This window comes from Eptatretus burgeri, chromosome 1 (genome assembly GCF_056783735.1).
Source record: "Eptatretus burgeri isolate ZD-2024b chromosome 1, Ebu_testis_v1, whole genome shotgun sequence".
NCBI lineage: Eukaryota > Metazoa > Chordata > Myxini > Myxiniformes > Myxinidae > Eptatretus > Eptatretus burgeri.
In genome coordinates this window covers 50,410,424-50,471,371 of record NC_140961.1, presented here as the reverse complement: position 1 = coordinate 50,471,371, position 60,948 = coordinate 50,410,424, and the positions used below count along the sequence as shown (strand labels likewise).

The 60,948-nt window shown below is 43.6% G+C and overlaps 1 protein-coding gene and 1 long non-coding RNA gene across 2 annotated transcripts in view; one reads left to right on the top strand and one right to left on the bottom strand.

Annotated features, from left to right (window-relative positions):
* The first annotated feature begins 209 nt into the window (after positions 1-209).
* Positions 210-28,777, top strand: LOC147034464 (uncharacterized). Its single transcript, XR_015058844.1, has 3 exons — positions 210-280; positions 3,327-3,411; positions 27,969-28,777. It is a non-coding gene; the product is annotated as an uncharacterized LOC147034464 (long non-coding RNA).
* Positions 28,778-59,908: 31,131 nt separating this feature from the next.
* Positions 59,909-60,948, bottom strand: part of LOC147034463 (28S rRNA (cytosine(4447)-C(5))-methyltransferase-like) — a 79,424-nt gene continuing 78,384 nt past the window's right edge. Inside the window, exon 18 of the mRNA XM_085883674.1 lies at positions 59,909-60,948. This exon is cut by the window's right edge and continues 2,444 nt beyond it. The gene's annotated coding sequence lies outside the window, so the exon portion shown is untranslated.

Sequence of the window (60,948 nt, the reverse complement as noted above, 5' to 3'; positions counted from 1 at the left end):
ATTTATAGTGGTTTTTTTTTTTCCATTGAAGAGCACCTGTGACATGATGTCATTCGAGCTCATGCATATTGTTCATTGAATAGAGAGTGTGGGTACTGGTGGCAATTTGGGGATTTTTTTCTGTCCACGTAATGTTTCCTGGATCGAGGGAGGAAGAAGGCGGAGTGTGGTGTGTCCTTTAATAGAGACACCCAACGGTTTTATTGCATTGCTCATTGAGACAAACAAGCCTGGGAAGCCCGGTGATCCAAACCCATCCTCTTCAAACCTCCTGCCTCCGGTAGGTCTTTGATCAAAGGGTCGACACTTGTACCTCGACCGGCTCAACGCAGCCCAGCCTTGACTTATCTAGCAATAATTCGATTTGCTTGTGTAAACTTACAGCACGAGCTCAATAATCGTGCCTCTCACTAGATATTGGTTCAACTCTAAATATAGTGTGTTTACTTCGTTGGTCATTCCTGACAAATTGGGAGTGAAAGAGTGCATCAAACTTGCACATCGATGTGGAATGCTATTTTGTAACAACTTTGCATATCTGGCTGAATGTTTTGATTTTCGAAATTAAAAAAGGCTTTGGACACGTATGTCCTTCCAGCAAAGATGGTTTCCTTCTTTCACTCTTTGCTTCCTTCTCTGCCCCTGAACCTCAAATATAGTAAACACCTTCTTCATCATCACTGTGAGGTGTTTCATTGATGACCTCAGCTCCATAGAATGCTTTAATGAAATGCCTTCGGTCGTTACTCAAATCCATAGCTGTGACTTTGACACAACATGGAGAACTGCTTCCTGCAGACAAAACACCCTTCTCATTTGGCTCGAAAGGATGACTTTCACTTTTCTTCTGTTGTTTCCTTTTCTTTCTTTTTTTGTTCTTTCTGAAGATTGAACTTTCAAACTTGTCTCCCTCCATTAAAACCTGATGGAACCTTATTAAGTCTGTCTCCAAAGTATGCCCCCCCTTCATCCCTTCCCTTACTTCAAATGGCACCACAGGTGACTATGTGTGAGAATGCCGAATGCCTCAATTCTGTGTTTGCTTCCAAATGTTGTGTCCCTAACCCCTTGCTCTCTGCAACCACCCTACACAATCACACACAACTGTTCCTGGAATGAGTATTTTTCACCTGAGAAGGTAGAGCTGTTTCTGGCAACCTTCATCTCCTATTCTGCAACTGGACCAGACTGCATCAGTTCACATGTCCTAAACTTGCTCTGCTGCTCTTTTCACCCTATCATTTGCCCTATATCATATTCCATCTGCTTAGAAATGAGGAAACATCATTGCGTTACATAAAAAGGTTGGAAAAACCGATCACCTTAACTCCAGACCTATCGGCTTACTTCCAGTTATCAGCAAGGCCATGGACTCCATCGTCACAGTTGATATGAAATCCTTCCTTTTCTCCAATGGGCCCATCTCAGATCATTTGAGATTCAGACATGGTCACCTTGACCTTGGTGATGCTGCTTCTACTCTCGCATCAAGGGATGGAGGCCCTCAATGTCAGACGTGAATGCGACAAACCGTGAAAAATTTCAGATGTGAAAGGAATTTCTACAAACCCTCCTACATACTTTCTGAACAATCCTCTTGAAGAAGTTCGTTCATTCAAACTCTTGGGTCTCACTATCACCCGTGATCTTTCTTGACCAAACCACACTTCTAAGTTGGCCTCCAAAGCCAGTCACCAAATGGGTATCCTCCATCATGCAAAGTCATTTCTTGGCACACCTGAACTGTATCCACCTACAAGGCATTTATCCACAGCTTGATGGAATATTGCTCTGCCGTCAGGGCTGTTGCCTCTGCCTCACTTCTTGCACAGCATGTTGCCATGGAAACCAAGGCTTTTGAAGATCATTGGAATCTCCTGTGATGAAGCTGAGTCTATGGGCCTATCATTTTCACAATGTAGACAGATCTATGATCTATCCATCTTCTACCACCTTCTTTCTAGTCTTGCACCCTTTGCTTTTTCCATGCTTTGTCACCCCCCCCCCCCAGGTTTCTGCAGGACGCATTCTGTTAGGGTTAGTCCACCATCAACCCCCTTCTGGTGAAACTCCCAAAATCCAGAATCACTGCTCACCTCCACTCATTTGTTCCTCTGTTTTTTTTTCCCGGCTGTGGAACCAACTTTCACATTCCTTTAAATCTCATTCTTCCCTCCAGTCTTCAAGACAGGTGTGCACCACCATCTCAGATAGTCTTTCGAAAACCATTATTGTTTTTTTTTATACCCCAGTTAACACTCCCCAAGCCCTCCTCTTCCCAAATTTTCATTTTTTTCCCTTCCTGAGAGTTTACTTTTGTGTCCATCTTGTCGACCGCGTGTATCCTCCCCTGGCCCCCGTTCTTCCCCACATCCCATATTTGTCCAAGTCTCCCCAATATTTTGTTCCTCAACCCTGCTGTTAGTGTCCCCCCCCTCTCTCTTTCTACTTTTCCTTTTGTTTTGTTACATCTTGATCCATTATATGTTCTTGCTCCTCCATGAGTCTCGACTTTGAAAACACAATAAATAAATAAAAACATCCTTGTTAGGACCTTAATGGGGCATATCAATTTTAAGAAAAATAGACTGACGAGCTAACAATGACATATCATTGAAAAATAAAACAATACCACACTGGTGCTGGTCAGTCATTCAATAAAACAATCAGGTAATTTGATTTACAAGCAATCTACATATTACACAAGCAAATTGGAGGAATTTTTGACACTCCCTGCACATGATTTGACACATGATTTACGTGAATGTAGCCAAGTTCCCACCAATCCCGACCCCCTATCCCTTCTCAACCTCCTTTTCCTTCTCATTCCCAACCTCTCCAACTACCCCACCATCGCATTTCCCCTTGTCCTCCTGTCCTTAATTTTATTGAACTACCCCAACTACTTTATTCCTTTGCATATGTAATATGTAGATAAATGTTTTTAGGAAAAGTAGCACATCTCAATAATTTTGGTGCTCACGTTTGAGGTTTCTAATATGGCTGCATAGCTGTCTCATATTGCAAATATTAGGCTCAATGGGAAAACTTAAATGGAACAAAACCAGAGATAGATGTACTGGTGTGGCATATTGGCTAGAGGCATTTAGTAAAGTTGTTTGTCACATCTGCAATAAGGTCGACATCCAACAATGTTTTCTGCAAAATAGCAGATAATTTGGCTTGCAGCATTCCCACAATGTGAAAGAAGAAGAAGAACGATGTATTTCGATCATAACTACCTTCAAAGAGCTGAAGAAATATCAAAGCCAAGTCTCCAAATGAAACCTGATGACCCCAGGATCTGTATGTGCCTTTGTGTGCAGAAAGAAATCCGAAATGGTCCATAAGAAGATACGAATGGTTACCAAAATGCTCCACATCAAAATTCGTGTATTGCTGCAGAGATGTGTAAGTATCATGTTTTTTTGAAAACATGAATGGTTCAACTCTAAATATAGAAGGGATATATTTAGATTTTTAAATATTTTTTTCCTTCACTGGAAGGGATAGGGTTATATATTGTTGTGGTTGAGGAAATTCGCAAACCACCATTCAGGTCCCGTAGGTGAGGTATCTCTGTAAATGCATGTGTAGTTAGCCCAAACCCGTTGTTTAGAGGGAATAAATGTGATTCATTCGGGATGCGACCCTTCAAGATAGCCGTTTTTCTGTTCTATCTTTATTTTTGAACCAACCACGTCTCAACCGCCATCACACAACAACCACCGACCGCAACTTCACAACAACAACAACGCCAACAGCCACGGCCTTTACCTTCACAACTCGCTCTCGCAACCATCGCATCACCGCCATTCCAAGCGTCGCCATGGCCATCATCGCTACAATAAACCCTCCACCACCTTCACCTCTCCTCCTTCTGCAGCCATTCCCGCGCCGCTTGTGAACGCCGAGCGTCAGGCTGTCCTGGCCTCGTACAGGACGCCCGCCGAGCAGCGGGTGCAAAAAGCGGCCTTTCCGAGGGGAAGTCGGATCAGGAATGATTCACGCCCACTTCTGTTCCGTCCTATCAGCGAGCGCGGGGCGATTTGGCCCCGCCTCCAGGCGCGTCGGAGGAGAATCGATATATGCAAATTCGAGGATCAGGAATGATTCACGCCCACTTTTCCTCCGTCCAATGGGCGAGCGTGGCTCCGCCCCCGAGCCCATCCTGATCCGAAAATCTGCATATGGCTTCTCCTCCTGCACTATAAAGCGCCGAGCGCGGGGCGAATCGAGAGAAGAGTTTCTGTTTCGGGCTCGAGGGAGAGAAGAGTTTCTGTTTCGGGCTCGAGGGAGAGAAGAGTTTCTGTTTAGGGCTCGAGTTGGAGTGGAGATTTTTCTGTTTCGGGCTAGGGCGAGTCGTGGCGGCGGCGGCGAAGTGTGGCAGCAGCAGTCAAGACGGGTCTGGAGGAGAGGCGGTCTGTCGGGGAGCTGCAGAGAGGAGAAGCCGGGAACGCGGTCGAGGGCGCAGTGGAGTCGCTCGTCGCGGGACCCAAGCAAGCCAGCTATTCTCTTTCCCCAGAGCATCAACAACCCCCCCTGTTTCCCCCCGCGCTGAGATAGTGCGAAAAGGGGGCCCCGTTCCCACCCCATTCCAGGCAGTGCCAGCGAGGCCCGCGGAGGAGTGCGGAGTCGGGGCACCACCGCCATTTTGCGGCTCATCACAAGACGGGTAGGCTCGACGCGGTCTCGGCCCACAGGCCCGTCTGCCCCCTTGTCGTAGAGGGGGGCCCCTTTTCTTTTGATTTTAAGTATATGTGTTGTCGGCGCCGTCTGTAAAGTAAAACTGTGTAAGTGTTGCCGTGTGCTCGCGTAGTCGGTAGTAGATCTGCATTGTGTTTCTTTTACATTTGCTTTTGGTGCATAATTGTAGTAATTGTATATGTGTGCTTTCCGTTTGCCGCGGAATAAATGTGAATTATGTTGAACTGTTTTTCCCGTTTCGCTTCGTCTTTTCTTTAATTGAATCTCCATGTTACTTCACGTAAAAGGTTGGTCATGGGCTAAATACGCCCAATAATTAATCGGAACCGTCGAGGTTGACGATAACACCGCTCGGTTATCCCGATAGTACGGAACGGGTCGCTTAAAGTGGCCCGTGTCCGAAGTCGACCTGCGGCGAGGTGCGATCGCCCCGTCTACCCTCCGTGTGGGTACTTAGGTAGGTCGAATTTGGTGAACAACCCTATCCCAGGCGGGGGGCCGATTGGCACAATCGTGGTGAGGCCGAAAGGCCCACCCGTGACTAGTTCCCGGCGTTAGTCCGAGAGGGTCACGACAGAATTGTCCGTCTGGTGGGCGACGTGCCGCGATTCGAGTTACGTGGCCGCTCACACGCCGGCGGGCGTGAATCCGCAACAATATATATAACGGGACTGACCACAGAAACTTTATTCCAAAAAATACATTTAAATCACTGCTTGTCCCCTTCAAAATAGTTTCCTTCCAGTCTCATACACTTGTCCATCCTCTTCTTCCACGCTTCGATACACCCCCGGAAGGCTTCTTCTGGAATCCTCTGGAGCTCCGTCGTCACAGCCCTTTTGATGGCCTCCACATCAGGAAATCGGGTCCCCTTGAACTTTGGGAATAGGAAAAAATCACAAGGAGCCAAGTCTGGCGAATATGGGGGTTTCTCCAGAATTGGCACGTTCCTCTCCGCCAGAAACTGCTGGATGCTCAGGGCACTGTGAGCAGGGGCGTTGTCATGGTGGAGCACCCAGGCGTGGTTCTCCCACAGATCCCTCCTCTTGTCCCGGACTGATCTCATGAGGCACTGGAGGATCTCCTTGAACACGTATTGATTCACTGTTTGACCCTGTGGTAGAAACTCGAAGTGGACGATGCCCTTGATGTCAAAAACGCGATGAGCATCACCTTGACTTTCAAATTCGACATCCTTGCTTTCTTTGGTCTTGGTGATGCCAGACTTTTTCACTGACGACTCTGCCGTTTGGTCTCGGGATCGTATTCGAATATCCACGATTCATCGCCAGTAATGACTCTCCCAAGCAGGTCTGGATCGTCCTCGAGGCGCTCGATAATGTCTTGACCGACATTGACTCTTTGCTATTTCTGGACCTCGAACAACAGCTTGGGGACCAGCTTTGCGTACACCTTGTGCATTTCGAGATTTTCAGTGATGCTCCAGACAGTGTCCTTGTTGATGGAAAGTTCCTCAGCAATCATCCGCACCGCGAGTCGACGATCTGCGCGTACCATCTGCTTTACACGCTCGATGTTGTCTGCCGTTCTGCTCGTTGAAGGTCTTCCAGACCGTGGATCATCTTCAATCTCCTCCCGTCCCTATTTGAACCTCTTGTGCCATTCAAATGCACGTGTACGTGACATCGTTTCTTCCCCGTAGACTTGCTGCAGCATTGTGAAGGATTCGGAAGGTGTTTTGCCAAGCTTGGCAAGAAACTTCAGATTGGCTCTCTGATCATGACTCGTAGCGCAACGGCTCAGACTCGACAACGTGTAAAACACGGCCGGTAAAAAAATCACACAATGAGCGCAGTCAACCGTCACTAATCATATATATATATATATATATATATATATATATATATATATATATATATATATATATATATATATATATATATATATATATGTGTGTGTGTGTGTGTTGCGAAAGACTGTGACGCAACCCGTTCATTCAAGTTGTGTAAGTGTAGCACACAGCAGGCTCATATCAGTCTCGTTACTTTTTCGACGGACCTCGTGTGTAATATATATATATATATATATATATATATATATATATATATATATATATATATATATATATATATATATATATATATATATATATATATATATATATAATGTGCAGTTTAGGAATCGTAGAAAATTAGAGACAGCTCCCGAAACATCAATTTCTCTTTGCCTCATGGAAAGCAAACCCAACTGAGGGCAATCTCAGTTCTTTCCACAAAGCTCGGAACAAGTGTGTATCTCCCCTCAGGAGAGCCAGAAAACAACATCTTTCTCATCTCAAGTCTGAACTCTCAAACCTCTCTCCCTCCTCAAAATCCTGGTGGCGTTTAATCAAATCTGTTTCTGGTGTATGTTCCCCCTCCATCCCCTCCCTTACCTCAAATGGCCGCACTGCTGATTCCACACGTGATAAAGCTGAATGTCTAAACTCGGTGTTTGCAGCTAAATCTTGTGTCCTAAACCCATCACTATCTCTACCCACTTTACCCAGTCGCACCCAACTGTCCCTGGACTCTGTATCCTTTTCTCCTGACAAGGTGGAGAGCTTGCTTTCAAACCTCGAGTCAGATTCTGCAACCGGTCCAGACGGCATCAGCCCACGTGTCCTCAAAGCCTGCTCTTCTGCTCTTGCTCACCCTCTCTCTGTTCTATTCACCCTCTCATTTGCCCAAGGTCATCTGCCATCTGCTTGGAAATCTGCTAACATCACTGCCCTGCATAAAAAGGTGCAAAAACAGATCCCTGTAACTACAGACCAATCAGCCTTCTCCCAATCATCAGCAAGGTGATGGAATCCATCATCGCTTCAGACATGAAATCCTTCCTCTTCTCCAATGGCTTGATTTCCAATCATCAATTTGGTTTCAGACCAGGTCACTCTACCCTGGATATGCTGCTACTGCTCTCCCATCAATGGATGGAGGTCCTCAATGCCAGACAGGAAATCCGAGCCGTATCCCTGGACATATCACGTGCTTTTGACACAGTCTGGCACCCTGCACTACTCACCAAACTCTCTTCCCATGGTATTCAAGGCCATCTCCACTCATGGCTCGCAGACTTCCGCTCCTGTCGCAGTCAACATGTGGCCCTAAATGGAGTTCTTTCATCCCCTCTTCCTGTGCAGGCTGGAGTTCCTCAAGGTCGCGTTCTGGGCCCTGTTCTTTTTCTGGTTTTCATCAATGATCTCTCGGACCCTCTGGAAAATCCTCTATTTCTCTTTGCCGACGACTCCACCCTCTGCCGTACCATCTGTCATCCCTCAGACCGGCAAGCAGCAGCTTCTTCACTCACTGCAGATCTGGATAAAATCACAAACTGGTCCAACACGTGGAACATGTCTTTCAATCCAGACAAATCTCACACTCTCACTATGTCTCTTCGAAAGGACCGTTTACAAACCCCCCCCCCCCCATCCACTTTCTCAACAACGCTCTGGAAGAAGTCTTTTCTTTCAAGCTTCTGGGTCTCACTATCTGCCATGACCTTTCCTGGGAAAGTCACATTCCCAACCTCGCCTCAAAAGCCAGTCGCCGACTGGGAATCCTCCGTCGTGCAAAGTCCTTCCTCGGCCCTCTTGAGCTCCTGACCACTTACAAAGCTTTTGTCCGTAGCCTGATGGAGTACTGCTCTCCCCTCTGGGCTGGTGCTCCTGCCTCCCACCTTTCTCGGCTTCACGCTGTCGAAACCAGGGCATTTAAGATCATCGGCATCTCCTGCAATGAAGCTGAGTCTTTGAGCCTCTCACTCAATCACCGCAGGTTGGTCGGTGGTCTTTCTGTCTTCTACCGACTCCTCTCCAGCCTTGCCCCCCTTGCTCTCTCTGCGATTTGTCCCCACCACATTTCCACAGGGCGCTCAAGGTCCGCCAACAACCCCCTTCTGGTAAAACTACCAAAATCACGAATCACTGCTCATCTTCACTCTTTCATTCCTCTTTTTTCCCACCTTTGGAATAAACTTCCTCACTCTATTCTTTCCCATTCTTCCCTCCAGGCTTTCAAAACAGCTGTTCACCACCACCTCTTATCTTCCCCCATCCAAATCCTCGATCTTTTCTACCCCCGATAATCCACCCAAGCCCACTTCCTTCAATTCCCCTGCTTTCCTTCCTGAAAGTCCCTGTAATGTCAATCTTCTATTCGCCATGTTCCCCGTCCCATCCCCATCCCTCTCCCTTCCACAGTTCACCTAATGTGTCTGTTCCCCACTGTTTTGTCCCTTCCACTTCCGCCCCTCTTGTCTCATGCCTCCTTGCTGTGAGTTGTGTGTTAGCTCTCATACGAGCCTCGACCAAGGTATACAAAAAAAAAAAAGCCCAATAAAAAGGTTTTCTTTTCCTTTTACTGCTCAGTTTGCACTTTCTCTCTAATTATATATATATATATATATATATATATTTTTTTTTTATGAGCCAGGTGTGCTTACACATTGAAATAAGGTTGGTGTTGGCGTAATGGTTAGGGTGGCAAGCTTGGGATCTTAGAGTCCTGAGTTTGAGTGCTGTTGGTCACTGAATTAACACCAGGTGGGGATGACTCAGCCTGTTAGCCTTCACCTGTATTTATTTCTCACCTCAAATACAGGTTGCTCACCTGTATTTATTTTTTCTCTCATTTATTTATTTGCATTTATTTTTATTTTTATTTACGGATGCTTTCCGAGGGTTCTGTGATTATTATTTTTTAATATTCGATTTTTTTTTCCTCTTCTATGTCCATTGGCACATGGAATTTCAGCTTTCTACGTCACCCGGAACGTATTGAACATTAATACCGATCAGTGAGTGGTCAGGAAAAGCTTTATATATTTTATTACAAATATATATATATATATATATATATATATATATATATAAATTATATATACGCCATTCATGAGCTCTTCTCTGATGAATGTTAACAAAGTGAAAACAATAAGAAGCATTCATTGCAGCTCTATCGTTTAAAGTATTCTTGTGGGGTGGTTTACCTCTTTTTGGTCATAATTTCATAAAAGTCTACTTTCACTTATAGAATGCTTTATTATCAATGGTATTTTAAAGAATATCAAGAAATTTCATCTTAGTCATAATAATGGAGAAAGTACAGTCATAAGTGAAGCGTTTCATGCTTCAATGTGGTTCAGATATCAGGAAATTCTCACGGGGCAGGCGTAGCTTTGAGTTGTTCATCTCGTCTGGTGGTTTCCATAAACTGTGGGATTCGTGATTGGTAGGCAAGTATGCCGTTAAACAGGGTGTCTTGTCTGTGAGCATTAGTTGGTGGATATTAAAGATCGCATGCTGTCTTTCATTGAAGACGAGGGCAATTATCACCTGGAGTTCATATCAGAATCCTCCCAGTGTTATCTTTCTCCATTGGACTGTTTTAGCAGAGACAGAGAGATAGGGATAGGGGGAGGGGCGAGGAAAGGTGGGAGAGGTGGCCCGAGGTGGGGGGGGGGTGAGACACAGACACAGAGATTGATATGTCTGGCTATGGCTTCTGAGCAACAGTTCTCCACAACAGTAAGTGCACACATGCGTATTCTGCAGCCCCAGGCAGTGTATCAACACAACCATCTTTAGCAAGCTTGATTGCTTCATAATATCAACAAAGACAGATTTATGAGTGAGACTTGGTGGCGTAATGGTGAGAGTATCCACTTTGAATCTGTGAGGTCAGCAGTTCAAACTATGGCTGAGTCATACCAAAGACTTTAAAAATTGTATGTGTTACTTCCTTGCTTGATGCTCCACATTTAAAAAGGATAGAGCATGGACAAACAACCATAGGTTAGCTACCATAGTGTGGGTTCTCATGGGCTGATTGGTCCCCTTCGATGTTGAAGTTCTGTGGAAGGGAACTCATATTATAACATTTGTCAAAACCACTTCCACTCACCCAGACTGCTTTGAAAACACACATTGTTGCAATCTTCAGTTTTGTGTATTGAATCTCCTTCCTCTACTTCCTCAACTTCCTCTCAATGGGCACAAATAACCCATTCGTATTTCACAGTTTTTATCCCATGCGCGTGAAGCGAAAAGCAGGGTTAAGCAATTGGTTCACTTTGCCTTCTGTCTGTGTGTGTATCTGCAAAGGTCAGTTTATGATTGAGGAACAGCTTAATTGGATGGTTCTTCTATTTTCAGAACCATATGATAAAAAAGAATATTTGAATGTGCTTGTGATCGAAGCACCTTCACTGCATATACTTGTAATTGTCATCACTCCTCACTCTGCCTGTCTGTTTGTGTGTCCACAAACGTCAGTTTATGATTGAGGAACAACTTAATTTCAATTGAATGTTAAATTTTGAACACGAATCAGAAGATGAATCTAAAAACGAACCTGCAGTTTAGCAGTACTTTGGCTCTGAATTTGGCAAATTGTACAGAATCTCATCCCGATCACACATGCGCAGTGAGGAGTGAGATAATGTTTTAGCGTGTCTGCCTGTCTTGCAGTCAAACAAGATAAAAAAGAATTCCAAACAGGAAATTTACTGTTTTCAATGACGTCATAAAGGACAGAAACAACAGGCAGGAATAACTCATGTAATGTATTTAATAAGGTGGTGTAAAAGACGCTGCATCAATTGCGGTAAACTTCTGGGGAATTTTTTTTTTCTGCAAACTTTAAAATCTTTATTTTATTTAAATTGAATTATGTACTGTAATTTTTAGCATACAAGTCGCTAGTTTCCCCCCCCCCCCCCCGGAAGTCCGGCCCTCAACTTGTACTCAGATCAACTTATCTCTGGTATAAAATATGAACAAAAAAAATTGCATTGTGATTTTTTTTAAATAAATTGCATAATTGTTAAATTCAAACACACTGCAGAAATCATTGCCAGGTATGTTTGCTGATTGGGTAAGCAATACAACATTAATCCGCTCACTGATGCATGCAAAAAACTTGAAGGGCACTCGATGGACTGCCTATCTCTGCCAGGCTGATTAGTTTACGTTTTTTTTTTTTCCCACAAATAAGCCGGATCTAGATTCGGATCTGAACTAAAATTTAATTGGCTTGTTCTTGTCACCTAACAAACTCATCTACTAAATTTCATATGAATCCGTCCATAACTTTTTGAGATATCATGCATCGTTTAGCCCCATCACTCAATGGTGAAGAATCGCTTAAACATTTATGGATCCGGATCCAGATCTTCACGAAAATTGAATCCATTCTTCCTTGTTGCATACCCAACCTGCCCATCGAGTTTCATCCAAATCCGTACACAACTTTTTGAGATATTTTGTTCACGAACAGACAAACAAACAAGAAAGATGTCATGCATAGCGTGATACTTGCATAATCCATAAAACAAATTTAACCTTAAAATAACGGTCGTTGAATTCAATGACCAAATATGCAAATCCTCTTCAAATTTAAAGTCTTCAGTTAATGTCATCTTCAGTTAATAATCGTAGTGTCTTCAATTAATGATGGTATTTTTGTAAATAACTTCAAAAATAAAGTAATTAAATTAAGTAATTAAAAAGTAACTTCAAAAATAAAGTAATTAAATAAAGGAAAGACAAGTAAGAAATTTGGCCTATGTCAACTTCTTGGCTTATGTTGACCTCAAAAATAGTTGTTCATTGAATTCAGTGACAAGATATGCAAATCCTTTTCAAATTTCAAATCAATGGGATGAAAAACGAGGATTTTAGAAATACCACCAAAGTTGTTGACCCCTTGGCTTATGTTGAACTCAAAAATAATTGGTTCAATTCAATGAACAACTAGAGGGGGAGCACTCGGTAGAGTGCAAAACCTCCGCCGCCAATACTGCTGGGTCACTTAAGTGAACCTGATATCCTATTCATTGTAGGTCAAAGCGGATCACACTCTACTTAACCATGATTGAATAAACTAAACTAGATTGACGCGCATGTAGAAATGCCAAAAAAAAAAAAAAAATCGAAATTTTTTGGAAAAAAAAAGTTGCAAAATTTGTTTTTTTTTCTCTAACAAATTTTTTGGGGTGAGGGGGTTGGAAATCACTTAAAACATGTAGAAATGCAAAAAAAAATTCAAATATTTTTCAAATACAAATATTTTTTGAAAAAAAAGTTGCAAATTTTTTTTTTTTTGGTTGGAAATCACTTAAAACATGTAGAAATGCAAAAACAAAAATTCAAATATTTTTTCAAAATGGCCGCCATAGCGGCCAGATTGGACTTTGGACCAAGTCCAAAATCTAATGGCATGATCCTTGGACCATACCTAATCCCCCCACCAAGTTTCGTCGAAATCCGTCCAGGAGTTTTTTTCCATAATACTGTTCACAAACAAACAAACAAGCCGGTAGGCGACGAGGGATTCGCTAGGATTGAAGCGCTGGATACGATGCTGTTCATTCTGACCGATCCACCGACGAAGATTCATTGCCAAGACGTATTGGTTCACATACAATTGTTCCTCTGCCTGGCAAGATTTTTCCTCTTGCGTATTTTGCCAACTGGCACTCATAAAAATGACGGTAAATAGACACCCTATTTTTGAAGGACTACCATTTGAAAAATAATCTGTTTGCTGGTTTCTGCTGTGGAGCCTTGCATTGCACACACACACACACACACACACACACACACACACACACACACACACACACACACACACACACACACACACACACACACACACACACACACACACACACACCAAAAACCCGATAAACTTCTCTCGATGCTCTTGTTTGACTACACCTCCTGAGCCACACAATATTTTTCATAAGCCACGCCCACTTTCCTACGCCACTCCCACTTTAAATAATAAAGAATTGGAGGTGGTGTGTGGGTCATGGAATCGTTTTCAGTAAATAAATAAATAATTGGAGTTGGTGTGGGTCGTGGAATCGTTTTCGGTAAATAAACAATTAAAGGTGGTGTGTGGGTCATGGAATCGTTTTCGGTAAAGAAATAAATAATTGGAGGTGGTGTGTGGGTGGGGAATCGTTTTGGGTAAAGAAATAAATAATTGGAGGTAGTGTGTGGGTGGGGAATTGTTTTCGGGAAATATATAAATAATTGGAGGTGGTGTGTGGGTCGTGGAATTGTTTTCTGTAAATAAATAATTAAAGGTGGTGTGTGGATCGTGGAATTGTTTTCGGTAAATAAATAAATAAATAATTAAAGGTGGTGTGTGGATCGTGGAATCGTTTTCGGTAAATAAACAAACATGTATTATTAGAAATCCACAAAGACAGAAATGCCGGTGATTCCATTTATTTTGGATCCTTTTCACTTTGGTCAATAACGTTTGGATCGAGGAGAGATCGAAGGTGGAACGACGGTGTAGTTTCTTACAAACACTGTATACACACCTTAAATGACGGTAAATAGACACCCGATTTTTGAAGGACTACCATTTGAAAAATAAAACCTCAATCAAAAATCGGCTCGAGTAAAATTTTCTAAATATCTCGGTGTTTAATTCCGAAGTCTCGTTTCTCTACAATCAAAACTGAAGGACAAGTATTGAAAATACTGTACGCGGTTTTTCAGCCGCTACACAGCAACGGGTGGTTGCAACAGGCAACGAAATTCAAACGCGCACATTCCCAGTATATATTCCACATCTTGGCAAAGTTTCATCATAATCGGTTCGCTGGTTCGTGCTGTGGAGCCTCGCGTTGCAGACACACACACACACACACACACACACACACACACACACACACACACACACACACACACACACACACACACACACACACACACACACACACACACACACACACACACACACACACACACACACAGACAGCCGGAAAACCCGACAATAAGGGATATCTCATATATAGCGAATCCAACAAACAGACAGGGGTGAAAACAGTAACCTCCGTCCATCTTCGATGGCGGAGGTTAAAGATGCAAATCCTCTTTAAATGTCAAGTCAATTGGATGAAAATTGACAATTTTCGAAATTCAGCCTATGTTGACCTCAAAAATAATTGGTGGTTGAATTCAGTAACCTATTCTGTAAATACTGTTGAAATTTCTAGTCAATTGGATGAAAATTGAGGATTTTAGAAACTTGACAAAGTTGTTGACCTTTGGCCTACGTTGACCTTTTGACCTCAAAAACTAATAGGCTTCTTATGACGAACGCCACCATGTGGTGGTGAAGATCGGTTTAAAACGCTCACCTGTAGGCGATTGACTTACAAAAAGACAGACAAACGGAATAACACACAAGACCAACCAATATACTTGAAAAATCTTCAATTTTCACAAGTAACAAACAAACAAACGTGGGTGAAAACATAACCTCCATCCACCTTCTGTGGTGGAGGTAATTATCCAATCAATAACAAGCACGCACTCACCAATTACATTTGATCCATCCATTTCAATCTCAATCACATGTTTCCATCCTTACTACGTCATCTTAAAATGCCTCCTCTAAGGTCATGCAAATCCTAACTTATACATTTCTAATTTATATGAAAGGTTGTCCCACAATGTAGTTCAAATAATATGCACATAAGGGCTCATTAATATTCATGATCCTAGAAGTACACAAAGCAACGATGCATTTTGACAGTCAGGGAGGAATTAACACCTCTAACAGTTTTGCTAACCCTAACCCTAACCCTAACTTTAACATGACATTGCGAAACTAATGTAAGCAAAACATCTAGCCCAATGGGAACTTGAATTGTGTTGTGGATTTCCTTGAGAAATAAATGTCTAAGAAATGCATTCGCTTCTTTTCATCTTATGTTTGGTAGCACACAATCATTAAGAAACTTGTAGCTGGTTACAGGTGGTGGTAAAGTTACCATGAATGTTAATTTGTCCTTTTGGTGATATTCAGCAGTCTTCACTCCCCACTTTTCCTATAAATTGGGTTATTTAACTATTTAATGTCATCTACTGTGACAATATTTAATTCACGTGTTGCTCAAATTTTCAATCTAAGCTCCTGGCATCATATATATATATATATATATATATATATATATATATATATATATATATATATATATATATATATATATATATATATATATATATATATATATATATATATATAAGCCACATCTTGTTTTGGATTTTAAATTTTCAGTTTTAGTTTTATTTCCACTCTTGAATTAATCAAACACAAAATACAAGAACTAGAACAGCACTCATAAAGCGCATAGTTTCACCTCGCCCGTTCATTCTGAACAAAAATACCATCGTTAATTGAAGACGCTACGATTATTAACTGAAGATGACATATATCATTCTTATCCATTTGCCTTCTCTTCCTGGAAGGCTAATCCGACCGAAGGCAATCTCAGTGCATTCCAGAAAGAGTCCACAACAAGTGTGTGTCCTCTCTCAAGAGAGCCAGAAAACAACATGTGGTCAACCTCAGGAATGAAATGTAACTGATGACGTAGTTTTTCAAACTTGTCTTCCTCCTCCAAAACTTGATGGCACCTTATTAAGTCTGTCTGGTGTATGCTCCCCCTTCATCCCTTCCCTCTTTTCAAATGGCACCACAGCAGACTCTGCTCGTGAGAAGACTGAATGCCTCAATTCTGTGTTTGCTTTCAAATTTTTAAATTGCTTCCAATCATCAGGTCATGAAATCCATCATCACAGTTGATATGAAATCCTTCATTTTCTCCAAAACAACCTCGTTTCAGATCAGGTCACTCCACCTTGGACATGCTGCTTCGACTCACCCAACAAAGGATGGACGCCCTCAATGTCAGACAATGGATCAGGGTGTCTCTCTGGCCATATCTCATGCTTTTGATAAAGTCTGGTATCCTGCCTTACTCCCCAAACTCTGCCTTATGGCATCCAAGGCCACCTCCACACATGGCTTCCTGACTTCTTCTACTCTCATAGCCATTGTGTGGCTCTCTACAGAATCCTTTCATCTCCTCTCCCTGTTGAGGCTGGGGTACCCAAAGGGAGTGTTCTGAGCTCAGTCCTATTACTGATCTCCCCCATCCTTCAGACAAGCAGGCTGCAGCTTCTTTCCTCACATGAGACCTTGAAAAATAGCACAAGCTGGTCAAATATTTGGAATATATCTTTCAATCCTGACAACTCTCACACTTTCACGATCTCCATCAGAAGGATCTTCTGGCACCCCCTCACCCCCATTTACTTTCTTAACAATCCTCTGGAGGAAGTTCAGTCATTCAAACTCCTGGGTATCACTATCAGCCACGATCTTTCTTGGGGAACCACATACTTAAGTTGGCCTCCAAAGCCAGAGATTGACTGGGCATCCTCCATCGTGCAAAATACTTCCTTGACGCACCTGAATTCCTATCCACCTACAAGGCCTTCATCTGTAGCTCGATGGAGTACTGCTCTCCCCTCTCGGCTGGCTCCCGCCTCACACCTTGCTTCGCTTGACATCGTGGAAACCAAGGCCTTCAAGATTATTGAAATCTGCAATGAAGCTGTCCACTGGCCTATCACTACACCATCACAGACAGGTTGGTGGTCTCTCTGTCTTCTAAAGCCTCCTTTCTGGTCTTGCAACCTCTGGTCTTTGTGCTTTGTCCTCCCCGGGTTTCTGCAGGGAATAAATGGTCCACCATCACTCCCCTTCTGGTTAAACTGCCGAAATCCAGGTTCACAGCTCACCTCCATTCATTTGTTCCTCATTTTTTACTGCCTGTGGAACCAACTTCCACACTCTTTTCAATCTCATTCTTCCCTCCAGGTCTTCAAGACACCTGTTCACCACAATCTCAGATCGTCCCTAATCCAAAACCATGATATTTTCTACCCTCGTTAACCCTACTCTCCCACCCTCCCACACCACCCAAATCATTCCTCCTTCCACATTTCCAGTTTTCCCTCCTGAGAATTTCCTTCTGTATCCATCTTGTCCACCCCTTGCATCCTCTCCTGCACCCCCCTCCCCCTATTCCTCCCCACACCCATTGTTTTTCAACCTCCATCTTGGCCTTTGGCTCTGCTGTTGGTGTTTTCTTCATCTCTCAACTGCTCCTTTTGTCACGTTGAATTCTGATCCATTCATTGTACTAGTACTAGCTTTTCCACGACCATTGACTACGTGTACAAAAAAAAAGACAAAGAAAACAATGTTATGGTCAGTTGTATCAAAAGCTTTGGAGAAGTTTAGGAAAACACAAACTGTGTTTGCAAATTGATCAAATGATTGTGCCAATTTGTCTATGAATATCAATAAGGCATGTGTGGTATGTTGTTTTCTCAAAAACCAAATTGAATATTACAAAAAACTAGAGTAATTCGATTGCGCGCAGTCGACGGGTATGCCTCTGCTCTCCCACACAAACACTTGAGTATTGACATATTTGACCCTTGACCTTTATCATATCTGGCCCAAAATCTAATCAGTTAATTGCCCTGTTTAACTTTACCTTTGCACCAAGTTTGATGAAATTCTGTCCAATATTTATTGAGTTAGGGCGTAAACAGTAAAATTTCAGAGTTTGACCTTGACCTTTGACCCTTGACCTTTATCACATATGGCCCAAAATCTAATCACTTAATTGCCCTGTCTTACTTTACCTTTTTACCAAGTTTGATGAAATTCTACGATTTGCTTCTTGAGTTATCACGTAAACGAAAATCCAGACGAACGAACGGACGGATGGACGGACAACCCGGAAACATAATACCTCCAGCACCCTTGGTGCGGAGGCATAAAAATTTGATTGCTTTTGAAATTTTAGTTGGAAGTATTTTGAAAAGATAGTTATGCAGTTGGATGATATTTGCGAATGTCTTGTGGGTCACCATTGTTGAAGATTGGTTTAACTTCAGCAATTTTCATTTTCTCAGGGACGACACCATTACATAGGGTTAAGTTTATTATCTATACTAATAACTTAGGCTGTGTGTGTGTGTGTGTGTCCCCTCTATAACTATAAAACCGAGCAGCCTGAAACTTTGCATGCATACTAAGAAAACTCCAAGGAAGTGCAAGAGTGAAAATTGGGTCTTTGGGTGAATTAAAACATCCCTTTTGAAGATAATTAACGGCCTTATTTAATTATATCCTTCATCAAGCGATTCTTGGCCACCTCGCTGTCTGGGGTCTTTCGGCGTTTTCTGGGTAACCTCGCTGGAGTCTGAAGCCGCCATGTTTTTTGGCCTGCTCAACCACGCCTTAACTTGGAATAGGCCGCAATGATTTCTTAATGATAAAGTGTTTTTTTTTTACATTCCTCACTCATATTACCAAATGCCTGTTCACCATAGCTACAAATTGCGGGACACATTGCAATGCTCATAAACGCCTGGAGATATCAGCGTTCTTTGTTTTATTTCATTTCCGCACATGCGATCGCCACGAGTATCTCTTAAACTAAGAAGAATTACAAAATTTAAGCTCCAGAATCAAAATTGCAAGCAGTTCCAACTCCTAGAAAAGTGTTCATTTATCCAATTCGGACATACAGTCAAAGATCGTTACTATGCCACCTCGCTTCTATGCCACTCTCGCTATTATACCACTTTTGCTCGGTCCCGACAAAATTCAATACAAAATAAATTTACTATGCCACCCCCTACTCTCGCTACCATGCCACTACTGTGTGACTGTTAAAAGGCACGAGTCGTGAAAAAGTCTGTATTGCGCAGTGCTCGATTATCACACTCACGTCCAAAGGCGAAGCGACGAACTACAGTCCAGCTGCGCACAACATAACTCAATACGTACGCGCATAGTCAGACTGTGTCAAAACACGCGATTCTTCTCCCCGATGCCAGCCACAACAAGCCAATCACAACACGCACAACGAGACACAAAAAAGCGCGAGCACACACACAGACACGCAGGCACACGTACAACAGTGACATCATTTTTTTTCAAATTCAGCCCATAATGTCAGCTCAGAAACGCAAGCGAACTGACTTTACGCTGAAGGAGAAGAAGGAGATCATCGATGCCGAGAAGAAGGAGCCGAATCAGTCCAAGTTGGCCAGGGAGATTAGCAAGAAATGGGGCGTCGAAGTTAAGAGAACCACCGTGAAGGGCATTCTCAGCAAGAAGGATGCAATCGAGGCTGCAATCAAAGCTGGATTTCCATCGAAGCGCATGAAGTTGACGCAGGCTCACGACCCGAAGCTTGATGAGGGAGTGCTCATGTGGCTGAAGCAATCAAGAGGACAGAATGTGCCTGTCAGCGGCGATCTGATCAAGGAGAAGGCGATGAAACTGGCCGAGCTGACGCACATCCCAGACTTCATAGCGAGCGACGGTTGGTTGGGCAATTTCAAGAAGCGCCACGGCATCACGTTCAAGACAGTGCAGGGCGAAGCTGGAGCGGTGGATTCGCAATCCCTTCTTGAGTGGCAACAGCAGGTTCTCTGGCCCTTACTCAGGCAGTTCTCCGCAGACGACGTCTTCAACCCTGACGAGACTGGACTCTTCTGGCAGCTGCTTCCCAATAAGACCATGGCTTTCAGGGGAGAGCGGTGTACTGGAGGAAAGAAAAGCAAGCAAAGGATCACTCTTCTGGTTGGGGCAAACATGCGCGGCAGCGAGAAGTTCCCTCTTCTGGTGATTGGCAATTCCAAGAAACCCCGTGCCTTCAAGAACAAAGAGATCCCGGTCAAGTACAAGGCGAACTCGAAGGCGTGGATGACGGCGGAGCTTTTCGAGGAGATGTTGCGTGCGTGGGACGGACGACTCGGCCAGCAGGGACGCAGAGTGCTGGTCTGTCTCGATAACTTCTCTGGCCACCCTCCCGAGCTCGAGCTGAACAACATCCAACTGGTCTTCTTCCCACCCAACACGACAGCCAATTCGCAACCAATGGATCAGGGAATCATAGAGAACCTCAAGCGCCACTACAAGAAGCTCCTGCTATGCCGCCGGCTTGAGGCCATAGATGAGGGAAAGGAGTTCAAGTTCACGTTGCTCGACACTCTATACGTCGCCCGGCGTGCTTGGGAGCAGGTCGGCAAGTCGACGATCAGGAACTGTTTCACGAAGGCCAAGTTCATCGAAGAGGAGATCCAAACTGAGCCACAGGATGCGGAGCTGCCCGACATCTGGGAAGCTCTGCCTGCTGAGGAAAAGATGCACGAGAACGAGGAGATCGAGCTGTCTGACTTTCTCGAAGCCGACGAGCGCCTCGCGACTGGCGGGTATTTCACGCTGGAGGAGATTGCGGAGGAGATTCTGTGCAGTGAGGAGCCGGTGGAAAGCGAAGATGACGAGGTAACTGTCGAGGAGGAAATCGTTCTGTTCGAGGAAGCCCAGCGCGCTTGTAGCACCGTCCGGAAGTTCATGCAGCAGAGAAGCGGGAAGCCCGGTGTGATGCAAGCGTGCGATCGGCTAGACAACGAGATGCACGAGATCCGCCGAAAGAAGATGCGCCAGCCGACGATTCTTGAAAGCTTTGTGTGTCGTGAATTTCTCGCCATGCCATATGTTAGTGTGTGAACTCTGTTAGTGTGTGTATGTTCTCCGTTCGCTTAGCTTATACAACAGTCGTGCCTTTTACTTGCTGGAATAAATTTTGTCTAAAGATTAACTACAGATGGGTAACGAGAAAATAAGGCCGTTTTTACAAAATCTCGTTACTATGCCACTCTCGCTACTATGCCACTTTTGCTCGGTCCCGACGGGTGGCATAGTAACGAGCTTTGACTGTATGTGACATCCTGGGCATCTCCGGGAGGTGTATGCTTAATATGACGGTTCGGTGATTGCAAATTGCATTCGAAGGGAGCCGTTTCTTATCAATCGTTTTGTTGGAGTGCTTACTTGGGTGCTTAAGCCACTTGGCGAGCATGCTCCAAGCTGCTTGGTTGTTCGTTTCGGGAAAAAGTAACTGTGCTTTCAATCTCGCATCGATTTCAATCTCACATTGTACGTTTCTGCCTTTATTGGGTCCTGCAGCGCCATGCGGTGGGTGCCTCGGGAGGTGTCTCATCCACCGAAAATGTGCAATTTTATTTTTACAGGACATCGCTTTTTTAACCTTTTTTTCACCAATCTTCTGTTGTTATCCACCTCTCACTTCAACATCAATACATATGAAAAAAACAAGGTCCATCCGACCAGGTGTTCGCCATGTTTGTTCTCTCTCTCTTGCTCTGTCTCTCTGTGTGTCTGCCTCTCTGTCTCTCAATGTGTCTGTCTCTTTCTGTCTCTCGCAGTGTATAGCAATGTTTTGGGAGCTGCCTCTCTCCCCACCTCCACCCCCATCCTCGCTGTTTTCCCCTTCTTCACACACTCCTTGCTTCCCCTCCCTCCTCTCCCCTTCCCTCCTTTCCCTCTGTCCTCTCTGCCTCCCCCCTCTCTCCCTCTGTCCTCTCTCCCTCCCCTCCCCCCTCACTTTCTCCACCCCCTCCCCTTCACATCCCCATCAGCGAAGCGACAGTTTGTATTTACGAGTAAATACTTTGGATTGAATAATTTCAGGTTAAACAGTTTTCAAGAGGACATTATTGATTTCATAATTTCCTGCACTCTTTTTATTTTATAAACTTTCTACAATATTTTTTTTTTCAATCTCAATTTTGTGATTAGGAGTAAAAATAGAGTTCAGTGCTGCTCTTTCCCTTGAAGTCATTCTCAAGGTAACAACTCACTGTATCTTAAAGACTAACTTTACTCAATTTATAACTTTATCTGCTTCTGTCTTATCAGCTGAATAACATCTGGGTGTTCCCATCTTCCTGCTGTAATTACACATTCCCTGAGCCCTTCTATGACTCAACTCTTCAATGAAACTTCATGTGTATCCAAAAAAATGTTTCACCTATCTTTGACACCATTGCTACATAATCAAAGCAAATAAAGGTGGGTTTAATGTATAATCTGATGCTTATACTTCCCAGTTCATATAGGGCATTGCACCGGGAGAGCCGAAAAGCGATTGGCTGATTTTAAATGTCTGAGCGCGAAGATGTTAACACCCACACTCTTGTAATGCAATCCATCATTAGGGTTTTCTAAGTGGTCAGTGGCAGGTAGCGAAAACGTTATCAAGTTATTTAAATACACAGTGAATGGATAGCTGATAAACACAGGTACAGCAATACTATATAAATTTACTACACACACGGCATGACACGGATACCAACTGCGATAGATCCCCAATGAGAGACAGAGACCATGTACTTAACTTTCTATAAAAACTAAGCACAAACCTGTACAACAAAGGTGGGTGTTGAGATGATGGTGCTTGAAATAAATAAATTCACCTTCAAGCTGGGGCAGAGAATTAGTAGGGGGATCACAAAATTTTTTGATTGCCTCCTTTTTAAGAGCGTTTTGCCTTTATAAACACACTTGTACACCACCCGGAGCTCCACCTTCCCTGTGCACGTAATAGTACTGTATGACCGGGAACGGTCTTGCTTATCGAGATACCACCAGAGACAAACTCTACAGGCTGCTAAGTGGAAGGGGAGGCTTCAATTGAGATTGGTCGAAGCTAAATGAAGAACCCAACGTTCAAACGACCATTAAAAATTCGAGTATTGATTTGGAAACCAAAAGCAAACACACAATGACAAAAACAAGCAGGTTTAATGAATACGGTAATAAATAATAAATGGAAAATCAATAACAAGAAACGAGGAAGACGTGTGCTGTTCTCGAAATACAGACTCACTGACTTGAAGCTATAAAACGCTCCTTAAATGCACAAACACTCATGGGAGGATAGAAAGACAGGGGACAGGCCTCCTCTGTGATAAGTCATGGTGTTAAGACTTCTTGTTATTACCCACACATGCAAAGCAAATAGTGAGGTTCAGCAATTGGTTCAAGTCCGTCCGTCTGTCAATCCGTCCATCCGTCTGTCTGATCAGTTTATGATCGTCAGTTTGTGATCGAGGAATAGCAGTTAAATCAAATGTTACATTTTCAACACGAATCGGAACATGAATAAGAAGGCAAGTCTGTGGTTTTAAAGTACCCTGGCTTAGAATTCGTCCCGATCGCGCATGCGCAAAGAGGAGGGAAAATATTTTTACTCTGCCTGCCTGTCTGGCAGTCAACCAAAATTGAAAATCATTCCAAACAGGAAAATAACTGTTTTTAAGGATGTCATAAAGGACACAAACAACAGGTACGAATAACTAATGTAACGGGTTGGATAGGATCGGACAAAAATGGGAAAATGGCGGTAAAACTCACTGCTGTTAAAGGAGCTAAAGCAGCCATTCAGCAGAAAAGTGCTGCTGAGCAAGATGTATTTCTGATGGGAGAGGAACTGAAAGGAGCTGTGAGCATTGTGCTAACTGAAGCTCAGCAAACAGTGAAGGATATGATAGGGGAGGGTAAAATGAGAGTTAACAGAACATATAGAGACACATTAGGAGGTGAAGAAACAGCTTCTTACATTAACAACAACCATGTTTTTTATGGAATCGAAGAAGGAACCAGAGATGACACCCACAAAACAAGTTCCTCTGCTGATGCTGGAAAATTGCCTGATCCTGATGTACAAACAGGTCACAAAAACAACAATAAGGAGGTGAAGGATCCTTCACACAAAGTGGCATGGCCGACTGAAACTGAGAGTGCTGTGAATGCTATCAGCAAACCATGAACGAGGAAGTAGCCATGAACGGAGAAAAAAACAATGTTGTGATTTTTAATATCCCAGAATCCACAAATGACAATTTCAGAGAAAGACAAGAATATGTTCATGAGGAAGTCCAATACATTTTTCAGAATGGAGTGAATATTTAAAAGCAATACGACTTGGGAGGAAAGAACCAAAATTGAAAGGAGAACTGCGGACCACTGCTGATAGAACTGGCTGGCAATAGGAAAAGTAGTGAGATACTCTCGTCAGCAAGAAAACTGAAGGATGGAAAGAAACCTTCATCTCACCAGACCTTACAAAGCAACATGAAAGCAAAAAATTGCTACGTCAGGAGGTGAGACTACGGAAAGAATAGGGAGAGGAAGAACTTGGCTGCTAAACCAAGTAGATGCGGCAGGAAGATCAATGTGACGAGATCAAACAAAGACCTAACATCCAAACATGAATGAGAGGAAAGTTCTGAAACTACAAAGGAGCCTGGAAATAAGTCCAATGCAGAAGTCGAAAGAAAGTCAACCACGCAAAAAATGGTTTTAGTTACAAATAAGCCAGAAAGTTGTTCTGTAAGTACCATTGATTAATTGGAGGCAAATGATGAATGAAGACAGCCAATGACGAACACAAGGATTAGTACAGGAGGAAACAAGGGTCATGAACTGAATCTAACAACTTTGTATACAAAGGCAGATTTACTTGGTAACAAACTTCTTGAACTGGAACTCATAGTAGGGCAAGTAGATCTAGATCTGATTTTGATAACACAAGTGCTCCCAACAACCAAGTTTATCAACTACATCATACCGCTGATTGAAATAGAAGGATTTGACGTCTTCACAAATATTGAAGCTGAATGTCAAACTGGTGTGGCAATCTACGTGAAGAAAACACTGCAAGCTGCTGAAATGGAACTAGTGTCTTCATTCGCAGAATCGGTATGGTGCTCTGTGCATCTTCATGGAAACAAGCAGTTGCTTATCAGTTGTCGTCGTTATATGAGCCCATCTAATTCAGAAGAAAATTCAGAAAAAAACTGTCAGTTTTTGAATCTCATATGTACACGAAGGGAAAAGTTTCTTCATGTTGCGGGAGATTTTAACGATCCAGAAATAGACTGGCAATCGATGTACAGTATGCCCATGCTGCAAATTGTCATTCAGTACATCAATTTGTAGAGAAGACATAAACAAGGTCAGAATTCCATTGTTCTGGATTGCCTAGTCACTGACGAAGAGGATATGATAGAGTCCATCGTGCACAAACTTCCACTGGGACAGTGATCTAGTGTTCTGACTTAATCTGGAGTAGCAACTGGAACCCACTGTGAAGGCTGGAGACGTTAATTATCATAAAGGGAACTACGATACAATGAAGAGAACTATCTGACAAATCAATTGGAAGGAGAAAGTGGAAAACATGAACTGCATCCAAGCGTGGGAATCATTCAGTACTGAAGTTATGAGTAAACTGGATAAGTACATATTATACCAAAGTTCAAGAGGAATAGAAGGAACTGTAGGAGCAAAGACATGACAAGAGAAGCTTTTGCTCTCCAGAAGAGGAAGCAATGATCTGGACATGCTGCTTCGACATGCTGACTTTCAGAATGTCACGCCACGAGATCAAAATGGCAGTTTGATGTTGGAGTAAAGAAACAGTTTCTGATAGTGACGATGACTATGATAAGTACATAAGGGTGAAAGTTGAACTTTGAAATGCCACACATAACTTGAAGGAAGAGTATGAGGACTCCTTGGTGCATAACCTAAACTCTGACCTTAAGGGGTTTTGGCGATATGTCAACAGTAAGATTAAAAACTAGGATCAGTGTCGGAGTCCTTGAGCTCGGGGATGGAAATTCAGCTCAAACCAACAAGGAGAAAGCAAAGACACATAATCAATATTTCAGCTCTCTATTTACACAAGAGAACTTGAACGACATACCAGATTTGACAATTAGCCAAGAGTTTGAATGTCACCGAGAAGACATGAAAATGACCACTGAAAAGGTTGAGAAGAGGATAAAGAACATTCATGCAAGCAAGTCACGATTCTTAAGAGAGATCAGTTCAAGCAGAGCTGAACCCGTAGCCTTGATTTTCAACAAATCCATTGAAGGGAAACTGCCTCGAGCATGGAAAAGGGTCAATATCACACCTCTCTTCAAAAAGGGTTCCAGAAATCAAGGAACTTCCTAACCAAGATACACTGAGGATCCTGAATCTACACTCCCTCTCCTGCAAGAGGAAGAGGAGGAGGAGATGGAGGAGGAGGAGGAGGAGGAGTAGGAGGAGGGTGATGTGATTATTGTACACCAGATTCTTCCCTGGCTGATTGGGTTCGATCCCAGTCATTTCTTCAAGCCAGCTAGACATAGTTAAACGAGGTCACTCAAGGAAGTTATTTTTAGGAGAGGAGCACACGAGATGTCAGGAAGTGTTTTTTTTTTTTAGCAGTGGAGTGGTAGATGACTGGAACAGTCTTCCACAGGAAGCAGTTGAAGCCAAGACAACAAATTAATTTCATTTAAATCTAAATTAAACAAGCACTGGTGGACTGAGTGCTTCCACCTCCCACAAGTCTGCTCTTCTCAAGCATGTGAACACACTGAAGTTCAGTATTATGACAATGAAAAGACCAGGGTATTACAGGATCAACTTCTTCCCCAGATCAGATGATGATGATTAATATATTGATTTATAGCATAAGAGGGCGTGCCATGCGTTTTGGGTTTAAGAAGATTCAGCCGTTATGGCAATGTACCGATCATCTCCATCAACGAGGTGTTTATAATCACCATCATTTCACGATCACATTATTCGATCAAGTTTATCATCATTATTATTAAAAGGTAAGTTTCATGATCTTCGTAACTCAAGAAAATGAACTATATTTTATGTTCTTAATACAGAAGAATAAGCCTGCTGTTAGCTTCACGGTTAAGGTGGCTGGCTTAAAATCTTAGGGTCTTGAGTTTGAGCTCCTGTTGTGCCGATAAATAACACCAGGTGGGTTGACTCAGCCTGTCATTCTTTCGAGGTTGGCAAATGTGTACCAGCTTCTTGAAAACAGGGGGAACTGCATCAGCAACACAGCTGTGCTCCCAGCGATTATGCAACCAGCAGCCTCAGGCTGCATATGAAATAATAATAACTCAAGAAAATGAACTTTATTTTATGTTCGTAATAACTCGTTTATTCATGAAAATAGATATCACAACAACAACCCACAAACATGTTAAGGGTACATTTTGGATGAATTATAAAGTTTAAGTCACTAACCCTATTTTCCTCATTACCCCCTAAATTTGTGGATTTGTGGTTCACTGTGATTTTCAAGAACGTAACCCCCACAGACAGTAAGGCCCGACTGCATATACATGAACACTGCACGGGTTTTGTGTTCTATGGACTCTAAAGTTCATTATCCATGGCATTTCAATGGAACGCATCAGTGTCAGAAAAACTTGGCCAAAGTCACCATCATGACTCTTCAATGAAACACCATTCTCCAGTTTAGAAATGTTCAGGCAATACAATCATCAGGCATTTATTTTGAACTATAATTAGCAATGCATACTTGAAGTATGAGTAACACAAACTTATTACCGACGGTGTACTAGTTCCTGAAAGAAATAATGGAAATGCAAGTGAATAATATTTTAACAAATTTAAGATCGCATTGTACGAGTCATGTTTGACAGATGGCTGGTCTGTGTCCCTGTGCAGCAACGGGAATTCGACATGTCGGACATGCCTGGTGATGAAATCATCTCAGTCGAGCTTCCAGTACCTCTCGCCTCTCAGGAACAGGACCAAGACCAAGCAGTAAATCTTTTAAAGATAGTAGATAGAGATGTGGGCATTTTTGTGCAGTTGTTGCGTGGCATACGAGATCGCTTGTATCACAGCCACGAACCACTCCATAAAATTATCTTGATAGTTCTCAGGCAGCTTCAAGGACTACGACTATTGGCAAGAAGGAGGAAAGAAATGCTTCAATCAGCTGGCAGGGTTAGGGGAAGAGCCGGGGGAAGTATCAAAGTGAATGCGAGAAGAAGTAGAGGGCAACTGAAAAATCTTAAAAACAGGTGCTCAATTGCTGAGATGAATGAATTTGACTTCCGTCAACAAGCCTGCAAAATCCTGCAAAAACTTGTGGAGTACTTAGAGGCATTGCATGAAGTTTTGTTAAAACCCATTTGAGTTTAACACAGCTCTGTTACTTGCAACAAGAATCCTTTGAAGGTTTGATTGTTTTTGAGCATCAGAAGCACCAACATAAGAACCTGAAATAATAATATTATGGTTGCTTAACATCTGTATGCTGAGTAGGATTTTGAATTCACAGTCAATTTTCTGAATTCTGTGGAATCTAAAGCTCTCAACAATTGGTCTGTCTGTCTCTGTCTCTGTCTCTGTCTCTGTCTCTGTCTCTGTCTCTGTCTCTGTCTCTGTCTCTGTCTCTGTCTCTGTCTCTGTCTCTGTCTCTCTCTCTCTCTCTTTCCAGCTCTCTCTCTCTCTCTCTCTTTCCAGCTCTCTCTCTCTCTCTCTTTCCAGCTCTCTCTCTCTCTCTCTTTCCATCTCTCTCTCTCTCTCTCTCTCTCTTTCCATCTCTCTCTCTCTCTCTCTCTCTCTCTCTCTCTCTCTTTCCATCTCTCTCTCTCTCTCTCTCTCTCTCTCTCTCTCTCTCTCTCTCTCTCTCTCTCTCTCTCTCTCTCTCTCTCTCTCTCTCAGAACGAGACCAAAGTAAAACATTTGTTGGTGTCACATTGCAGACAAGTCAGTGGCCTCTCGCTCAGCAATATAAGGAACTTCAATGCAGAAGGAGGCCATTAGGCCCACCAACCCCGTGCAATCATGTCAATATCTTCGTACTCACACATACTCACTATTTCCAGATACCTATGCAATCCTAATCCCACTCTCAAAAAGCCCTTTCTCCCCATTAATCTCATGTCGTGCCCTCCTTTGTCCTGTCAGTGTCCATTCTGCTGAAATAGTATTCTGCACTTGTTTTGCCAATACCCTTCATTATCTTAAACATCCACACCAGATCCCAACACAATTGTCTCCTTTCTAATGTAAAAAGTTCCGTCTCTTTCAGATGCTTCCTATAGTTTAGTCATTTATTTACCGTGTGCAATGCGAAAAGTGGGGATAAGAAATTGGTTCACTTTGTCTGAAGACATCAGTCTGTGATCAAGGGACTACTAAATTTCAATTGAATGTTATATTTTGAACAATGGAGAACACAAATCTGCAGTTTCGCAGTACTTTGGTTCTGCAATTGGCAAAATGATTGGAATCTCGTCCTGATCGTACACGCACGCACAGGATGGAGTAACGTAATTTTTTTTAGTCTGTCTGTTTGGCAGTCAAACAAAATTGAAAATCATTCCAAACAGGAAATTTACTGTTTTTAGAGACGTCAAGTTGGACACAAACAACAGGCATGGACAACCAATTTAACGTGTTAAATAAGGTGGCGTAAAAGACGCTGCATAAACTGTAAAAGTTCTGAATAAATATTTGTTTGTTTTTTCTACAGCCTTTAAAACATTTATTTTATTTCAATGTAATAATATACTTGAACACTGGAGAACACAAATCGCTTTCTTGGCACTTCCATAAACCTCCAACTTTGCAGTACTTGGACAAAATATTATGCCATCTCAACCAATCAAATTTTATGCTCACGCTGTTAGCGTTGGGGAATATCGAGATTCAGACAAAATTGCGACTTGTAGCGAATATATGTGCTCAAAAACACAAAGCAAGAGTTTAAAAGACTCTTCCCATGTGCTTTATCTCAAGACTGCATGGGGTAAGGTGTCTGAAGAACTCTCGTTGTTTTTGAGCTTATCTGGAATTTACATTCCAGATAAGGTATCGTCATTGCGCACTGTCCGTCCGTCTCTTTTTCGACTTCTCCAGCCAAACCGCTGGACCGATCCACCCGAAATTTTGCAGCAACGTTCCTCTCCTGATTGGTAACAGGAATTGCAAAAGCTCATTCCAGTCACATGACTTTAAGTAGGTCAAAATGTCAGACTCAGTAAATTTCTTCAACAATCTTCTTCTCCAGACCCACCAGTCAGAATGCTACCATATTTGGATTACAGCATTAGGACAGGTTCCTGACGTCAAATTGTGGAGGCCATGCTGATCACATGACCGGAAGTTTGTCAAAATGGCAGTCCCACAAATTCCTTTCAAAATCTTCTTCTCCTGATCCACCAGTCAGAATGCAACCAAATTTTGGTTACAACATTAGGCCCGGGTAGGGATATTAAATTGCCGAAGTAATTCTGATCACTTGACCAGAAGTGTCACAATGGCTTGCTTGGTCAATTTTTGGGAAAAATGTGTAAATTCCTTCAAAAATCTTCTTCTCCAGACCCACCAATGACAATGCTACCAAATATGGGTTACAACATTAGGATAGGGTCCTGATGTTAAATTGTGGAGGCCATGCTGATCACGTGGCCGGAAGTGTGTCAAAATGGCGGTCGTGCAAATTCCTTCCAAAGTCTTCTTCTCCAGACCCACATGTCAGAATGCCAACAAATTTGGGTTGAAACATTATAGGAGGGAAGGGATGCTAATTATATTGTGGAAGTCATGCGGATCACGTGACTGGAAGTGTGTTAAAATGGCCGACTTCGTCAAATTTTGGGAAAATCACATTAATCCCTTTTAAAATCTTCTTCTCCAGACCCACCCATCAGTATGCTACCAAATTTGGGTTACAACATTAGGAGAGGGTCTTGATGTTAATTTGCAGAGGTCATGCCGATCACATGACCAGAAGTGTGTGAAAATGGCAGACTTCGTAAAATTTTTGGAAAATCTTGTAAATTCCTTAAAAAAAAAATCTTCCTCTCCAGTCCTACCAGTCAGAATTCTACCAAATTTGGGTTACAACATTAGGCTAGGGCCCAGATATCTCCACCATTAGCGAAACCAAGGCATACTCGATAAACTACTGCATCACATGATTATTGTGTGGCAATTGGCAACTCAAGGGTGGGCTGTTATGATGTTTGTTTCTTCCCCTCCACTGCCAAACTCTGGAACTCTTTACTTTCTCATGTCTTCCCAAACACTTATGACCTTCCCCTTTTCAAAAAGCAGATTTTTTTTTTACTTTCTTAAAAACTCTTAGACCATTCTCTCTTTCCTTACTTTTCTATTCATGCAGTTCTTTTATTTAAGGCTTGACCTCGATGAGGACTATTCAGTCCGTCCGTGCCTGTAGCCTTCAACATTTAAAAAAAAAAAACATAAGCTACAGGTTTAGTGGTCCTATTTATTTTGTATACAAAGTCGAGGCTTGTGGAGGAGCGAGAATATAAAATGGATCAGGATGTAACAGAACCAATGGAACAGTACAAAGAAAGGGAGGGACACCAACAGCAGGGAAGAAGGACAAAATAGAGGGAGACTTGGACAAATGAGAAATATGTGGTCGAGGAGGATGCACAGGGTGAACAAGATGGATACAGAAGCAAACTGTCAGGAAGGAAAAACTGGAAACTTGGAAAGAGTTGTGCTTGAGGAGGATTAATGGGGACAGAAAAGATCAAGGTTTTTGGATGGGGGGGGGGGTGATATGAGATGGTGGTGAACAGATGTCTTGAAGAGCTACAGGAAGAATGAGATTGAAAAGAATGTATAAGTTGGTTCAACAGGTAGGGAAAAAAAAAAACAGAACGAATGAGTGGAGGTTAGCAGAAAGCATGGGTTTATTAACTAATTGGTGGTTTAGTTTGGCCTGGAATAAATTTTGTTTCTCTACACTGTACCATCACTCTGGCAACTATGTCCTTCCTCAGATGTGGTGAACAAATCTGTACACAGTATTCCAGATGAAGCCGTACTAAATTTGTGAACAGTTAACACTATCTGTTTTGATTTATAATTTATCCCTTTACAAATACAACCTTAAATGGCTGCCTGGAACTGTAAAGTCTGCTAACTCCCCCTCCCCTCCCACCCCCACCCCCACACCTGAATCTATTACCACCCCTCGATCCTTCTCCTGAGTGACATGTTCCAAGACTGCCCCTTGCATTATATCAACTTTATTTTTGTTATTCTTACCCAACCCCAGCACCTTACATGTCTTTATGTTGAACTGCATCTGACAATCTATTAAAGTATCTACACTTTTCTGAATCTGAAATTATTCAAATGCTTCCTTATCCATTCCTTAATTAACGTTTCCAGCACGTTCCCTACAACTGAAGTCAAGCTGACAGGTCTCTAGTTCCCAAATTCTTCCCTGGAGCCTTTCTTAAATGACGATGTTGCATTTGCTGCTCTCCAATCCACTAGAACCTGTGCTGACTTGAACGAGTTGTTAAAGATATCCGCTAACACCACACTTATCTGCTCTGCTATCTCCAGCAATAGTGGAGGAACTAGGAATTAAAGAAATAGCTCGGAAAAGTAAAGGATGATAAATCTCTGGGCCTAGATAATATGCAGCCAAGAGTATTGTATTGAATGCATACCATCCGGCCTTGGAGTTTTATCAACTTTTACTTTTCCTCATTATTTTTAAACTTGGATCTCCTCAAAATGCCACTGTTAACCCCTGAGATAGATACACTCCACTAATGGAAGTTCCCCTGACTGTGCATGTGTAAATGTGTAACATTTAACAGACAGACAAATAACAGACAGAGTAACATAACAGAGAAATCCGTGATATTACAATGGAAATCTCCAATATATTTGGTTCAGACTGCATTACTCTTTGTCAACGCTTCACTTTTCTAAGTGCAAATAAGAGCTCATGCCTTTTAACATTCAATTTCAGCTTAATCAGATTTTTGTTTTTGGCTGTACTTTTGCTCAACTCTCTATTTTCAACCCTTATTCTTATCCTCCTTACTAAGGATGCAGTCAACAGTTTGAGTTGTGACCCTCGTGAGGTTGTGCAAGGCTGCTGCTTTTATACCGCCATACATCTCGTAGCAATGTATGATTGGTCCATTTATTATCCATTCGGGTCACAGCAGTTCATTTAGGTCAAGTTGAGATGTCTCATTGCATGGAGGCAAAAAATGATTGGTTCACTGAAACGAATGTTTGATGAACATGTTTGATTTTTTTTTAATGTTTTTAGTTCTCATGTATGAATTTATTCTTCCTGTTGGGAAGACTGGACGAATAAATTTAATTTATTGTTTCATTCTTTCATTTCTCCATAAAAATGTTTCCTTCCAAAAACTTGGGCCTTGAAAATGCATTTCAAGATGTTTTAACAACACTACAACCCCCCCGCCCCCGCCCCCAAGAAACATAAAACATATCTTTGACCATTCAATTTGGCCTGAGATCTCAGAATGGCAAGAAATGGGAATGGTGCAAATATGTCACAAACTTCATTACAGGATGGGGTTTGTATGATCAATCAGTTGCCAAAGCAGGGAGGACATATTTAAATGGGGGAGGGGGCAGGGGCATTATAACTTCTTCAACAATTTTCTAAAACTGCAAATGCGCCCCCTCCCCCCACCCCTCAACTTTGCTATGTTACACCCACCCTACTTTCTTTATAAAAGGCAAGGCAAGAATCCATGCATCAAGTTGATTCCATTTACAGCATCACATGAGGGCAAAGTTTGAAGAAAAATGTAAACCTACAGCAATTGCAAATAACATTAGTCTGGTTATTTAAACCTACTGCAAATACAAATAACATTCATCTGGTTATTTAAACCTACAGCAAATGCAAATAACATTTTTCTGGTTATTTAAACCTTTCAACAAATGCAAATAACATTAGTCTGGTTATTTAAACTTACAGCAAATACAAATAATATTAGTCTGGTTATTTAAACTTACAGCAAATACAAATAATATTAGTCTGGTTATTTAAACTTTAAGCAAACGGAAATAATATTAGTCTGGTTATTTAAACTTACAGAAAATGCAAATAACATTCGTCCAGGAATTTAAATCTGCAGCAAATGCAAATAGCATTAGCCTGGTTATTTAAACTTTCAGCATATGCAAATAACATTAGTCTGGTTAAAATAAACATTACAGCAAATATAAACAAGAAAAATAGCAATCAGAGATTGCAGACCCTCACCAGAATTTGTTTTTTGTGGTGTTTGTGTGCTGGAGTGTTATGTAATTAATGAGACATAATTAGAATGGCCACTGTATAACTGCTGGCAGTGATGACCGGGTACGAAGACGTCCCGCTTTGATCGGACATCTGACCCTGACCAATGACGTTTTTCATTATTGAATTGAATTTAGAGTGGGATTAGGTCAGGTCAGGTATGGGAGGGAGCATGTGCCAGAACAGCGCGTCGCTGCGTCCACTTTCCGCCGGTACTCCAGGGGCCTCCGTCTGGCCATCCCCCAGGCAGATGCCAGGCCCATCCCCATCTCCTTGAGATGATGGTCAACCTGTTGCAACCATGAGGCACGTGGTCGACCCACTGGCCTCCTCCACTCACGAGACTCCCTCGCTGAGAGAATCTGGTGAGCAGGATCAGTGTCAGGAAAACGAGCCACATGTCCATACAGCCGCAACTGATGCTCACGGACTATGCAGGTAACAAATCTCATCCGAGTCTCTCTCAGCAACCGCTCGTTGGACACAACATCTGACCAGCGATAGCCAAGGATTCTCCGAAGAGACCTGGTACCAAAGGAATTAAGTCTCCGTCTCAGATCCTTGGTCAGAGTCCAAGTCTCGCACCCATAGAGCAAGACTGGAAGTACCAAGGACCTGAAGACTCGGACTTTCGTCCTCCCGCACAGGTATCGGCAGCGCCACACCCCATGATCCAGTGAATCCATGACTCCCCAGGCCCGACCCAGACATCTATTGACCTCTGACTCGCAGTCAGCAGAGACATGAATATCACTGCCAAGGTAAGTGAATCTCTCCACGACCTCAACATCCTCACCACAAACAGACACAGACAGGACAGCAGCATCCAAGATGTCACCGAAAGCCTGGATCTTAGTTTTGACCCAAGAAACCCGTAATCCCAACGGCTGCGACTCCTCATTCAGCACCTCGAGGGCCCCCAAGAGGATGTCTAAAGTCTCCGCAAAGATGACTGCATCATCTGCAAAATCAAGGTCCGAGATCTTGACATTCCCAAACGATGCACCGCAACTTGATCTCTCCGACATCCTCCCTAAAATCTAGTCCATACAAGTGCTGAAAAGTGTGGGGGCAAGTACACTTCCCTGACGAACTCCAGTAACAACTGGAAATAAGTCAGAGATGGTACCACCACACTTCACAGCACTCTCAGTACCAGAGTAGAGTTCAGACATCAGATCGATCAGTTTTGGTGGCACCCCACGAAGACCAAGAATCCTCCAGAGGACATCCCGATTCACTGAATTGAACGCTTTACAGAGATCAACATAGGCTGCACGCAGCCCCTGCCGAAACTCTCGTCTGCGTTCAATGAGGACACGAAGTGCAAGGATACGGTCAATCGTTGACCTCTTTGGTGTAAAGCCTGACTGCCCTGGACGCTGGTGCTCAAGCAGATGGTGGCGAACCCTATCAAGAATTATCCGAGCAAAGACCTTGCCCGGCACTGAGAGCAGCGTCACCCCTCGGTAGTTGTTGCAGTCTTGGCGATCACCCTTCCCTTTCCAGAGAGGGACAACAAGGCCCCTCTTCCAGTCAGTTGGGATGATGCCTGTGTTCCAGGCAGAGCACAAAACTGCATGCAACGACACGAGTGCAGCATTTCCACCAGCCTTGAGAAGTTCAGCATGGATGCCACAGATCCCTGGAGCTTTGCCCCGTTTCAACTGGTTCACCGCAGCCCGTGTTTCCACAAGCGAAGGTGGACCACAGTTGATTCGAGGGTCAGCAACAGGGATTGTAACACCCTTGACGTCCAACTCGACAGCTGGGGGATCAGCCTGGTACAACCGCTCAAAGTAACCGGCCCAGCGGGCCTTCACTTCAGACTCCTCTGTCAAGAGCCTACCACTCTCTGCTCGAACTGCAGTGCTCCGAGGGATGGGCTTGGATGAACGTAATGCGCGAATTCCCCTGTAAGCGGGACGAGAATCACCTGTCCACAGGTGATGCTCTACCCCTCACAGATTCCTCGCACATAGGCCTCCTTGTCCACCCTCAGTGCACGTACAGTTTTACGCCTCAGCTCCCTGAACAGCTCAGCTCTGCCATTCAGCCTGGCCCTGCGACTCTGGTCAATGGTATCCAGTGTCCCTTGAGAGACAAAATTCTTCTTTGCCCTGCGGTGAGCTCCAAGGCATCCACCGGCAACATCAAGGACGGTGGTCTTGAAGGCGCTCCACAACTCTTCAGGACCCCCCAAAGCACGCAGACCCCCCCAAGTGTCCACTCAGCCTGTTCGCAAACTCCTCAGCTACTCCCTCATCCCTGAGCTTGGCAACATCCAGCCTAGGCTGGGATGGTACCATTCTCCAGGATTTAAGGTGCAGCTTTAGAGTTGCTACAACAAGCCTGTGGTCAGTATTGAGGAACTGAGCACTCCGGTAGACCCTGCAGTTCTGGATTTCCAAAATCCTCAATTTTCAGCCGATTGACGAGAAATTTGAAGCGGATTTATAATTCAGGTCACCGATTTCAAATAGCCAATTATTTGAGGTCAACATCGACCAAAAGGTCAACATAGACCAAAGGTGAACCATTAAGGTGAGATTTCTTTCTAAAATCCTCAATTTTCATCCGATTGACGTAATTTGAAGAGGATTTATATTTCAGGTCACTGAATTCAACCACCAATTATTTTTGAGATCAAATTTGTTTTATGGATTTTGAAAGTATCGTGCTCTGCATGACGTCGTCTTCTTGTTATCTTGCCAAAACGAAGTTTTTGCAAGATATGTTAGTCAGCTTGTATGTTATTTTATTTTATTTTATTTTTTTGTCTGTAATCACGTAGAAAAAAATTCTGCAGAGCACAGTTATCATTGGAAATTTTTGTAACTTCGCATATCAGAGGCATGTAGAGGTCCCTTTCAGCGCACAAAATTTTGAAGGTCAAGGTCAAAGGTCAAGGTCACTTTGTCGCAAATCGGGGGAGTCAACGAAACCCTTATTTTTTGAGTAATTTTGATCGGATCGTCTTCAAACTTCATGGGAATATACTTCATGGTCTGGCGCTCAGCTGATTAATTTTTGGTGGTGATTTGCCTTGACCTTCATACGTTTTTTTTTTGTCTGTAATCACGTATAAATCACTCTGCAGAGCACAGTTATCAGTGGAAATTTTTGTAACTTCGCATATCAGAGGCCTATAGAGGTCCCTTTCAGTGCATAAAATTTTGAAGGTCAAGGTCAAAGGTCAAGGTCACTTTGTGGCAAATCAGGGGAGTCGACAAAACCCTTAGTTTTTGAGTAATTTTAATCGAATCGTCTCCAAACTTTATGGGAATGTAGTATATGGTCTGGCGCTCAGCTGATTAATTTTTGGTGGTGATTGGCCTTGACCTTCATGGTTAACGCCTAAGGTCAAACATATTTGACCCCAAGGTCAAATTTTCAAGTTTTGGGAACCATATCGTGTAGCACCTCAAATTGAACACCTCGATGAGTGCTTTCTAGATATGTCAAGCTTGAGACATTATGACATCATTTGGTGACGTTATGAGGCAAACACATATTTTTCATGGTTACTCTGTAGAACGATTCTCATCGGAATCTCTCGTAGGCAGATATTCCTCAAGGAGTCGCTCCTGGTGGATAGCAGCTCTGTTGACCTCAGTGTGACCTTAAAGAAGTCACACGTGGTCACCTTTTGGCAAGATATGGGTCACCCTGTGGGTGACATTGGTTTATTTGTTTGTTTGTCTGTTTGTTTGTTTTTTGTGGACAAAATTTTGTGGACAGGTTTGGTGTGTGACGACGATGACGAACTGTTTCAATTTTGTTGACGATCCGAATCCGCTGCTAGAATTTTTAAACGATTCTTCACCAATGAGAGATAGGGCCAAAACGATATTTAGCATGATATCTCAAAGAGCTGTGGATGGATTCAGACAAACTTGGTGGATAGGTTGGGTGTGTGGCACAGACTAATTGATTCGATTTTGGTGAAGATCCGAATCCAGATCTGGATACAATAATTATTTAATTTTGAAAGTGATTCTTCACCATTGAGAGATAGGGCCAAAAACGATATAGTACTGTATAGCACGATATTTCAAAAAGTTATTGGGTTAGATATATTCTTGTGGATCAGGCATTGTGTATCTGAGGTATGCACTCTATCGAATGCCCTTCTCGTTTGTTCTTGAAACGTCAGGCTTTGAAATAAAGAATAAGAATTTGAATTATGTTATTGCTCAGTGTGCTTCTTTCTTTTTTTCCAACATGAATGCTGAGCTGCAAATATTTTGACATGTACGTCTACAATACGGGCGCCGAGCTTCACCAAGTGCACCATTGGGAACGATTTGCTCTTCGGGGTGCAACCACCATCCAACAATTCACCTTTCTCCACGAATGCTGGTGGCATGACCTCCGCCCTTCAAGCATACGTTACAAACCACCAGTCAATTCTGACTTTGCAAAGGACGTCGCTTGACGCTTCAGCAGACAGATGCTTCACGCTCTGATTCAAGACGCACATACCAGGCAGTCCCGTTACGAGGCAGAGACCATTTCAGCCAAGCATAACTACCTTGACGATCCTCAATAATGACCTCATCATGCAGATCGAAAATGCCATTGCAAAGACGTCTCAACTACACCATGAAGAGATAAGAACATGACTCTTGGTAAAACGAAATCAGTTACACACAAGATCAACAACAACAGAAGAACGATGATGTATTCATATGTTCATGTGTCTTGTATTCATGTATCAGGTCAACTGGAAGCGTGGTCATTGGGAGGCGGGAACATAGCTGGGCACGACGAAGCTGGGCTCACGGATAGTTCTGAGGTTTTTGTGTGTGGAGCACAATAAAAGATTGTTGGTGCATTCAAACTGCTTTCCCTGCCTGATACATTACATGGCGACGAAGATGGGATTCTGGTGAGCGCATGGAAAGTAAGCTGAACTATTGCAGTTAGCTGTTGGCTGACCAACACGTTATTACCCTGCATACGCGACTTGATCACCATGTCCCTCGGCCGTGTTGACGAGTTTTACCCGTGCGAAGCAAGTACATTGAGCGTCTCCAGTATTACTACCATGCTAACGGCATAGAGGATAGAAAAGCAATCCTGATGTCAGTATGCGGCAGCGAGACGTTTACTATTCTTAAGAATCTTGCCATGCCCAGGACCACGAAGATTTTAACACACGCTGAGCTTGTGGCAGCTATGAAGGAGCACTGCAAACCCACACCCTCAGTCATTATGAGTCGATTAAATCTTTGCATGTGTCACCAAACCTCGACACAGTCCATTTTGGCATTCATAGCTCACCTAAAACACCTTGCCCAGCATTGCCAGTTTGGTACTACATTCGACGACATGCTAAGGGACTTGCTCGTAGTAGGAATTGAGCAAGATTGAATTCACCAGCACCTACTTGCTGAACGGACTCCAACATTTTCCATTACGTAGGACATTGCTATTGCAATGGAGTGTGCAGACAAAAATGCTGCAGATATTGCTCGCTACATCGCTTACCAGCCTGGAGCAGACCTGTAATCTGTCACTCGCGTGGAACAACATCCAACCAGAAAATCTGATGCCAAAATGCCTGGAAACTGCTTGGTGGCTGGTGCTGGTAAATGCTGTTTCCGCTGCAACGGTGAGCATTCTCCCACTACATGCCGTTTCAAGAACTCCGCTTGTAACGACTGCCACAAGTTGAGGCATATCGCCTCTGCGTGCTTGTCTCGAAAACAGAGGGCAAGGAGAGAGAATGCAAAACCCACCTCCTTGACTCTGAGCATAACCAGGAAGACATGACTGATGGAGACAACCCGAACAGCCACAGTGTTCAGTCGTATGACCTTTTCCACACAAAGTCTGGCAGATGGTCTACTCCTCAACCGGTTATAGTAGATATAGACGGACCGTGGAAATGGACGTAGACACGTGTGCTGCCGTCTCACTCATGAATGAAGCAGTTTTCCGTAACCTGTGGGGGAATTCTGAACAACCCAGCCTCTGTGGTCCCCGATCCGACTCACTACATATAGTCAATATATATTGTTGTGGTTGACCAAATTCGCAAACCACCATTCAGGTCCCTTAGGTGAGATATCTCTGTAAGTATATGTGTAGTTAGGCCCAAACCCGTTGTTTAGAGGGAATAAATGTCATTCATGCGGGCTGCGACCCTTTTAGATAGCCGTTTTTCTTTTACTATCTTTATTTTGGACCAGCCGCCATTACTACCACCACCAACCACGTCTCAACAGCCATCACACAACAACCACCAACCACAACGCCGCTTCACAACAACAGCCACGACCTTTACCGTCACAACTCGCCACCATCGCATCACCACCATTCTTGCGCCACTTGTAGGCACCGATACTGGACTCGTGCAGGGCGCGCACCGAGCAGCGTGTTCAGAAACATCACAGACTTTCCGAAGAAAACGGATCAAAAACGACTCACGCCCACTTATGTACCGTCCTATCGGTGAGCGTGGGACGATTTGGCCCCGCCTCCAGGGCGTTGGAGCGTGGTCGCTATATGCAAATTCATGGATCAAAAAGCATTCACGCCCACTTTTCCTCGGTCCAATGGGGAGCCAGTTAGAGGTGAAGGGTCGGAGGTAAAGGGTCAAAGGTGAAGGGGCGAAGCCACGGGGCATATAAGGGGCCGCGTTCGTCAGTCGACGCAGTTGGGAGTTCGCGGAGCCAGTGAAGAGTTTGGACGAGTCAAGGGAGGAGACGGAGAGGGCGATCGGACGAAGCTGTGGAGAGGCGGCGGCGGCGAAGGCGGTTGAGGGGTGCTCGCGTCGGAGTCGGGGAGCTGCGGAGGGAGAGGCCGGCGGCGCGACCGAGGTCGTGGTGGAGACGCTCGTCGCGGGACCCGAGACAGGGAGATATCCTCCTTTCCCCCGAGCATCAACAACCCCCCTCCTGTTTCCCCCCCGCGCTGAGATAGTGTGACAAGGGGGCCCCTTTCCCACCCCCTACCAGACACTGTCCGCGAGGCCCGTGGAGTTGGGGCGCCACCGCCACTTTGCGTCTCATCATCAGACGGGTAGGCCCGACGCGGTCTCGGCCCCAGGCCCGCCTCATCCTTGAGGGTGGTCCTTTTCTTTTGCTTTGGGTATATGTGTTGTCGGTGCCGTCTGTGAAGTAAAATTGTATAAGTGTTGCCGTGTGCTCGGTAGTCGGATAGCTCTGCATTGTCTTCTTCTTTTATATTTGCTTTTTGTGTAATATTGTGTGTTTCTTCTCCTTTTACATTTGATTTTGGTGTATAATTGTATATGTGTGCTTTCCGTGTGCCATCGCGAAATAAATGTGAATTATGTTGAACTGTTTTCCCGTTTCGCTTCGTCTTTTCTTTCATTGAATCTCCATCTTACTTCACGTAAAGGGTTGGTAGTGGGCTGAATACGCCCGATAATTAATCGAACCGTCCAGTTTGACGATAACACCGCTCGGTTATCCCGATAGTATGGAACGGGTCGCTTAAAGTGGCCCGTGTCCGAAGTCGACCTGCGGCGAGGTGCGATCGCCCGGTCTACCCTCCGTGTGGGTACTTAGGTAGGTCGAATTTGGCGAGCAACCCTATCCCACGCGGGGGGCCGATTGGCACGATCGTGGTGAGGCCGAAAGGTCCACCCGTGACTAGTTCCCGGCGTTAGTCCGAGAGGGTCACGACTGGATTGTCCGTCCGGTGGGCGACGTGCCGCGATTCGAGTTACGTGGCCGTTCGCACGCTGGCGGGCGCGAATCCGCAACAATATATTCAATACAATAGTCACTACAATACAAGCCTGCGGGTCATGTGATGTCACAGTAACCTACGGCAACAACCCTCACCAATTACAACTCTTGGTTGTCCCCGGGGATGGACCCACACTTCTTAGAAGAAGCTGGCTCGATGTTTTCAAACTCAATTGGGAACACATCCATCGACTGCAGGCTTCCAAGCCACCAACCGTACTACAGCACCTCCTCGCGAGATACCCGGACGTCTTCAAGGATGAACTTGGGACATTGAAGGGTTTCACTGCCAAGCTCAATGTTGAGAAAGATGTGAAGCCAATTTTCTGCAAAGCACGCCCAGTTCCTCTCGCATTGCAAGAGAAAGTTGTTGCAGACTTAGCCACACTGCAAAAGTTAGGTATCATTGAGTCAGTTCAGTACTCAAGTTGGGCTGCTTCAGTTGTTACCTTTGTGAAGGCAGACAAATCGATTAGACTTTGTGGGGATTACAAAATGTCGATCAACAAATGTTCCACCTTGGACAAATATCCCATACCAAGGATCGATGATTTATACGCAAAACTGAGCGGAGGACAATCATTCACCAAGCTCGACATGAAATCAGCCTACCCACAAGTCGTTCTGGATGAGAATCCCAAAGAATATCTCACCATCGACACACATCGGGGGCTCTACAGATACAACCGCCTGAGTTTTGGTGTCAAATCGGCACCAGGAATCTACCAATGTTCTATGGATAGCCTGTTCGCTGCTGAACCACACGTTGTTGTTTACAAAGATGACATCCTAGTCACTGGCTGCTCAGAGCTTCATCATCTTGACAACCTCGAACGTGTGCTATGCGTCATCTCCGACTCTGGACTATGCCTGCGGAGAGACAAGTGCGAGTTCATGTTTCTGTCTGTGACCTATTTGGGCCATCATATTGATGCTGAAGGCTTACATCCCACTGAAGAGAAGATCAGAGCAATCAAAGACGCCCCAGCTCCGACCAACATTTCTGAACTCAAGGCTTACACATTGGCATGCTGCAGTACTAGAGCAGGTATATCCCAAACATTGCTACCGTGCTTGGCCCACTGTATTGCCTGTTAAAAAAAGGTGTCAGCTGGAAATGGGACATTCCAGAGTCATCAGCCTTCTGGAAGTCAAAGGACATGCTGCAGTCTTCAAATGTGCTAGTTCACTACGACCCATGCAAAGACATGGTCCTGTCGTGTGACGCGAGTCAGTACGGGGTTGGTGCTGCTTTGTCACACATCATGCCAGATCACACAGAGACCAATCGCATTCACATCTCGTACACTGTCCCCGGCTGAGAAGAACGACAGTCAGCTGGACAAAGATGGACTTGGCATTGTATTCGGAGTTAAGAAATTTCACGAGTACATCTTCGGTTGACATTTCACGATTTACACGGACCACAAACCACTGATTAGTTTGTTTGGTCCAACAAAAGCTACCTCAGAGGTCTTATTACCTCTGATCATACACTGGTCACTTTCACTCTCAGATTATGACTACGACATTATGTACAGACCTGGCTCCATAATTTCAAATGTGGATGCCACGAGTCGCCTGCCACTTCCAGACACAGTGTTTGACCCCCCTGCACCTGGCAGCATGATATCTCTGATGGAATTTTTGATTGACAACCCAATCGATGCCAACCAGATACAGACCTACACCAGGCGTGACCCACTTCTTTCCAAGGTCATTCATGCTACTGGGCAAGCGTGGGGCCTTCTACGCGATGCTGACCCTGAATTATATTCGTACAAGGCCAGGCAGAATGAACTAAGTGTTGGGAATGGCTGCTTGCTGTGGGGATGCCGAGTGGTCATTCCCCCAAACTTACACACAAAGATTTTGGATCAGCTTCATGATTGTCATCCAGGCATTGTAAGAATGAAATCGCACGCACAGAACTATGTCTGCTGGCCTCTCGTTCACTCGGACATCAAACAGTGTGTGAAACATTGTTATCCATGCCAAAGCAGTCAAAACGCCCCTGCAAAGGCGCCGCTGTACCGCGGGAATGGTCCACTGAACCATGGCAGAGGATTCATCTTGACTATGCCGGGCCCATCGAAGGCCGTATGATCCTTATTGTTAAGGATGCTCACACTAAATGGATCGAAGCCTGTGTAACACATACAGCAACCTCACATGCTACTATAGAGAGGCTGTGCCAGTGCTTTTCCACTCATGGTTTGCCACGCTTGATAGTCACTGACAATGGAACCTGTTTCTCAAGCTCTAAATTCACCCGCCTGGATAGTATAATTCACAAGTTTGTGAGCCCATACCATCAAGCTTCAAATGGACTCTACGAAAGCTCTGTGAGTTTTGTCAAGTCGGGTCTAAACACGATACACGGCAGAAGCCTTCAGACCAGACTATCAAGTTTGCTTTTTGCTCAACGCATCACCCCCCACACTACAACGAGGGTGACACCAGTTGAGCTGCTGATGAAACGACGTTTGCGCACATGACTGGATTGTCTAAGACCAGACGTGACGTCGGTCGTGTATCAAAATCAGTGGAAACAGAGACTTCGTCATGACAAACATTCTGTACAGCACTCTATAAACATCAGGGACCCAGTGTTTGTGAAAAACTTTGGTCGCGGAAAGGCTTGGCTACCAGGGAGAGTTCACAAAAACGAGGGACCGTTGTCATACAAGATCAAACTCGAAGACAATCGAGTCGTCCGGAGGCATCTTGATCAGGTCTGGTATCGGTCTTGTGATCCTGTCATCTTCACAAATGATGTCTCGCCACTTCCTGAACCTGTGAAGAGCGACGTTGGTGCTGCAGATGGTACTGCACCACTCCCTGAGGTTGACCCCAATAACGCTGTTGCAGCGCCACGTCTGTCGGCCACGTCTGCATCGTCTGTCGGCTTTGTACCACGCTTTGTCTGTCGGCCACGCCACGTCTGCAGCGTCTGTCGGCTTTGTACCCCGACGATCATCCAGAGTTCCAAAGGCACCTATCCACCTTGATTTGTAGCCAATACTCATATATTCATGATGTTTGTATTATTTACTAAGTGTCTTTATAATTCTTGTGTTCATCTTTGATGCATTTTCACACTTAAGGGGAGGGGGGAATGTCACGTATTCATTTATCAGATCAACAGGAAGCACGGTCATCGGGAGGTGGGAACATAGCTGGGCACTACAAAGCTGGGCTCACGGATGGTTCTGAGGTTTCTGTGTGTGGAGCACGATGAAAGACTGATGGTGCACTCAAACTGCTTTCCCTGCATGATACATTACAGAGGCAGAGATCATTTCATCCAAGCATAACTGCCTGAAGATCCTCGATAACGACCTCATCATGCATATCGAGAAAGCCATTCAAAAGACGTCTCAACGACACCATGAAGGGATGAGAACACGACTCTTGGCGAAACTAAATCGGTTACACACAAGATCAACAACAACAGGAAAAACGGTGACTGCACAACCTTTCTGACAGACGTCGAACCACAACGGAGGTCCATTTACTCGAATGTGGCCTCAACTTTAACACAAGCGATGCTACTGTTGTTGACTTCATTGCTGCTCTCGAGCCCATCATTTCCAACCTACCCACGGAACAAGGGGATGTTCATAACATCTTGTTGTTAACAAAATGTAAGCTGTTCACAACAACGGACAAGTCCAGGGCACTGCAAAGTCTTCAACAGGACAAACCTACAATCTCACGAAGTGTCTCTTCCGCCGACTTAAATACTTAACAACCCATTCACCGCATAATGTAAAGAACGCCAAAGACTTTATTGTCCTGATCAGAAATGTCCGCCTCGAGAGTGATGAAACCATGGTCTCATTCGACGTCGTTTCATTATTCACATCAACACCCATCAAAATGTGTTCATCAACATGAAGGAACCCTGATGGGCTCACCCCTCTCGCGGCTCATCGCCGAACTGGTGATGCAACACTTTGAATAACATACAGAGACATGACAAGTAAATAGACACTTTATATTAATTCATTTTATCTGTGTAACGCACTTTTACTCAGCGATTTGTACAATATTCAACTATTTATTTTTGCAGAAACGAGTTCCTGGGTCTTCCACGACAAATAACTATGCCTCAAACCCAGGGAGCACACAAACTTTCTGATTTTCAAAGAGGACTCATTGTTGGCCAATCGGAAGGTGGAGTCAGCCAGCGTCAGATAGCTCAGAACCTTGGAATTCCGCTTTCTACGGTCAATCGGGTGATTGTGCAATTCACCAGCGAAGGCAAGGAATCCACAGCTTCCCGTTCTGATCGATCTGGGCCCTCAGAAAGGTGTGGGCCCTCCAGTCAAGAGTTTTATTTGAACCAATTGCAGCCAACTGTCAAACACGGTGGTTTTTCAGTGATGGTTTGGGGAGCAATCTGGAGAGCTGGTTGGTCAGAGCTTGTGGAGTGTGTTGGCAACATCAACTCCATGATACACATTTCTATCCTTGAGGATGGACTTCTCCCAGTCTTCTCCACTGGTCAGATGGTCAAAAACAACACTCTGTTCATGGAAGATGGAGCTCCATGCCACACTGTAAAGAAGACCAAAGAATGGAAGGACAGAAATGGGATCAAGCGACTTCCATGGCCAAATCAGTCTCCTGACATGAATCCCATTGAACACCTCTGGGCCATATTGGATCGAGCTGTGCGGAAAAAGTCCAGGAAACCAACATCACGGGCAGAATTGCTGAACCTTTTGTGTGAAGCCTGGGCAGAAATCCCGCAAGAGAAAATTTCAGAACTCATTAGTTCTTTTCCTGAAAGAGTAAAAGCATTGAAATCTGCAAATGGATCTATTAAAATAGATCAAAATTACTTAAAATGTTGAATAAATAAATTCTTTAAAAATCATATCTATTTACTTCTGTCATATCTCTGTACACGACTAGACGGTGAACCTTCTCCAAGGTTGTGGCTCCGCTACGTTGATGACACATTCGTGATCATAAAGAAGGCAGATGTTGACCGTTTCCTTATAAAGATCAATTCAACATGGCCAGCAATAAAGTTCACGTGTGAGGTAGAACAAGCTGGATCTCTACCATTCCTGGACGTACATCTCCCCAGGGACAGGAACGGCAAGTTACACTCACGGGTGTACCATAAACCCACCCATACGGACAAAGTTTTGGACTATCGAAGTGGCCATCCCACTTGTCACAATAGAAGTTGTGTTTGCAGCTTAGTTGACCGTGAACAATGCCGGATGGAGATACTGCACATCACTCAACTACTGTGAGAAGAGCACTACCCTTACTAATTCATCAAATCCCGTCACCGGAAACACAACCACAACAACGACAATCCGACAACACCAACACACACGGGAGCACTTCCTTACATTCAACACGCTTCTGAAACCACAAGCCGCATAATACGTGAGTACAATGTCAACATCACCCACAAACCACAATCATCCTTACGAGCACAGCTGTCAAAGCCGAAGGACCACGTGAACAAATGACAGAAATAATGTCATCTTTCGCATCCCGTGTGAAGATTGTGATACCAAATACGTGGGCCAAACGTCCAAATGCTTATCCACACGGCTAACCGAACACCTCCGTGCTGTAAGGCAACAAAACAAGTTGTCCTTGGTTGCAACACAAACACACACCAACACACAGTCTCATGGGATCAGACAACTATCCTTGGCACAGGATCATCAATGGGTGAACCGTGAGATTATCGAGGCCTGGTACTCTTGTGAAAACTCCATCAACCAACACATCGACTGACATCCCACATACACAAGCACTATGCAATCGATTACAACGTCAACACAAACAGCAGTCATTCAATTGCAGGGAAGGCTTGTGATTGGCTTGGACTTGGACCAATCCATGATGCGAACTGTCACTAACGGAACTTAACGGTGTTTCCACCACAGCACTCTCAACGCCTCTGAGGAAGAGAACTAGTTTGTTCTTGAAACGTCAGGCTTTAAAAAAAAAGAATTTAAAGTTGAATTATTTTATTGCTCAATGTGCTACTTCTTTCTTTTTTCATATCCAGTACACACACACACACACACACACACACACACACACACACACACACACACACACACACACACACACACACACACACACACACACACACACACACACACACACACACACACACACACACACACACACACATATGTTATGATTGTAGGGGTAGATGGAATAATCTCAAAGGGAATATAGCATTGTGTAGAATTTCTTCATCCGTGGATGAGTAGGAGGCATTTCGATGTAGTAAGTAGGGAACCTGTGAGCTTAAGTCTTACGTCACCACACGAGGGGTGGTGCGGTATTAATTAGCCGAGGGAGTAAAAATAAGTTCCCCAGTATGTGATTGCCCTCTGTGATTTTTCCCTATGTTTTTATATTTCATGATCGGCAAGAAAGGTGGAGAAAGCATCCCTGAAACCACAACAAATGGGCAGAAAGCCCCACTTTCAAAGGTTGACAACAAGCGAAGTCACGCCCCCGAGGGACGATTGATGGGTGTGACGTCAGTATCTAGCAGAGCATGAGAAGCCCCGCCTTCCCGGGTTTGATGCGCAGGCCACACCCCGGAGGAAGGATAAATATGACGGAGGAGATAGGCGAAAATAAGGGAGCGCACAGTAGAGGTTGTGCATCTTAAGAGGAAGAAGGAGTGGGCTTGAGCAGTGTGGGAGGTTTCCGACCAGTGGCGTATGGAGGAAAAAATGATGCTCGGGGCGAGATGTAAAATTTCCGCCCCCTCGTAACTCACATGCTGAATTAAATACAAAGCCCAATAAAATAACTTCATTACAAATCAAGTTAGGTACAGGACATTTGCAAGTAAAAGTTAAAGTTTTGTTTTCTGCCTTTATAATTGGTCATTGGCTTACTAAATGTGCAGTTGGTGTGATTGTGTGGTTCACCTCTTCCTCGCCTTCAGTGAGGAAAACTCATTGATCACAGCTTCAAAGTCAATTGACTCAGCTCGTTCACGCTCAATCGAGAGTATGGCTAGATTACTGAACCTCGAGTGGTTCATTGTGGATCTGAGGTTGGTCTTTATCAGTTTCAGTTTAGGGAAGCTCCTCTCACATGCTCGAACAGATGGTGAGAAACATCCTCAGTGTGCTGAGGTTTGGTAAAGAATCCTCGAATCCCACTTCACAACATAATGAAGGATTTCATAAGCCTTCCAGTCCACGGTTTTCATCCCATTGGCTTCCTCATACATTTTGATGTGTCGACGAAGACGATGAATCTCCTTCTGTAGCTCGTTGGCGATGATATCACCGTATGTCTCTGTGAGATGATGGATTTTCATGGCAATGTCTCTATCATCGGCTGAATCCATCAGATAACTGAGTGACGTGACAAACCCAAACTTAATGTTCATGTCACTTATCTGATGTGTGTGCCAGGTCGTTTCCTCGTGTAGCCGATCCAAGATTTCATATTGCTCCTATTTAATCTCATCTTGCAATGGTAGACCTGAGTCCATGGTGTCTTCCCCTGGCATTCTCTTCCTCTTTATCCATCGCTCTGGAGAGATTCCCATTTGCTCACAAAAAAAACAGCGGCCTTGATTTTTGCCTCCTCCATGATGTTATCCCCACCCCTTTTGGAAAAATAAAACAAGGCCTCCTAACTTGGCAGATGAGGCATCTAGCCCGGGCTGAGCCGTTTGGAGAATTTTTCGCGTGTCATTCATCTCAGCTAGATGGGGCTTCCAAAAGAATAGGTATATGGTGAAAATGTAGATCATCATGCTATTCAACAAAATAGCTGCATCTGACCGTGTGTCCTGAATCTCGGTGTTACTGTCACAAAGCTGCTCCAGGAAAACGACTCCGGAAAGTGAAAACAGAAATCAAATTGAATTTAAAATAAACGCGTGAGGCCGCGAGAAGCAAAAATCTCTGTATTCTCGGAATCATTCCCAACATCATTATACAATTTTCAAATCCGCGTTTATGGCCATGAAATAAATACTCTAAGTGTGTGCATTTAATGGCTGTATCCAGGACAGAGCTGGACCCAAACTAAAAAGGACCCTCGGACCACTGAGAAGCTCAATCACTCACTACCTGCACATCTGTGCGGCGTCACGTGACCAGCCAGCTCGCCATCGGATGAAATGCCCCAACAGAATCTTAAAACGTCCGTTTTTCACTGGAATTCTTTCAGGTACTTATAAAACACATCCCCAAACCATCTAAAATATATACATTAATCTCACAGACGCTACGAATAAGCAGTCCCTCAGGAGGACAGGTTACGAGGTGAAGCAGTGAACGGAAAGCATGTGGTGTCCAGTCCAGTTTCATGGGTTTTTGAATTGAATATATTTTCCTCGTGAAAAGTTAGTTTCTGAGCAGATTTGCACGAAAATTATCTTCATTAAATGTGTAGCTACACCAGAAGGTCCCAAAAGTGGAAACAGAAATCAACTAGAACTTAAGAAAGCCTCGTTATATGGCATGGAAACGGATGCAAGCCCATGGAAGATACCCCTCGCTGTAATGCATTCCACACAGACCAAGGATATAAACATTCAATTTTCACAAAACTTGATGCAAACGAGTGTTAATCAACCTTAAGGCCTGGTCACACCTTGACGTTTTAGCCAGCAATGGCAACGTATTAAAATGTATCTAAAACGCTGGCTTACGTTGAACTTTTGATGTTTTTTTTAAAGATTCGGACGTATTCATAGCGACTTGGTCTTATGTATAACGCATTGGTAACGGACACAGAACGTTTCGTTGTGTTATAGATAACTTATAAGGCCCGGTCACACCTTGACGTTTTAGCCAACGTATGCCGATTTTTGAATTTTTTTTCTAAAACGCTGGCACACGTTGAATACGTTATGGGTAAGTTTTGATAACATTGAGAGCACGCTGAAAAACACTGCCATACGTCGTTGTACGTTGGCTTTAAACGTTGTACTTTTCGGTTGTCCTCAAATTTTTTCATGCTTGAAATTTCACGACGTATGCCGGCGTATGACTCACACGTTCCGCTACGCTGGCCACAAGTTGTATGCACGGTCTGCGATCGTTGACAGACGTCAACACATGCTACTTGTAAGTTAATCATAAGTTGAGACACGCCGAGGTAATGTTTAGCGTACCCGAAACTTATTTCTAACCTATGATTAACGTGTTGTTGGCACGTTACGCGATCGTTGCCACACGTCGACAGACGTTACTTTTAAGTTACTCATTGGCTGAAAGACGTCGGTATAATGGATCGTCCTTGCGTCAGCGTCCACGGCCACGGCCAGGACACTTATTTGCAGCATTCTTCAAACTTTTCTTCGGCATGACGAGGATGTTCACACTTCGATGTCTAGCTTGGCTATGATTCCAATTGTCCATCAGCAGCGTCTATTTAAAATAGTCGAGTTTGAGCGTTTTAACACGTTCAGAAGAAACGCTTCAAATTTCAAAACCCCAGCGTCAAAAAACAAAGGCGAGCGACAGCAATTTAAACCGTTCATTGTAAACAATGAAATAGCTGAGTGGTACCGTTTAAAAGTCGTTGAGTGTAAAAAAAATCCAATTGTTGAGCGCAAGCGTCTACTTTCAATAGTGGAGATGCAGCCATTTAAATCGTTGAGTTTATCATTTAAATCGTTAAATCGTTAAACGCAAGGACGATCCATCATAACCCACACCCTCCCCCTCACACTCACCTACTACTGCCAACATGAACAAACTACGACTAATACTAATACCAATACTACTACTAATACTAATACTAATACTAATACTGATACTGTTACTGCTGACATGGACATCGACTCAAAAAGGACTCGAAAACACTGTTGGGTTCCCCTTTTATGAACACCATTTTTATATACCAATTCCCAAAACCGCTGGGAACACGTCTTTATATGGCAGTTGTAACCTAGAAACACGTTCATTTATTTTTTTTGTCGACCGGAAGACGTCATTGGAATACGTCTACATACGTCGATGCGTGTTGGGACTACGTAAAGAATTGGTTCAAAGCACGTCAAACATAAGTTAGAAATAAGTTTCGCGTAAAAAAGACATTACCGCGACGTGTTTCGACTTATGAGTAGCCTTTGTGGACGTGTGTAAGCGTCTGCATATCGTGTGTAAAACTTATCCCCATCGCATGCGGAACTTATTACGACGTATGATAGCGTACTTTAGCGTTCTACTCACGTAGAACTCGCGGCACGCGCTCCTTTTTGTCCGCCCCCTCTCTCCGCGATATATCATTGGCCAGAGAGCACTTCTTCTTCTTCTTCTTCTTCTTCTTCTTCTTCTTCTTCTTCTTCTTCTTCAACCTTAATCTCGAGGACTCGGCTCCTGTATATACAAGATCCGGATCTCCTTAAATACTGAGCACATGTTCACATCCTCACACAGACGATGCCTTTTGAGAGCGTCTATCATGAACTTTTAACTATATTCGGACATTTGCTTTAAAGTTTCGAAAAGTTCACGTTACTATTTAAAGATTATTCCATTTATCGTATTGTAATTTCGGAAATACACGATATATCGTAAATACGTAAATACATTATGACGGGTCTCGCTATTGGCTTAATCAAGGCACGTGACGAAATATCTGAAGTTGTTGTTGTTTTTTAAATTAAAAATTTTTTTTTTTTGAGTCGACAAAACCTTCAGGACGCTGCTCTTGGACACATTTGTCCTTGTTTTACTGTTGATTGCTTCTCGCTGTTTTAATTTTGTCTGCGAAGTCAGATTGAATAAAAATTCATAATACGGTACCAGGTAAATAAAATATTATTGCTGTGTGTTTGTGTGGTGTAATTTTTTTTCAGGAATATAATTGATCTGGGGGGGGGGTCTATTTATTGAAGAAAACATAACTTTAATTAGTCTAGAATCTAATTAAAATTGACCAGAGGCCGAGTAGTGAGTGAGGGGCACTGGCCACTGCCGCTGGTGGTGGTAGGCATGAACATGATGAAAATGATGAGTCTAAGTCTGATTGCAATGTGAACCCGGAACGATAGTAGCACGGGGTCAGATAGATGACGACCATAAAGCTGGAATATAGTCAGACTGACATGTCTGATATTACTGAAAACGGTAGAGCGGTTAGGTGTGTGTGTGTATGTGTGTGTACAACAATTTATTGACCAAACTGTGTCCAACTGTGGCCATTTATTTACCAAACCAATGACAAGACACGTTTAATGCATCAGCTCGGGGGGGTCCTCGTGAGCAAAAAATGTACCCTAAGTTACCCACTGGAATTTTGAAGTTGACCACTTCCCTTGACAGAAAAACTTGGTTACCATTTCCATAACCCGGCAATAAGTGCGAAAATGGTGCCTCTTTTGGGGGTTCCGACGGAAATTGTCGGGCCAATTATTGGGGGGTAGTGGAAATGAAAACGACTGTTACTTTGCAGTTTTACACCCTAGAAACACAAACGATGCCTCAAAATGTTGGTCTTGAGACCCTCTTTCATATGATATGCAAATTAGGTTAATTGGTCCAAGAATCAGGTCACTAGAGGTCAAAAGGTCACAAAAATTTGGGTCAAGTGAAAATCTGACCTATCTCTGAAACATGCCCCACAGAACATGCCACATCCATATTTTACCCTCTCTGAGGGTCCATCCCATCACCATAGGTGCCAAGGAACACAATCATATGAATAAAGTGGAATTTATTGTGATAAAATCAAAACAGCACAGAATGGAAAGCGGTCGACTTTCAATCTGATCACTTTTTGGCCACCGCTTTAACGATTTCCTGTTGGGAAACTTAAATGGTTATTATGTCACGCCGCCCGTTCACCCTAAGTAGACAAATTAACCCTTAAACTGTTTGCCTTAGAAGACTTTATCCATGTGATATTACTTTTATGGACATTGGGCCAATAATGAGGTCACTAGAGGTCAAAAGGTCACAAAAATTGGGTCAAGTGAAAATTTCTGTGGAAAATGCCCAACAGCATGTGCCAGATCCATATTTTTGTCCTCTATTGGGGTCAAATTTTTTGGAATAGATACAAAAAATACAGGTATGAATGGACAGTACTTCATGACCACCATAGGGCGTAAACAATAAACAAAACCTGCCACTCCAACATAGTAAGTAAACACATACCAACTGGTGGAATGTGGTTCTGGTTTGGAAACGCGTATAAACTTATGAGTCAGTCACTCACTTTCTGACAACACAAAATACATTTTGACATCCTGACTTTTCCGAGTCACTTTAACAAGTGCAAAATGTACAACAGGGATTGTTAGAACTGCGGCAAGGACATCTCCGAGTTCCACACTTTTGACATTTGCAGTGGATTGCATTGTCTTCAGGAATTGGATTGTTCCCCCTGCTTGGGACCAGAAGATCATCGATTAATTCGAAACCAAATTGTCTTGGGTCAGAGGGTTCGCATGATGAGAGGAGGGACACCATCTCTTTTGTAGCAAAGTAGGCTCTCAAAATGTGCAACCGAATGGCATGACGTATGGGTGGCAGGTCATCCAAACATGACCGCTTGGCACGATGATACCTGTGGCTTCGGAGCTGGTTCATGGTTTTCATCGTTGTTCCTTTCTTAAGGACCTGTGTCAGATTGGCTTCTACTTTATCAATTACTGTATCCAGGTTACCTCTCGCCACCACAAAGTCCTTTAAGTACATCTCTGGATTGGCTATTAGAGCAGCATGCTTGGTTCCAACTTTACTTGTGTAGTCACACCCAGTTAGTGTGTGGACAGCGGGAAAAACCTGACACAAACTTCATCCGATCCTCTTTGAAAGGATATGTATCGGAATGTATCTTGTGGAGTCACCAACCCCAGCCTTCACCCAGAATTATTCGAGGCCGTTTGCATTCAGCTCGCTCCAGTAGAACATCAGCAAAATGAACACATCCGTGTCTGACGATAGGACTATGATACGATTTTTACCTTGTTTAACAGCATGCATTGCTTGTGGTATAATCCTCATGTCAGCCTCTTCTACATTACACTTGAGTTGTGGAATCTCTACAGGTCTCGATGTCATGGACCAACACGAAACGACGACGCTGTCTGGTCTACAGAAATGACTGACTATAATCTCCAACAGGAGCACTCCAATTTCATACCAGCTCCTCTGCATGAATGAGGGATTCAAATTTTGCTTTGTTGACACTGGATGGCCAAAACCTGTCCATTTCTCGAGGGGGAGGGGTTTCCCTGCACACATCACGCAGTTCTCTGGGTGACTTCTTCTCTCGCCTTTGCCGCTCAGAATCCTTCAAAGACGTTCCCATGTAGGAATCAAACACAAAATCAATTCTCGAGGCACCCTTTGCTGTAGAGGCAACATAGCCTAGAAAGGCATCACAGAAGTCACCAAAATTTTTTGAACTCTTTGTTTGGATCTTGCGAATGTTTGCCATCACATCAACGATACAGCATGTTCCCATTGAGTCATCAGGTCTCGGTGTTCTTGGGTCCTGGTCGATGAGATGAGCTTCAAGTTCATGGACAATTTCACTTTTAATTGGCTTGGTCATTAGGCCTTCGTCATCAAAGAGAGGAGACGTTGTACACACATCGTACTGCAGGAGTTCCTCCATAGTCCGTCCTCGTATCTTTGCAATCTCTCATGTACGTTTCATCTGAGCATCTTCTCGCTTGTTGAGTTTTGCTTTTCCTTTGTGTGGGAATGAATTCTTGCGGATTGCAGCGAAGGTTTTAAGGTTGGTGCGATGAATCGTGTCTGACAGTCGAACGGTCTTCTCTATGTACCTTTCTCTACAAAGTTTCTCGTAGGTATCGTTGCCGATTCTCTCCACATTGAGCAGCTGTTCTCTGATATCTTCTGACATGACTTCCTTGGTTAAGATATTGTGGAGCATTTTCTCTTTTGGGGGAGTGAGGAAGGGATTCTCCTTCTTCCCTATGACATTTAATATGGCTTGAATGTTGGCCTCCTCAAACTTGGTTGCTGTTTTGCTGAATGACCTGTTGACTTCTAACTCATTGGAGGAACTCCCTCTACCAGTAAGTTCCCTGTGAAGGTTTGTGATGGCAAGCATCTCATTATATATCAGTTCCCACTTGGCAACAAACTTCTTCTTTCTTGAACTACAAATTATTCCTGATGCACTTTTCTGGGCTCTGTTGATAGTCTGTTCCAACGCAAGGTCTGCTCCAACCGCTTTGAAACGTCCCATTGTTTGTTTTACGGCAAATCTGCCCTCCATAAACTCTGAATGCACTTCTGGTGCTGTCTCAGGCAGCGTCCTCATGTCCTTAAGGTAGAGGGAGCACCATCTCAAGTAGTTCGTGGAATCAAAAGCAGCAAACAAGGGGAGCAGATCTTGAATGGTTTGTACTTGAAGGTTCCAGTTTCCCTCGCGGTCACTCTGAATTAGGTTCTCAAGATGAGACGCCAGGTGTAGAAAAGGTGTTCCAATACCTGAATGTCTCACTTTCCTCACAACACTTTGAAATGAATCGTTCAAATTTGTCGACTAGTTCAGAGCCGATGTGGTCCTGGCATGTGTGAAGGAGGAGCACACTCTCGGGAGATTTTGCTGCTACTTCCTCTGTCAAATGCAGGAGGATATCGAGCAGATCCTTGTATTTTACCGATTTGATTGTGTTTCTTTGGCTTTCTCATTGATGAAAGAAATATGGATCTGGCATGTACTGTTGTGCATTTTCCACAGAAATTTTCACTTGACCCGAATTTCCATGACCTTTTGACCTCTAGTGACCTCATTAGTGGCCCAATCTCCATAAAGGTAATATCACATGGAAGAGTCTTCCAAGGCAAACAGTTTAAGGGTTAATTTTTCTATCTCGGGTGAACGGGCGTGACATAACCATTTAAGTTTCCCAACAGGAAATCATTTAAGCGGTGGCCAAAAAGTGATCAGATTGAAAGTCGACCGCTTTCCATTCTGTGTTCCTTGGAACCTATGGTGATGGGATGGACCCTCAGAGAGGGTAAAATATGGATGTGGCATGTTCTGTGGGGCATGTTTCAGAGATAGGTCAGATTTTCACTTGACCCAAATTTTTGTGACCTTTTGACCTCTAGTGACCTGATTCTTGAATCAATGAACCTAATTTGCATATCATATGAAAGAGGGTCTCAAGACCGACATTTTGAGGGTCGTTTGTGTTTCTAGGGTGTAAAACTGCAAAGTAACAGTCGTTTTCATTTTCACGACCCCCAATAATTGGCCCGACAATTTCCGTCGGAACCCCCAAAAGAGACACCATTTTCGCACTTATTGCCGGGTTATGGAAATGGTAACCAAGTTTTTCTGTAAAGGGAAGTGGTCAACTTCAAAATTCCAGTGAGTAACTTAGGGTACATTTTTTGCACACGAGGACCCCCGAGCTGATGCATTAGTTGCTGCGGAGGCCGGTGCGCGGCCGGCCGACGATGACGTCACAGGCTGTGCCGGTTACGATGGGGATAGATCGGTGCTTTAGTTACCGTGGGGAAGGAGTGGCAATGGTCAATGGCAGCGAATGTCATGGCTGGCAAAGACTGGGAAGTAAACTTGATTTGAATTTGAATTAACTCTGTGTGTAAGTATCACAGCAGTTGTTACTTCAATGCAAGCGATAACACTGGTTTACAAAGAAATTTAGGCACGCATGAAAATAGGTGTTCTCACCTAATTTTGGGGTGCTGATTTCAGATACGAAATCCATTTTCCCTCATCACCTCTAGTTTTTGAGACATACATGTACGCACATGTATACATATAGCCCGAGACCCAAAAATATCTAAATATTTCAGTAATACACTGCATAAATAGGTATTTTGGACTAATTTAGGGATGCTGAACTCAAGTTAACACTATGGCAAGCCGATGACGCTATTTGCATCATCCAAAAAACTCCGTAGGTCAAATATGTGCATTGTGCGGCTGGGAACGCCAGTAGCTTACTGGTGGTGAGAGAGGGTGCTTAGTGCTGCTCTACAATTTTCCGGTAGGATGATACTTTTATAAATATATATATAAAAGATATTGTGAGCTGTTAAATATCTCTACAATGGCTTCAGGCACTTCAAAACACCGCGGATGCGTCAACAAAGCTGATTCATTTTGTTACGTCTGCGGGCGCCGCACAATTACTCCCCTCCTGAGAACTGCTTACTTTCATTATTTCGACTGTAAAATTGGAGATCAAGACAAACCCTGGGCCCCACACGTCTGTTGTAAGCCCTGTTACAATGGGCTAACTGCATGGTTTAATGGAAAGAAAGCAGCCTTCAACTTTGCTGTTCCAATGATCTGGAGAGAACCACGAAGCCATGCAGGCGATTGTTATTTTTGTCGAACAAATATTACTGGTTTCAATGTTTCTTCCAGAAAAAAAAATCAATTATCCCAACCTTCCCTCAGCTATGAGACCTCTTCTCCACTCAGATGATCTCCCTGTCCCAAGACTCCCAGCAGATAAGGATCTTATTCCTTCATCAGATGAGGAAATGTCCTCAGAAGCGAATTCTGTCAAGTCGGTCTCTTCTGAAGACAATGTCTCTGTTTATTCAGGTTGTGCTACTGCACGGATGTCTCTGGCCTGTTCACCTCCCTTGGCTTCCCACACAATCCCTCAGATTGGCGTCTTTTCATAGACTCTTCCAAGCGAAGTCTGAAGGCTGTGCTCCTGCACAATGGGAATAAATACCCCAGCATTCCCATTGGCCACTCAGTTCATTTGAAGGAGTCATATGACAATATGGAGCTCCTTCTGGAAGCTGTCAAGTACCAGCAGCACCAGTGGAGCCTCTGTGGGGACCTCAAGGTCATTGGGCTCCTTATGGGTATGCAGGCGGGCTTCACGAAGTACTGCTGCTTTCTCTGTCTCTGGGACAGTCGGGCTGTGTCCAAGCACTACACGCAGAAGGACTGGGGGTCTTGGAGCACTTTCGTGCCTGGGGAACACAGTGTCCAAGAAAATCCTCTGGTGGACATGAACAAGGTGCTTCTTCCCCCTCTTCATATCAAGCTTGGCCTCATGAAGAATTTCATGAAGGCCATGGACAAGGATGGCACTGCCTTCCATCACCTGTGCACTCTGTTCCCAGGTCTCAGTTCTGCGAAGCTCAAGGAGGGCATCTTCGTCGTACCTCAGATCAGGGAGGTGCTGAAGGATGAGGCATTCGTGGAGAAGCTCACCTTGAAGGAACTGAGAGCATGGGAAGCATTTAAGTCAGTCTGCCATGGCTTCCTTGGTAACACACGGGCACTAGATTACCAAATGCATGTCGAGAAGTTGTTGCAGGCTTATCAGGATATGGGGTGCCGAATGTCTCTCAAGATTCACTTTCTCCACTCCCACCTCAACTTCTTCCCCCATAACCTAGGAGCAGTAAGTGACGAACATGGGGAAAGGTTCCACCAATATATTTCTAAGATGGAGAGCAACTACCAAGGCAAGTGGAACCCCAGCATGATGGGGGACTTCTGCTGGATGCTCCTGCGTGACATCCTGAAGGCAAAGTACACCAGATCCTCCAACCAAAACTCACTTCTGACTGTCTGTAGTACTATGATGTGTATATATGCTGATATCCAAGTAATAGTAATATTTAGTTCTGTCAGTGTTCTGTGTCTATATTTTGTTTCGTTCTGTAATATGCCATTTGAATATATGAAATAAACACAATATATTATAAATATATGCATTCTAATAAAAAAATGGGATATGTGAAAGCCAAAAAACTAGAGGTGATAGAGCAAAACTGTTTAGAAATTTGAATTCAGCATATCAAAATTAGTCAGAAACACCTATTCACATGCTTGGCTCAGAATTTTTATTTTTTTTTGTAAACCAGTGTAATTCGTGGAATGCATGTGAACATTCCGTACGGACACGCACTACTTCCGGATAGTGATGACTTACTGTATTCTAATAATTTATCGATTTCTTATGCGCATTTATAGATAAACACAATGCCCCAATCCAGTCGTCGTTTACGAGAACGAAGGAACGGCCTGTGTGGTTGTTGTTTCTGGCACACGACTTTAAAGTTTTTTTTTTTTTTCACGTACGGCCACGCACGTACGGCCACGCACGTACGGGCACGTACTAGTTTCAAAATAAATGCTGCCAGAGGATGGTTGGAGGAGGCCGGGGGGGGGGGGTCTGGTGCTGATGCAAGGTCAAGCTCCCTCACTGGTATAAATTGAAGAGGATTATAATTCATGTGGATGAGAGATCGGTAAACAATTACACTGTGGTGAAAGTGAACCAGACATTCTTCGTCGCCAGTGTCAAAAATATTAAACGCTCAGTAATTAAGGGCAAATATTATGCCAATAATGTTTTGGGACCGTATGGTTTTTGAACATGGGGAAACTATCAATGAACAGTTCCAGTGACATGATGAAAATGACAGAAAAACACAGATGGCAGTCATTATATGTTGTTTCAGGGCCTGACTTTACTGCACGATAATGTTCACCCCCACATGGCAAATGTGACCACCACCACCACCACCACCACCACCACTACTACTACTCAAGCAGAAACAAGTTGGAAAGTGAAATAATCTCCTAAACAATCCAGATTTGTCACCATGAGGTTTTCATATTTTTCACTCAAAATAACTTGTGGGTGACATCAAGTTTACAAACAAACACAGGTCCTGAAATGGATGTAAAGGACAGACAATTTCTAATTCCATGAAGAGTGAAAGTAGGGAATGAATAACTCAGGGATACAAGGAGGAGAAAGATTAAATGAAAGAAAACAAAAGAATTGATATAACTGAAAACATTTATCTACACCTTTCATCACCCAATCTTCTTGAACAGCCACAAGTATTCCCACGTTCTT